The 71140-nt window shown below is 46.9% G+C and overlaps 2 protein-coding genes and 1 long non-coding RNA gene across 6 annotated transcripts in view; 2 read left to right on the top strand and 1 right to left on the bottom strand.

Annotated features, from left to right (window-relative positions):
• The first annotated feature begins 17572 nt into the window (after nt 1-17572).
• On the top strand, nt 17573-47712 carry DENND2D (DENN domain containing 2D). The gene is made up of 12 exons (XM_032801621.1): nt 17573-17712; nt 25950-26128; nt 26934-27046; nt 27904-27973; nt 31060-31137; nt 31467-31607; nt 37625-37773; nt 41278-41455; nt 42482-42523; nt 43053-43143; nt 45635-45874; nt 47106-47712. The coding sequence occupies exons 1-12, from the start codon at nt 17649-17651 to the stop codon at nt 47168-47170; spliced, it is 1410 nt and encodes a 469-aa protein (XP_032657512.1). The 5' UTR covers nt 17573-17648; the 3' UTR covers nt 47171-47712.
• A 6207-nt stretch (nt 47713-53919) lies between these two features.
• CEPT1 (choline/ethanolamine phosphotransferase 1) overlaps nt 53920-71140 on the bottom strand; it is a 41536-nt gene continuing 24315 nt past the window's right edge. For all 4 annotated transcript variants that reach the window (XM_075064966.1, XM_032801598.2, XM_032801599.2 and 1 more), the window contains exons 5-9: nt 65073-65157; nt 59538-59669; nt 56795-56953; nt 55812-55937; nt 53920-54708 (exon numbers count right to left, since the gene is read on the bottom strand). In XM_075064966.1, coding sequence (XP_074921067.1) covers nt 54589-54708; nt 55812-55937; nt 56795-56953; nt 59538-59669; nt 65073-65157 — 622 coding nt within the window. In that variant the 3' untranslated portion in view covers nt 53920-54588. The remainder of the gene's footprint in view (nt 54709-55811; nt 55938-56794; nt 56954-59537; nt 59670-65072; nt 65158-71140) is intronic.
• Nucleotides 58581-59147, top strand: LOC142046735 (uncharacterized). The gene is made up of 2 exons (XR_012655720.1): nt 58581-58850; nt 58905-59147. It is a non-coding gene; the product is annotated as an uncharacterized LOC142046735 (long non-coding RNA).

Genomic DNA, 71140 nt, shown 5'->3' with positions numbered 1-71140 from the left:
TCTAGAGGAGAGCTAGCGCCTGCGACCGAACGCACCCTGGTGTTCACACCCTACACATCAGTGTAATCATCCTTGTATAAAATATGCCTCGTGAGGTATCAATTGAAAACTAATAACTCCCTGGGCTATAATGTCATGGTAAAATGTGGGTAGCAACATTCTATGTAAAGTTACAAATTCCCACTGAATGATGTTGGTGGCACATGTTCAAACCCACATAGCCTCAGTTAGGCAGGACTGGTCAAGGAGGGTCTAAACGAAGTAATGTGTGTTTACCTCAGTTTACATTTAAGTTGTAAACAGGATCCCCAGACATCGAGAGAGGGAAGACAGGAGACAAGAAAAATCCTCATTCCAGAAAACAGATGAGAGAAGAACCAGCTTGTACCCTATTTCACCACCAGACACCAGCTCGCCTTCTTTGCTGTTTGAATGAACTTCAGCTAGGGGTAGCCCTCAAGCCAATGCATTTCAAAGGGTAATTGAACTATAAAAGCAAGGGGCAAAACCACTCCAAGTCATCACTCCCGATTAATCTCTCTCTTTTTCACCTGATGACAAAGAAACAGACACTGGGAGTTGATCCTGGCCTGAGAATTTGACCGGCAATGTGCTAAAAACATACAGTAAGGGACTTCACCTTGAATCACATCTGGTTTGTTACATCTAGAAAGCATGTAAAAGCAGCAGAGAATCCTGTGGCACCTTATAGACTAACAGACGTTTCGGAGCGTGAGCTTTCGTGGATGAATACCCACTTCGTCAGATGCATGTAGTGGAAATTTCCAGGGGCAGGTATATATATGCTAGCAAGCAAGCTAGAGATAACGAGGTTAGTTCAATCAGGGAGGATGAGGCCCTGTTTAGAAGCATATTATCCTCATTTGTCTTGTCACCATTTCGGACTTTAATGCCTCATTAGTTGTACTCGCTGAAAATCTCTCTCTTTGTAGTTCAATAAACTTGCTTTATTCTGTAATTCAAACTAATCCAGTGTCATGAACTGTTTGGGGAACTCCACTTAAGTCAGCAGACTGTTGTATGTTGATCCCCTTAGAGGGGCAACCGACCTAATATCCCTGGACTGCCCAGAAGAGGGCTGGGCAGAGCAGAACACATGATTTTGGCGGGAAATCAGGGCATGGGAGTGTGTTGGGGTCACCCTGCAGGTAGTAACTCAGGCTGGTGGGAGCCAAAGTGTGGTTGGTATTTGCTGACAGCTGCTGGACCAGAGCTGTGGATACAGACACTCAGGTTGGGACCTGCATGCTGTTTGGCTGTTCTTGAGGAGCCCTGGTTGCGACCTGCAGCAACAGCGCATTGGTAGGTGTCCCAGCTTACAGAGCAAGTGATAGCACAGCCCCTCACTGGTCTGGTTGCACCCTCAATGTCATAGTGCCCTGAGTTACTGACTAGAATACAAGGAGAAAATATTGGTGCCCAAAAGCTTTGTAATCCAGTGGAAAAAAGAAGACCAAGAACCAAGACTGGACGTTAAATCAGAGACGTTCTAATTTGAAATGAGGCACACAGGTAAACAGTGAGGGTGAGTAACCACTGGAGCAAACTGGAGATTCTCCATCTCTTGATATTTTCCAATGAAGGCCGGGTGCCTTTCTGGAAGATGCGTCAGTCAAACACAAGTTACTGGGCTCCATGCTGGGGTAGGTGGGTGAAATTCTCAGGCCTGGATTACGCAGGAGGGCAGACTAGAGGATCTAATGGTACCTTCTAACCTTAAACTCTCTGAGCCTCTGATTGGCACGCAGCTGGAAGAGTCCAGCCCCTGTCCGTGGTCTCTCTGCTCAGACTGCCAGCTCCGTCTGCTAACAGCCTTCGCTCATGACAACACAACGCTAAATCTGAACCTGTGACATGGCAGCAAAGAAGCTTATGGCCCATGTATTCAATCAATCAAGAATCATAGATTACGGTTGGAAGAGACCTCAGGAGGTCATCTAGTCCCACCCCCTGCTCAAGCGGACTAACACCAACTATATCATCTCAGACAGGGCTTTGTTCAAGCCAGGCCTAAACCTCTAAGGAAGGAGATCCACCACCTCCTAGGTAACCCATTCGAGTGCTTCACCACCCTCCTAGTGAATATAGTTTCCTAATATCCAACCTAGACCTCCCCCACTGCACTTGAGATGGTTGTTCCTTGTTCTGTCATCTGCCACCACTGAGAACAGCAAGCTCCATCCTCTTTGGAACCACTTCAGCGTAGTTGAAGGCTGCTATGCAAATCCCCCCTCACTCTTCTCTTCTGCAGACTAAACAAGTCCAGTCCCTAAGCTTCTCTCGTAAGTCATGTGCCCCAGCCCTCTGATCATTTTCATTGCCTCTGTGGACTCTTTCCATTTGTCCACATCCTTTTCTTTGTGGGGGGCCCAAACTGAACACAGTACCCAGATGTGCCTACTCCCCAGTACCGTAGTAGGGGAATAATCCTTCCCTCAATCTGCTGCCATGCTCCTACTACAGGGCCATATATACCCTTAGCCTTTTTGGGAACACAGGGCGCATTGTTGACTTATATCACGCTTCTCATTCCACTGTATCCCGCGATCCTTTTTGTGCAGACTGCTTAGGCGTTAGTCCAGCTGTGCGTGCATGATCTTCTCCATCGTGCAGAACTCTGCACTTGTTCTTGTTGAACCTCATCAGATTTCTTTTGGCCCAATCCTTCAATCTGTCTAGATCACTCTGGACCCTATCCCTACCCTGCAGCATATCTACCTCTCCCCTCATTTTAATGTAATCCACGAACTTGCTGAGGGTGCAAGCCATCCCATCATCCAGATCATTAATGAAGACATTGAACAGTGCCTGGGGCTAGCCTAGTGTGGGCAAGGCACATGTTCAAACGTCATGAGTAAGGCAGCCCAAAATCCTGAGCTTGGCTCAAAACTCATGTGGGCTTTTCTAACTGCTGAGATCTTTTCCTTTCCTTTCTGGGTTCTGAGCCTTTACGGTCACACACAGCGGGGCACATGGTCAAGCTGTTCTCCGCAACCAAGATGGCTAGAAACTTACTTACCAAAAAAAAAAAAAAAAAAACCAACTCAGATTATCATACAGTCTTCTGATTCCAGCCGATGAGGCTTTGCGCATAGTAGCAGGAGACCTGGCAGCCCTGCCATCCAGGCTCCATTCACTGACTCACCAGCTTCTAAATCTGTATTTGCTAGAGCAGGGGAATGCTTGGTGATGAATGATATAGTCAACACATGGAGCCAACTTTTCTGTTCGTGATTAAACTCTTTTTTTCTAATGTTACCCGCACAAAATGCTCTGTTACTCACACACTCTAGGGCACCTGCTCTTACTCTGTTCCTAGGGCAAAGGCTTAATCCTCCAGGTTTGCAGGACCTTTACCAGAGAAAGAGCCTTACACAGTAATATCCGTTTTCTCTATTTATTAACAATCACCAAAAATAGACGGCACACGCTACCCATACATGCTCCCCACTCCCAATAAAACAGATGAACGTTTCTTGATGGCCAGTCAGGATCGGGTCATCTGGGGGACTCCAGTTTCTGCACAGTGTCATTGGCAGAGTGTTGAGGTCTGGCAGCTCTGATCTTGGGGGCTGTGTCCTGGAGTTGGTTCCCGAAGAACTTCCTTTGGAGCCCAGTTTATATAGTGAAACTTGAGTCCTGCTTAGCTATACCTTAACCACTCATTATACTAAAATTTTACTAACCAATCCTAACAAAATGTAACAAAATTCTCTAATCAATCCTACCCCACCACCTTAATTCATTTACACCTAGCAAAATTAATTATGTAACAGGCAGAAACAATCAAAGAACCAGACAGAGACCATTCAGATAAACAATAGGGATGTGGAATAATGATAAAACAATAAAGAAATGAGGATTTCACAACCACAACAATTGAGAAATGATTTCTTGCCAAACAGGATGCTATCAAACTAAGTTTTCTTTAACTATTTTAAGATCTGTTTCTCTAGTTGGTGATAGTGGTGGGCCATTAGGACAGGGTCTCCTTCTTAACAGCCTGATATTACATTGTTTTAGTGTAAATTAGATGGAATATGAGGAGGTGACTTCCTGCTTCTCAGCTAATGGCTGCTGCTCAGCTGCTCTTTTAATCTGGCTGCAGACGAAAGTCTTGGGCTTTAGGCCTTGCAATATGGCTGGAGACAAAGGCCTTGTTCTTACACTAAATTGTTCAGTCTGACCATTGTTTTACCATTTATTTAGGTGTGTGGATTTAAAATAATTACAAGACGCCTACCTAGGGTTCTAACCAGTTGTTAACAGGCCAATCAATGCAATGAAATCCAAACACCATTAAAGTGAAGGCCATAGCTCAGTGATCCAGCATTTGATGACAGCTGAAGAGATTCCCTGGTCCAAATCCCGGTGCTTGCTCATTGCAGGAGAGCAGACTAGGTGATCACTGCTCTTATACTCTGTGAAACTCAGCTAACCAGACACCAGCGGAGCTGGCTTTTCATCCCTTCACCATGTGGTGAAACATACCCTCATTCCTCTCCAAGCACACCAAACCTTTTTCCATGAACAAATTTTAGCCTATGGGCCACTTGTACTTGTTGTGTTCTTACTTACATGGTGTCACAGAGCATTGCTCCCGCTTACTGACTGGATGAGCGAAACTATAATTAGCAAAGGCAGAGTGTGGCCAATTAAGGGGGTCTTAGTGGGAGCAGTCTGTGGCGTTAGAAGGATCTATGCTGCCAGGATGAAGGAATTTTTAGGACGTGATACACCTTTTCCTCCCTGGGAAGCTGCTGTTGTTGTATAGTTTAACAGATGGGCATTAACTGAAATGGCTCCTAAATCACTGCTCTTTCCACCCCTAGTGAATTCAGTTTAATCACAACATCAGCTGAGCCCTTTGGGCCAGGATCCGTCTCTTTGTTCTGTGTTTGTACAGTGCCTAGCATAGTGGGGGTCCTGCCCCTGGCTGGGGCTCTTAGGCACTAGGGTCATGCAAATAAGACCCAGTCACTGGTTTTTCACAAACAGTCCGTAAGCGAAACACCACGTCCAATTTGCTTAGTTCTTTGTGAACAGGTGTTCACCACCTGAACCAAACTGATTGAACGCCTGCTCGTAAGCCAGGCTGGTCACCCAGTAGCGTCCCTACCAAGCAATGACTCAGCCAAGTACCTGCAGCTGTCACACTGGACCCAAATGGCAGATTCCCTCAAACCCAGCCACGTTTATCCAGGAGGTGACTGTTGCTCTCATCAGCACCACTGCTGGCTCTTAAAGCCATGGGCGTTTCACCCTCAGAGGACACCCTCCGCACCCAAAGAGCTGAGTCTCCTCTCAGCTGGTGACTATGTGATATCAGCTCTCCACTATCCATGGCAGCCAGCACCCCATGGACCAGCACAGCATCTCATGCTGGAACAAGAGGCAGTGACGTGGCACTTGCCAGGAAAAGGCAGAGTAGAAGCAGGCTGCAGAAGAGAATCAGGACAGAGGGTTTTCCCGTGGGGACTGAGGGTGTCTAGCAAGGGAGTGATAGTGTATTTAAAAATAGCTGCGCAAAGCAAACCATTAGAGCTCAGCTCCGTCCTCACATCTTTCAGCCACATTGCACTTTGATTCATATGCAGCCAGGCCCTGCCTTGCAGAAATCCCTCGCTGGAACAGGGCAGGAAAAGCATCTTTATCTTTCTCACCTATTTAGTTCTGTACTTAAATCAGTGCTGTGAGCATCTGATGGTAAAGAAACATCGCTGGGAAACCTGTGTCTCTCATGCCACACCGTGCCTGCCCTGGGGAACAGAAAATCCGTCCTGCTGCACCATACTGTGCCAGCCCCATCGTAGGCTCGTTGCCCCCAGCTTGCATGCTCACCATTCCAGCATTCATGTTCCTGTGCTGCTGGCAGCGCCTGTGTGTCTCTTCTGTTACTCATGGAGAACCCTGATGAGGGACGGCTCTACCTGATACTGGGCAGGTGGGTTATGATACACATGCATTGACAGGGACTCCGGATCAGCTTCCCTTCTGCCTAGGTGCTGAGATGAAGCGCGGCAGCCCTGCTCAATATAGACACGACGAGGGGATCTGTCAATTGGTCCTGTCTTACCCTAGCATTGTAAATGGGGGCAGTCTCTCTTTCCCTCTCTGTTTCATACTAACAGGAAGTGGAAGTCTTTGCCCACCCTTCTCACTCCCATCTCCTTGGCCTTTCAGAATGGATTCATCTGGTCTACCGCATACACACGCAGTTTTTACTCTTTACCACTAGAGGGCTCACTCCTTAGCTAGCCCATACACCAGACAGAACACATAGGATCAGCCTTGGGATCCATCTAATCCCATATTTCAGGGTGGCCAACCTGTGGCTCTGGAGCCACATTCAGCTCTTCAGAAGTTAATATGCAGCTTCTTGTATAGGCACCAACTCCAGGGATGGAGCTACAGGCGCCAACTTTCCAATGTGCCGGGGGGAGGCTCACTGCTCAACCCCTGGCTCTGCCACAGGCCCTGCCCCACTTCACCCTTCCCACCCCTCCCTTGAGCCTGCTGTGCCCTCACTCTTCCTCCCTACCTCCCCCAGAGCCTCTTGTACTCTGAAACAGCTGATCAGGAGGTGCAGGGAGGGAGGCAGAGGCACTGCTCGGCAGGGCTGCCAGTGGGCAGGAGGCGCTGGGAGCGGGGGTCAGGTAGCTGATGGGGGGCTGCTGACGTATTACTGTGGCTCTTTGGCAATGTACATTGGTAAATTCTGGCTCCTTTTCAGGCTCAGGTTGGCCACCCCTACCATATTGTGTCTCCAGTAGTGGCCAGCACGAGCTGTTTCAGAAGAAGGTGCAAGAAACATCCCCTACTGGGCAATGATGGAATAACCTTCCTATGGGCTTGGGGGGAAAGGGGGGTTTTCCTTAACCCTTCCTAGCCCAATTACACCTGCCTAATCTGAGCTGTTCCCCATTAGGTCCTTTCGGGTGTGTACCTGCCACCCACTCAGTATGGCACTCTGCCCCCCACTAGCAATGGCTGGGCCATACTTAGAGGTTGAGGAGCCTGCTGTACCCTGGGTTAATTAAACTGCCTTTTTTCCAGCTCTGGAAGTAGAGACTTGTATGCTAAAGTCCAGAGGTTCAATTCCCACAGACAACAACCCCTCCCTCTCCCACAGGGGAGTTATGTTCGAAAATCTGCCCTGCTGAATGGATGTGGGTCACAGGGGCTTCAAATAACCTTTATTCCTCATCTAAACCTGCTCCTTGCTGAAGCCCCCTTGCCACAAGGGCCAGTCTCCCTTCATTGTGCGCAGATAGGGAGGCGAGGAAGCACAAGGCATGTGCCCTGTGCCTTCTCCAGCCCCTCGCATTTACTGTCATCTGCTATGACACTCAGAGACCTACAGAGGCACTTCTCTAATCCACTTGGAGCTGCCGCAGAGCAGATATTAAACTGACTGGAGTACATGTTCCTCCGGCAACCCAGCCATCCACACCGCTCTCACTGATCCTCCCTGGGGGGAGGCTGGCAGCTCTGTCTAGTGACTAGCACTCCAGACCTGGGCACATCATTACACAGAATTGCCTCTGTTAAAGGCAAATAGAGAACCAAGAACACAGGGAGGAGAGATGCAGAGGGCCTGATGGGGCTCTGCATTACCCAGCCATGAATCAGGAGTCACCCCATTGACATCACGCCAGCATCTAATCGGCCTGAGTGGGACAGAGCTGCGAAGATATATGTGCTGAGTGGAGCCACTGTTTAAAATGCATGGAGTTTCTACTATAGCAGGGGTGCAGGGAGAGCTGTATGCGATGTCTCTCATTGCCAAAGAATCTGACAGAAAAATGAGCGAGGAGGGAAGAGGCCTGAGCGAAATACAAAGGAGCTCACCCCCAGTTTTCAGTCAGAGGCATAAAAGCCTCAGAGCTTAACAGCACAACAAGAAAGGGAAAAGGGAGTCTTCTGCAAGGATCTTCCTCTCTTAGGCAATCAGGGGTTTTTAACGCAGCAAACTACTTAGTCTTGGAGTCTCTCTCAGGCCTCTCCCCGCCCCAGAGCAGTTATGTTGCTGCTCTCGGTGATGAAAATCTATCCGATGAAGTGGGCTGTAGCCCACAAAAGCTTATGTTCAAATAAATTTGTTAGTCTCTAAGATGCCACAAGTACTCCTGTTCTTATTGCCGCTACAGACTAACACGGCTGCTACTCTGACTGAAGTAAAAGACTGAAGATCGGGTCTTTGGACACCACCCCACAGACACCTCATACAACTTGAGTTTGCTGTTAGAAAAGGCCGGGAACATCAGACCTGCAGCGGTAGGATCCAGGGCAGCCTCCACCAGGGAGGGAGCTGTGTTTGGGTCATTGACCCTTGCTCTAAAGGTAAAGCTGCAGCTATGGACTAACCTTGCCCAAGTCTGTCTATCTTAGGTATTGATATGGCCCTTCTTACTCCAGTACCTGGGCCCCTCACAATCTTCACATGCCCCGTGAGGCAGGGCAGGGCTCGTATCAGATGGGGCACTGAGGCACAGCGCTATGAAGGCCAGGGCTAGAGCCACAAAGATACTTGGGTGCCTAACATTTAGGTCAGCATCAGCATTCTCAAAACCACCGCTCAGCAGCGGCCTGACCATGTAAGTACCTAAATCCCAACTGGTGCCTCAGTTTCCCTTGGTGGGTCTGCACCCGACCGTCTAGGTCCTGATGCCAGCCCACAGCTAACGAACTGCCCAGCCCCCTAGCTCACACCTCCGCATGGTGGATAAAAATCCAAGATTTTTTTTATCAAAACAATCATTTTTAAAAACTTCAATTCAGATTTGTATGTATTTAAAATCAGGGGGGTTAATTATAACAATGAAAGGGCACCACACAATAATCCTCTGATAAAGAAGACTACAAGTAATCACAGCCAGACAGCAATATGGCTTTGTGAAGGGGTGCCCCACAGAGCTGATGATAATACCAAGCTATGTGCCTGGGAGAGGAAGTCAGACAAATGTGCAGACTGGATTAATATCTATCCAAAGGGTCCAAGGACTTCTACAAATCTATCAGGGGGAAGGAACTAAAAAAAAACTGCTAGAGAGAAAACACGCCTCTTAATAAATGAGGAAAGAGCTGAAATGAAGGATGACTGGGACATGGCTAGGATACAAAACAGCCTGTTAAACGGTGTCTTTATGTAGCATTTCCCTTTCTTAGGACCATAAGAATTGTCAGGTCAGACCCCATGTTCATCTAGCCCAATCTCCTATCTCTTACTGTGGCCAATAGCAGATGCTTCAGAGGAAGGTGCAAGAAACTCTGCAGTTGTGCAATAGCTGCTTACCCTCAGGGAAAATTCCTCCTGACCCCATTGTAAGAGGTTGGCTTAATTAGATCCCATCCAAACCCCTTGGGTTTTCTTTTAGTGTTCATGACTGTAACTCTGAATATTCTTGTTAGCCATGAAAAGGTCTACCCCTTTTTTAAAAATCTTGCTACGCTGTCAGCCCCAATGATACCATGCGGCAATGAGTTTCTTCTCTACCTGTCTAAGTTCTTATACTAGAAAGATGTTCTTCTGAAGAGTTCTATGTATCTCGAAAGTTTGTCTCTTTCACAAAGAGAAGTTGGTCCAATAAAAGATATTACCTCACCCCTCTTGTCTCTCCAATATCCTGGGACCAACACAGCTACAGCAACACTGCAACAACAATGTAAGCTCTTATTCCTCAACTAAGCATCTGCCCCCAGAACATCGGGTGGCTGTCCACCCCAGGGACACCTTGTGGAGTTATTCGAGTGCCTGTGGAAGCAGTCTGGATGAGCAGCAAAGAATCCTGTGGCACCTTATAGACTAACAGACGTTTTGGAGCATGAGCTTTCCTTGGTGAATACCCACTTTGTGGGAGGCAGTCTGGATGAGCTCTCTCCTGACATCTAGTGGTGATCTGTGGAAAAAGACTTCAGAAGCTGATCTTATTTGCATGGATACACCCACCCTGCCTAGGTGCTCAGCATCATGGGATTGCTTGCCCAAATGATCCCTTGTGACTGGTGTTCCATGCACAGTCTTTTTGTTATTGGGCAAGGAGTAATAAGGGGTTGTCATTCTTGTGTGAACTGAGGGCAGCAGAACTGTACCTGGCATACCCCAATGGAGGGACTCACCCTCATCTCAACACCACTCACTAGGCAGGGGACATGGGTTCCAAAGCATACAGCTACTCCCTTATGCTTAAGGATCTTAGACATTAGATAACCTTTTCTTTTTTCATGATCTAATAGAAGGCTAATGTTGATTCAGTTGGGAGTCTTGTTACAGACTGCAGAACTGGAATCACTGATATCTCAGTCTAAGTATTAGACTCTGCTTTGGGATAGTGTCTCTGTTGCAAGAGACTGCCTGTGTGTATCAACAGTGAGGCTCCCCTGCTAACAGCTGAAATTAGTGAGAGCTGTGTTAAAAGCGTATGTGGGGGGAGCCCTGAAAACATCTTGGTGAGTAGGCAGCTGATGGAGAGGCGCAACTAGCGGGGTGGCTGGTGGGAGGCATGGTAAGTGGCCAGCAAAGCCCTGCAGAGGTGTGGCAATCAGCTGTTGGGGTAACAAGTGAGTACTAGTGCAGTGTGTAAGGTGCCTCCTTTACCCTTCCCTGCCTTCTGAACAGGGTGGGAGGTGAACTCTGCGGATGAACCTCTGAACCCTGGAGCTGCACTGGCCAAGAACAGTAACTGTGAGTGTGATACAGAGAAGGGAAGGGCACATTAAAGGGACTTTTGGGTTACTGGGCTTAAGACCCTGAGGGGAAAAGGACACTGCCCTACTTATTGGGGGGGGGGGTCCTTTGCTCATAGTTTGTGTTCATGCACCCTAGTTGCAGTGTTTTCCCAAATTAATGTTGAGTTAATTCCCTCCTTTTGCTAAAAGTTTTTGCTACACTCCAATTCTATGCTTGCGAGGGGGAAAGTATTGCCTCTCAGAGGCACCCAGGGGCTGGTGTGTAATTGTCACAGGTCACTGGGTGGGGGGCTTGAGCCGGTTTTGTGTTGTATTGTTAAAAAGGCACCCTTAGATACTGAATCTGGCCCTTGTTGCTGCTGGCTCCACCTGATAGAAGGATTACACCTATATGATTCATAACAATCTTTATGGCACAACAATGCTAGCCAAGCTCTTCGTGTCCATCCTGCAAGGGCAGTGACATACAAGGAGTTAGAGAGGCTTCCTCCAGCAGCTGTGTATTTGCATATGTTGGGTGCATTGTAAACACACAGCCCTTTGGGGAGGGATAGCTCAGTGGTTTGAGCATTAGCCTACTAAACCCAGGGTTAGGAGTTCAATCTTTGAGGGGGCCATTTAGGGATTGGGGTGGGAACTGTCAGGGATGGTACTTGGTCCTGCTAGTGAAGGCAGGGGGCTGGACTCAATGACCTTTCAAGGTCCCTTCCAGCTCTATGAGATAGGTATATCTCCATATATTTGCAGAAAGTAAAAATCCCAATTCTGTTTATTGGCCCTGGAGTTAAAAAAAAAAGTAAAAGCTCACCCTGTTTTTTGTTCCCTGTGAGCAGAAGTGATCTAACCAACATGAAACAACAGCCTGGCAGTAAAGATTGTCTATCAAGGCAACCAGCCAAAAGAATACAATTCACACCCTACAATGTGTCCATTTTGCTGTCACTGTGGGTGGCTCTGTAATTCCTCAGGAAGGCACTTGCAGTGAAAATGTTAAAAGTTCAGCCCTTTTAGCATTGCCGAGTTTGCTCAATTGTGTTATCTGCACAAAGGCGTAGTGTTTCTTCAGGGATGTGTTGTAGAGAAGACTCTTGGCTCTGTTTTCTTCGAACCAGAAGCAACCTCAGCAGTATCCAGGCTGTAGCAGAGTGGGACAAGATCCATGGAGTTTCCCTAAGAAAAGATAAAGATTTGAACAATCCCTAAAGAAAAGAAAGGATTTCAGAACTAGTGCCTGAGCAGGGACAATAACCATTCTGTCAGTGTGATCCTCTGCTCTCAGCTGTTCTCAGGAAACTGAAAGTACAGGGACCTTTTCCTCTAGGCGTAAGAAAAACTGGATTTTTTTCTTCTGCAAACATCAGATTCTGCCAGGGGAATCACCTCTGTGCACTACATCCTGCGTATGCAAATTCACTGTTGCTGCCCCATGAGTGTAATTTAGCCTCTACCATGCTGCCCTGAGTTGGTGGAGCAGAATGGCAGAGGCTAAATTATACTAATTACACTCAGTTGAATAACAGCTAGCAGTGACTAGTACAAAGGCCCCCTACCATTCCCCCGACATGACTGCCAAGCCTGCAGCACTTTGCATCCTCGCTGATTCCAAGGCATTGGCTCCTCGAACAACTGTCGAGCTGCTAACACTGCTTTGTGCTATAGGTTCCATCCTTGAGTCTCCAGCACCAAGCTCTGCAACAGAGCATCCACTAGTGCCTTGCTGGAGCCTTGATCTGATGGAGGAATATGCACCATCTATTGAGTCACCAACTGCTCCTCCCGCAGCACAGCCCTCTGAGGAGTGTGACCGGGTATTGCAGGGAGGGGGTATCGGTATTATTATACTATCATGTGTGTTTGTAAAGCATCCACCAGCGTTGCATATGGGTGAGTTTCAGGCTGGCCTGCAGCCACCAGACATGATTAATTACACAACAGCAGCTCTGTGTTTGAGAGTCCGCAGTCCCCCATGAACCTGAGCTCCAAAAACGTTCCTGCTGAATTTAGCAGAGTGGAGAGCGCCCCCACCAGGCTCTGCAGTGCAGCACCACTTCCTAGCACAGCGCTGGAGCGGGAGAATCAACGCCAACTCTGATCTGGATGATGGGATGTATTGCACCCTCTGCAAATTCACAGATGACACTAAACTGGGGGAGAGGGTCCAGAGGGACCTAGACAAATTGGAGGATTGGGCCAAATTGCCGAAGCCGCAGGACCAGAGGACCTCTGCAGGCAAGCCACCAAAAGCAGCATGCCTGCCGTACTTGGGGCAGCAAAATGCCTAGAGCCGCCCCTGCAACTACCTGAAGGGGGTGGAGAGTTCCAAAGAGGATGGAGCTTGGCTGTTTTCAGTGATGGCAGATGACAGAACAAGGAACAACCATCTCAAGTTGCAGTGGGGAAGGTCTGGGTTGGATATTTGGCAAACCTATTTCACTAGGAAGGTGGTGAAGCACTGGAATGGGTTATGTAGAGAGGTGGTGGAATCTTCTTCCTTAGAGGTTTTTAAGGTCGGGCTTGACAAAGCCCTGGCTGGGATGATTTAGTTGGGAATTGGTCCTGCTTTGAGCAGGGGGTTGGACTAGATGACCTCCTGAGGTCCCTTCCAACCCTAATCTTCTATGGTTCTATGATTCTAAGTCATGCCCCACTGAATCCTGCAGCACTTAGGTTTTCATTTGAGGCCTTCCCCCATCCCCTACTGACTCAGTTTAGCTTGGGAGATGTGAAAGGTTACAGGGAGCTGCCGAGGGGATCACTATAGCTAACTAGAATTAGCTTTTTACTACATCAGCTACTTCAATTTAGTGAAAAAAAAATCTGGTTAAGAGAAGTGAAAACAGCAATAAACAATACATACGTATAAACGTGGGGAAAAGGGGAAGTTTGCAGTAATGAATATGCAGGAGAAATTATGAGACGCAGACGATTGATAAAGAAGTTAAAGGCAACAATGAAAAAACTCTACAGCTGGTACAGCAAGGACAATAAGAAGCAATTCTTTACACATATCGGGAACAAAAGAAATTCTGACAATGGGAGAGGGCTGTTACCAAATGGGGATGGGGACATCGTCCGTAATGCTACAGAAAAGGCAGATGCGTTCAATAAATATTTCTGTTCTGTGTTTAGAAAGAAGCTGGATGATGTAGTCACAGTTTACAGGGATAGTGGAATCCTCCCTATACCAACAGTAACCAGCCTTGAATGAAATGCAGCATTTTTAATCGGCAGGATCAGATCACTTGCACCCAAGCGTATTAAATGAATTAGCCTTGGCACTCACTCACAGCCCCTAATGTTGATTTTTAATCAATCTCGGCTTACTGGAGAAGTTCCAGAGGACTGGAAAAAAGCTAATGTTGTGCCAATGTTTCAAAAGGGCAAACAGGAGGATCTGGAACTAAGGCCAGCTAGCCTGGCATTGATCCTTGGCAGAATCTTGGAATGGCGATATAGGTGGAATGAGTGAAAAGAAATGGAAGGAGAAAGGGTAATTAATGGCAGGCAGTAATGGGTTGTATGGAAAATACATCCTATGAAACAAACTGGATCATTTTTTGATGAGATCGCGAGTTTGGTTGGTAAAGGTAAGTGTTAAGATAATGGACTTCAGTAAGGTGTTTGATTTAGTACTGCACAGTGTTAAACTTCACTGCAAGTGTACCTGTATTCCCCCTCCATGGTTTAGCAAGGGCATCCATTCTAGCCTCCAGGCCCCTTCTTGGGTAAAGACCAGTGTCTCTCTCTCCCCACCTCCAGATTTTCAAGGCTGCATAGTTCCCTGCCGACAATAAGAATTCCCCAGCAAGTCAGGGCTGTTTGGTTTTCTCTGCAAAGGCTATGAACAGTGTAATTGCCCACAGGTGTAAGTTACCCTCCACCTCTTTGTAAGCAAGTACATTTATTCTTAAGGTGAAAGCTTTACTGAGAAAACACATTAAAAACAATAAAAGAATCAATGCTTCCAGAGATCACCCCAACTCAACAAGAGCTCTGGCCGGTGTGGACTGATTCAGTGGGGTTATCTGTGGTTGCAAATTCATAATAGACATTTGCTCAGAACAAGCACACAAACGGGGCCAATCCTTCCCAAGAAGGATTACCCTCCTCCCGGACAGAAGGTCTTGTCCATTTTCTGGATCAGAAAACAGGCCCTGAGTCAGTTTAAACTCAGGGTATTTATCCAAAAGTCTTTCTTTGTGTGCTGGCCTTTGGAGAATCCAGTTTGAACCAGTATGTGCAGCCTCTGGAGGTGTTACGGCCTGAGACAATTTGGCTAATCACTGTCACTATTCTTAGTTCATGGAGGGCTGGGGTCATCCTTCCCCATGGAATTAGAGACAACCACTATCTCACAATAATATGCAAACTTCATACAGTGAGATCTCCGAAAGACAGTGCAGGAAATCGGCATGCCTGTCGCACACAGCATTTGGATTAACAGTTTAGCACTATACAAAACTCAAAGTAGCACATATAAAATTAATTTGAAAAAACTGTTTAACTGATAGATCAAAGTCATTTTAAAATGGGAACTCCTCATCTAGAGGAGTTCTGCAGAACTCTGTTCTCAGCCTGATGCAATTCACTATAGTTACCAATGATCTAGGAGGAAATATACATTAATTGATGGTAAACCTGGCAGACAACACAAAGATTGGTGAAGTGATAAATAGGTCAGTGATACTGAGCACCTTGGAGCCTTGAAAAACTGGGCTTATTTGATCAACATGCATTTTTAATACAGCCAAATAAGGTTATACATCTAGGATCAAAGACTGTACGTCACACTTACAGCAGGAACTGTATCATGGAAAGAATGACTCTGAAAAGGACTTAGAAGTCCCGGTGGAAACCAGCTGAACATTACCTCGCAGTGCAATGCGGGGACTAAGAGAGCTAATATAATCCTTGGATGCATAAACAAGAAGATGTTGAAACCACTGGGTAACTGAGGCTCTCTGGCCTGTGTTATGCATGTCATACTGACTAAGGCCATTCTGGCGTTCCAATCTTAGAAATGTTATGGTCCTACCACAGGCTGTCTGTGCTGTGCTAAAGGACCTGAAGCTGGCTTTGTGCCTGGAGGTTTTCCTGGGTGCCAGGCAGTGCATTTTGCCTCTGGGCCCTGGCTGAGGCAGGAATCCTTCTGCTGGTCTGGATTTTGGCAGCCACACTGGCTGCTGAGTGACAGATGAGGAGCACAGCTGCTTCTATGGAGAGGCCCCTGCAGCAGAAGCTGGAGCAGAAACCTGATGGGGCAGGGCAGCGGGGGCTGACAGCAGCTGCCCCCAGATATGAAGCAGAGCTGTCCCCCCTCCCGCCACAAGAAGCAAGGCTGTCCTGTCCCAATCTCACCTTCTTCTTCCCTGGAGTGCAGATTAAGCCCACTTCTCCCCCTACGGGGGCAGGTTCACAACTCCCCACAGGTGCAGCTCCCCCATCAGGGGCAGGGTTCTCCCCCATCAGGGGCAGGGTTCTCCCCCTCCAGGTGTGCAGACAGTGCCCCCCCAAACGGGGCCCTCCCCTCGCTGTGCAGGTCTGTGACACTTTCAAGGCTACCTGAGGAGTACAGAGTAAATCGCTACTGCCTGCTTGTAGCACAAGGGAGCCTTGTCTATGCCCACCTAGGGAACCTCACCCCAAATGACCAGCTATTGATGACACAAGCGTCCCACTCTGGGCTCTGCGAGCCCCATTCTTTCCCTTTGCAGGCTAAGCAATTGGCACACCCCAGCACTTGGGATCCCTACCTGAGCAGAGACAACCTGGGGCTAAATCTATGGAGTTTGTTAGCCCCCAGAGCTCACACTGGCCCTGAAGCACAGGTCCCTCCCCGTCTTGACAGCACTTTGGTACCCTCGAGTGCCAAGCCCCTCAACTTCTGGAACACACCTAGCTTCTCTGCCTCTGCCACTCAGCTCAATCGCTTCCCCTCCTTCAGCGCTCTCTGAGGCACCTTTCACAAGACACTGGCATAGTGTCACCTGCATAATGGACACCACCTTGTGCCTTTCTTTCTCCCTTTGTACAGTTCCAAACTCTGTGTCTGTTTTCATAGCTGGGGCATTTTGTTTATTTCAGTTCGCCCTGATGGGTTCCCCCACTGAGGGTATTATTTTCATGGGCTAGTTTGGGCATTGCAAAGGCTCAAGCTCATGCCTTGTCTGGACTGTCAAGACGTGGCCGGGCTGGTCCAAAATATGTCAAGATGTCTCATGCTTGTCGGAGTTAGCGCCGAGACCCACCCACCCCCAGGTGACCAGTTTCACCTCACAGCTTTGGACCCCAACATTGTACAGGTGACAGAACCCCCAAAATATTTTCCATGCACACCTCCTGTGAGAGCCAGGACAACCAGCGAGTTCTTTGCTTTCAGCAGAGACTGCACCCCACCTCTGTGGGTGAAATATTGTAAAGATGGTGATCAGAGGGGAAACATGCCCATCGGGGCATAGGCAGGGGCCTGGGTAGAGACTCGGAACTGTGTCCTCGGTTTCCAACATGGGGCATCTGGGTCACAAGCTTCACTCCCTGGGGGTCATGGCTCTGTCCTCCATCTAGGTCTGCAGCCAGCTCCCCAATTACTTGGTTCAGAGCCCCCCCCCCATATATGCAGCTCCTCACCCCCTATCAGGGCTCTCCCAGGTGTTCAGCCCCCACCCTCCCGTAAGCCTCCCTAGGTGTGCATCTCCCCTTCTGTCAGCCCCCCCAGGTGTGCAGTGCTCTCCCCTCCCGTCAGCCTCCCCCCAGGTGTGCAGGTCCCCTCCCATCAGCCCCCCCCCCGCAGGTGTGCAGGGCTCCCCCCTCCCGAAAGCGAAAGCGGCAGCGGGAGCGAAGGCGGAAGCGCGGTGCCCGCTCCCGGCTGCAGAGGGACCCGCCGGTGGGACGCCGCGCTCAGGGTCACAGCGGCTCCGAGGGGAGCTAGCGGAGCCGGCATGGCCGGGACGGGGATTGTCAGCTTCCTCCGAAACAGCCTGCGGCGCAGATCGGCTCGAAGAGGTGAGCGGGGCTGGGGACCCCCCGAGCCCAGCCCCACCGCGGGCGCTGAGACTCCGCGTTCTCCCTCTGGCTTCACTCCGGAGCCACTGCTGCCCCTGCCTCCCGCCGGGTCTCCCTGCCCCATTGCTGCGCCCCCTCCTCCTCGCGTCTCCCTGTCCCATTCCCCCCAGTCCCAGCCGGGTCTCCCTGCCCCATTGCTGCGCTCCCCCCGCCAGCCGGGTCTCCCTGCCCCATTGCTGCGCTCCCCCCGCCGGCCGGGTCTCCCTGCCCCATTGTTGCGCCACCCCCTCCCCGCGTCTCCCTGTCCCATTCCCCCGTCTCGGCCGGGTCTCCCTGCCCCCCGCTGCGCTCCGCTCGCCGGCCAGGTCTCCCTGCCCCATTGCTGCCCCCCCCCCGGGTCTCCCTGCCCCCTACTGTGCCTCTCTTTCCCCCGCCGGCCGGATCTCCCTGCCCCATTGCTGTCCTTCCCCCCCGCCCGCCGGGTCTCCCTGCCCCCCAGGCGCTTGGCTTGGGACTTGTAGCTGTTCGGGAAGGAGGATCCGGGACTTTCCTGCGGGGGCAGCAGCCTGAGATTCCCGAGGCCGGCGCGGAAAAGCAGCCCAGGTGCAGCGCTGGCCCCGAGCCACGCGGAGCTCGGAAGGCAGGATCGGGCCCACTCCTGCTGTGACTGTGCCGCTCCGAAGGGGCTTTACGGGGGCTCCCTCTGCCCAACCCGCTTTGAATCCTGCCTGTCCGCACACTTGCTGCCTCCCTGCCCCTAGCCTGGCACGACTTGGGTGAAGAGCTCACAGGAACTCCCACTCCCCTCCCCAAGTCTCCGTGGCCTGACCTACTGCGGGTCATTCACACCCCTGCAGAGCCCCACCTCCCTGATTCACACCTCTTGGCACTGGTGCAAGTGGCTGCCCATTCTAGTTTTACACCCTGGAAATGCTGCTGGGACAAGCTATTAAACAGGGTATAGCATTCAAATGTGTGGTTCTTACATGCCCCAGTTACTAGAGAATCCCAGCCAGGCCCAGTCTGTCTTGTATTTGTTCGGTGAGATAGGGCAGTGCCACTCTCCTCGATTTACAGGTGGGAAACTGAGGCACGGAGTGATACAGCCACACCGGACGAATTGAACTGAACCACCCAAGTCCCAGCCCTAACTCCTGGCCCTATCTTGGCCTGGATCTATCAGTCCTCAAGATGGTGGACCCTAAAATCAGCTCAGAGTTGCCCTGCTGGGAAAACATTCTGACCATCATTGGAAAACTGGGAGATGGCTTGCAAGATAATGTACCTTGAAATAGTCACTGGTCCCTGGACCGAGCAACAAGAGAGACCATTTTACAGGCTGCTTTTAGTGTCCCAGATACCTTGGGTTCCCTGCTGCCTGAATTCAAATACCGTGACTGATAGAAGTGGAGGCAAAGCTGAGGGTCGCCTCATTAGAGGCTCAGCACCGGCTGGGCCTTCTTTTTCTCATCTGGTGTTTGCCGTGTGGTGCCCAGGGAGTAGTGGACCCCAGGGGCCGCCTTGCCTGGAATCTGCATGCCTGTCGTTCTAGTGCTCTGTGGGCACTGGAGCAGCAAGCCCTTCTGCTCTTCTGAGGTAGGCTGTATGTGTTTTTTTTGATCCTTGTCAAGTGTTGGTAGAGCTGTAGAAAACCCATTTCCTCTCCGCTAGGGCAGCTGAGTGTATGCACGTTGCAAACAGAGCATGAAACAAAATTCTGCTGCACCGCAAAAAGTGGCCAGAGAAATGGAACATTTTATGCAAATAGTAAAATATTAAGGTAATTCTGCGCTTAAGGGGTTGATGTTATCACAGCAGGAACCGCCTTGCTGAGCCAGAATGAGCCTAGTAATTATTCCCAGTTCTGATCTCATGTAGACAAGGCAGAAAGTGTCCCTTCTGTACCCCCCCATGCCATGCTGCCAGGAGCCTGCTGGGAGTGTGTGCAGGGCTTATCTATGCAGAGAAATTACACTGAGCTTAACTCGCTCAGTTCAGAAACCAGTTTAGTGAAATCAGGGCAATTTCAGTGTCGACTGGGCTTCAGGGGCATCTTCCTCCCACACCCTCTACCTTGAGGGTCATGCAACACTGTACCAGGAGAAAGAGGTGGAAATCAGCTGCAACTGCTTTGGGTTCCAGCTGCAGCTGTTTGCTCCCAGTACTTGCTCACCCAGCCAAACAGACAGACTTCCCTTAGTGGGACGGAGTCTGGAACCCAGGCCCCTCTCCCTGAGATGGTCACACAACTCACCTACCTGTCTCCCCCCCACTCACCCTCCTCGTACCCAGCCTTCACCAGCCAGGCCTGTTCCCTCCCCCGCTTTCATATCATCATTGATGGAGAGATCCATCAGAACCACTCCCACCTCAGTAAGGAAAAACCTGCCCCCCACTTCACAAACTGATGGGGACCAGTTCCGGATGATTTACCATCAGCATGAACTCCCCTCGCCAGCCACCTCAGACCCAAAACCAGCAGGGCAGCCTCTGGGAGTTGCTGGGGCATGAGCAGAATGTTGGGTGAACGAGGAGATGTAGCAGCAGCACTAAATGCTTGTTGCAGAAGCCAAGACCTTCCCTTCCTGAGTCAGAGCCCTGTTCCATGGCTTCTGAGTAGGGTGACCATATTTCCCAAAACGGAAAATGGGACACAGCGTGGGGCTAGCTCGAACACACCCTGCCTCCATGCGGGGCTGGCCTGAGCTGCTCCTCGCCCTCCACCCCCTGTCCATGTGCGGCTGGCCCATGCTGCTCACCCCCCAGGCCCAGGCGGGACAAGCCCAAGCCGCCTACTAACTCGGGACTGGCCCACACCACTGCCCCCACCCCTGCCCATGTGGAGCTGGCCTGGCCGGAGCCACTCACCCAAGCCTTCCCTCCCTCCCCTCACGCTGGCATTACCTCCCGCACATTCCTCTGTGCCCCACTCAGGGTCACACCCCACTCTGGGGGCAAAACTGGGCATTTGTCCCATTTGCTCTTGCCAAAGTCAGATTGGCCGGGACAGGGTTTAAAAAAGGGACTGTCCTAGCCAAAATGGGATGTATGGTCACCCTGCTTCTGAGTGGATTGGTTCGTGTTTCTGAAAGTGCTTTGAAGATCAAGGTCCCCGCAATAGATTTGTAGCCAGTCTCTCTAGCTCAGGTAATGGTGCTCATTGCCAGTCTCCAGTTCTTTCCCACCACCCTGCCGGATTATCACCATGGCAATAGCCATGTGTCCCTTGCTGGAGTTCACGGCACGCTTCTTATTCAGCGCTCATGGGGCCCATTGGTTGACCTGTGTAACCAGCTTGGCCCAGTTTCCTTCCTCCCATCTCTCTGTATGGTAGGATGTTCTAGAGTGGAAGTCCTCTGGGGACTCTCATTTCCTACTGAGGCACTATGGGATAGATGCCGAGATTTTCCCAGCATGCACTGACTCAAACCCAGTTGGCGTGGAAGGTATAAATAAGCTCAGGTGGCTTTTATGACTGCCAAGCTGCTGAGTGGACACAGTGCTACCTGTAACCGATTAAGATGATTCTCCCCCTAAAATCTCAGCTGCATTTGCAAGCGGAGGGGCTCTAAAAGTGCTGTTGGTGCTATTTCCAGTTAGGGGTGTCGGGATTTCAGAAGGAAACCAATTATTAGTGCTTGGTCGCTTGGTAGCTGGTGGAGAGATTCAGACAGGTGGCGTCTTGATCCTGCTAATATTGGAAGCGCTGTAGCTGGAGTGTCTTTTAAGGTTAGACCAGGCAAAGCGTTAGTGAGGACATTTAGCCATGAGCATTCCTGCATTGGCTCCTCAGATATGAGCTGGGTGGGGCCTAATCAGGCTCTCTTTTCCCAGGTGGCAGCTATATTACTGGAAATCAGAGGATAATATCTGAATTCAGTCAGTACGGTAGAAACCAGAACCTACTTTTAGCTGCAGCCTGCTGCTTGGCAGAGGGTGACCTTACCATAGGGAGGGTGCACTCCAATAGGAAGTGCAACCTTTTGACCATGGCAGCTCCCTCCCACAGCTGCTGTACACCAGCATGGAAATTTTCCTCCACTTCCAGTGCTCTCAGTTATGCCTGACCAGGCTGCTGTCCCAGCTTCCATAAGTACTCTGAGAAGAACCTCGGTACCATCCAAGAGGAGACTGGCTTCACCCTGCACCCGGCAAATCTAATCTCTTCCAGTAAAGGACACGCATCATCTAGGTGCCTAGTAGGCGTGTCCCTGCTGTTCCTTTCCGAGGACGGAGCAGCAGCACCTAATTGCAGTTCTTCTCAGTGGTAAAGTCGCTCAGCAGCTGTGCCTTCCACACCAACGTAGGGGGTGTGCAGGCCTGTCCTACAGCACTGGGGTACGAGTGTATTACTCCTGGTGCTGCTGGTATCCGTCTGGCCCACTGCCTAAGGCAAACAGGTTTGGTATTTGCACTAGAGGGCCAATGCAGGGACATTCTGCTTCCCCTGTGCGTCTGCTCATCCGTCAAACCGGTTTGATTTTTTCCTCTCGTGTGTCAGCTTCCCTTGTGTAAGGATTTGTCTCCTGAGTGAGCTTCCCTTTGCATTGAATGGGTGTGGGAAGACCATGGTGCAAAAGCTCAGAGCAGGTGAAGTCAATTTGGAAACAGATCTCCCCTCTCTTTTTGGAGGGGATCCTCCTACCCGAGGTCGCGCTGGCAGGAGGATTGGGGGGTGGGTGGGAGGGGGATAGTTGCGGGGCTGCTGCCTGAGTTGCACCTGTTCTGAGGTTAAGGAGAGGCTGCCTGTTCTCAGCATCTTTCACTGGCTGGAACTAAAGAAGTAAAGAGATGAGGCTGTTGCCCGAAGAGGTCCTCTCCCTTCCCCCACGCAATCTGCTCCGTGTCGGTGCCATGTACGCTGGAGAATGCAGGCGCAGCGGTCGGAAAACAGAGTGGAGGGGACGTTCGCAATGGGCACGTGCAGCATAGGACAAAAGGAGATGGGTAATAAAGGCAGCCAAACACCTGGGCTCTGGGAGGATCCCAGGGACCAACTCAAGATCACAAGGTTGGACCTGAGTCAAGATCACAAGGAACAAGAGTGGGCAGGGTGGGAAGGGAAGAAGGAAGTTGGGCAGGGAAGGGAGGGAGAATCTTGTTTCTAAGCTGACTTGCTGCTGATGCTGGACTTCCCTGCGCGGAGGCCCTGGCTGTGCCTGGGACAATGGGGGGACTGGGCTAATGTGGGATTTGGAACAGGCCCCTGTGTGTCACTGACAATATCAGGTCAAAGCGCCCAATAAGGAACGCACACGGCCCTCTTCGGAGTGCGTGCCCAGTGTGTGAGCAGTAGGAGAAGACTGATGCCGGGCTACAAGGATGGCGCTGCACTTTTGGACCCCCTCTCACTGGAGAAGAGGAAAGTGGTTGTAACTGGCCTATTAGACACCCCCACCCTTCTGAAAGCCCATCCCCAAAAGCTTGGGCAGAGGGAGAGGGGGGCAGCCAAGACCTTGTGCTCTGGGCAGAGGAGAAAGGGCTTCAGGGTGACCTACCATGCACGCAGTCCTCGCAGCCCCCCCGTACTCCTATAGCTGGTCAGAGAGGAAGAGAGCCTCCATTAGATCAAAAGATTCCATCTCTCCTTCGTCTCGGCCAGAGCTGGGGGAACAATGCGTCTTTGGAATGATGGCCTCACATTTGGAGTCCAAGGTTGCCCTAAAGCTCCTTTGTACAAGTACGGATGTGATGCTTAAAATAAGATGGATGCTACCAGCGAGAACGCAGGGCAGAGAGGCTCTTCTCTAAACCTGCCTCATATTCATCCCTTGCTGTCAGAGTGCTGTGAAAGGGGCAGACGTCAGGCCCGGGTGTCACTATGCTGGCTGCATCCAAGGTTCCCATTTGCCCAACTCTACTGATGTCAGTTTGGATCAGAACTGGCAGTCCTACACTAGCAGGGTATGAGACAACACAGGACCCTGGCGTACTGGCAGAGCTGTTGTTCATAGACTCCATGATGGGTATAGACACTGGCCATGGAGGTTGTAACTCAGCTGAGATGTGGCCCCTGGAGGGAGTACACCTCCCAACTGTGCACTATTATTCATCTCTAGCAGTCGTCCCCCTCATTCCCCCAAGAACATTCTCAGGTCATTGAAGATAAAGCTGAGGATTCCAAGAAGACGAAGAATGGAAGAGTAGATCTAGAAATGTCACACTCGTTAATGCCTGTTGTGATAATTGGGCCTACCAATTTACCCTAGTTGCAATCTCAGTTGTAAAAAGTATATGAAAGTTCATAAAATGTTACTTTCCCTTAAGGTTTGTTGTTATAGGTTATTGCAGGGATCCACAAGCTTTGGCCCATGGCCTGCCAGGGAAAGCTGCTGGCGGGCCGGGATGGTTTGTTTACCTGCAGCGTCTGCAAGTTCGGCGGATCGCAGCTCCCATTGGCCGCGGTTCGCCGCTCCAGGCCAATGGAGGCTGTGGGAAGTTTTATCCTTGAGATCATGGGTCAGCTGTGCACCAGGCTTACATTAACTGCCAGTAGCCAGAGTGTAGGGGAGCCCCCTCTCCCTATGCCAATCTCAGGGCAGGGGACTGATGTAGGAGCTGTTGCACCTGCTGTATGCTCCCAGATGTTTCCCCCTCCCAGGTCTGGCTATACCAGCTTTAGGGGCACTCTGTGCCACAGGAGCAAACCAGCCTCGTACGTGGGCTGGAATGACAATTCCTCCCAGAGTGCGCAGTGCAGAACAGATAGACTGCAGTAAATATGGCCCCATCATTTCATGATTTCTTGGTGCCCGAAAGTGCATTTGCCCCATGTGCTTTGCTGATCCTCTGCATACCTCCACCCCTGCGTGATGCAACTTGTGGCTATTATTTCTGTTCTGTTGAGCCTTGGACTTGGGATGAGCAACCCTGCCACACTCTGATAACCCTCTATTGTAGCTGCTTGTCACCTGCTCTGGGGGCAATAAAACTCGAAAGTTAATGGCACAATCCAAATGATAACAGCCACTTACATCCTGGGATGAAGAGGTTAAAGGAGTTGGTGTTCATTGCATTGAAAGGACACCTGCTTTGTGTGTGTGCACACATTGTCTTGCGGGTCTGAAGGGGCCTGGCTGGGCTTGGTATAAAATGCTAGGCAGGTCTGGGCTGGGTTAGTACCGGGATTGGAGACCATTGGCTATTCCAGGCTTTCTGTTTTGCAATAGTGAAGGCTGTTCTTCGTGACACTGAATGGAGAAAACAGCGTTAATACAAAACTCTTACACTCTAGATAAGTGACCTCGGATTCCTTGCGGGGGGACACCCTGCACATTTGTGGCTTTAAAATACTGCCTTTGTTGATGGGCGGGGTCTCTGATGGACTTCGTACCTACTGGCTCTGCTGTGTTGGTGCCAGGAGGTGCTTGGCCTCCCTGCCCTGGCTCAGTCAGCCTGATCTGTACTCCTTCAGGGCAAAGTGTAGAAGTTAAACAAGCAGCGACTGAGTGACCTGGAGAGCCCAAGTTTCTAGGTTACAATGTAAGAGTGACTCATGTAACCTTAAGAAATAACCCACATGGCTCCATACTGCAACTGTTTTTAACTTCCTTCTCTCCAGAAGCTGCAGGGCAATTTTCACACCTGCTAGGATTTCCTTTTTCCCTTGGCAAATTTGTAAAAGCCCTTCCTGTTCTCCCCTGATGGTATTAGCTCTTTTCGCAACAGCAGCAGCCCTTGTCTGTTCCTTTCATGTCTGAACAGGGGACTTCTCTTTTCTCCTGTCACCTGCGCAGCAGGCAATTAAATTTGGAAGTTAATGGCACCATCCAAATGATAACGGAGGTGGCCAAGTGCATCATGGGATGAATACATTATAGGAGTTGGTGTACATTGCATTAGGATGAAAGCTGCTTCCTGTGTGAACCTAGTGTCTTATGAGTGCAAAGGGGCCTCTGGACGTTCTTATTTGGAATTAGCTTAATCCAGTTTGGAAGTGGATTAAGCTAGTTTTGAATAAAATTCTTCTATTCCAGAGAAAGATCATGCATACAGGGAGTTAACCAGGAATAGCTATTATGCTTTACATTTGCACACTGCCTTATTCCGAATTAACACCCCAGTATAGATAAGCCCACAGTCTGTGTTTCCTTGTTTGGTTGCCTCTCTTCTCCATTTCCGGTGCAGGTCCTGGTGCATTACCTCCTGCTCTCTGAGCCAAACTGCATTCTGGTTCACTACAAAAGGCAACCCCACTGGCTGCCACATCACCATGCACCATAACTTTTGGGTTTCAGATGTAAATCAGGACGCTCCCTTTGATGAAAGCAAACCTGAATCTGCAAGGAGGCCGGGAGAGCGAAGCCCCTTCTGCTACTCACCAGGACAGTTCTTCTTCGAATACCTCGTTGTGGTCTCCCTAAAGAAGAAATCAGGGAGTGATTATGAACCCAAGATAATCTACCAGTTCCCAAAGGTGAGGAGCCCTGTCTTGGTTATAGAATGTGCACGTATTTATTAGAAGTCACCTCTAAATCATCAGGGCTCTGGGCAGCCTGAGCATAGATTACAGCAGCCTGAGGCCATTTTAACTTAGTCTGGGGGGACAAACTGAACCCCTGTGGGGCCAGAATATGGGAAGTGCAAAGGAGGCTGAGCACAGGCTCTCTCAATCAGAGCCGCAAACTCTTTTCTTCTGTCCCATCCACCCCACATCATCTAGCAGAATCCTCCCTGGGGGCGAGATGTAGCATGTGAAATTTCAGGGACTTGATCCCTTTTTGGGGAAAGGAGGAGAAGGGTTGAAAATCGTGCTTCTGATGGGAGGTTGGCTCTTGCCTTCCCTTGGGAGGGTCAGCCCGGCTCCAGAATGCACCTCTGTTCATGGTCATGGTGCCTCCTTTTCAGCTTGGAAAGCTTCATTTTGGGCTGCATCAATACAGCTGAGTCTTGAGTCTGGTCTTCTTGCTACCAACAGCTATGCTGCCCTTGTTGCTCAAAGCCTATGCTCCCCCCAGGGAGCGGTGGGCATGCTAGACTGGAGAATCCTCCTGTCTACCCTGGAGGCAGTCTAGGAAGATCAGGAACCAGTCAGCTGTTGGACAACGGACTGGGTAGTGACCTGCTCTTCCAGTCCTGGGGCCCTGCACTGCTCTGCCAATGCACCGCGGCCCTGACCCACACAGAGCCCAGCTAGAGTCCAGACTTGTTTCTCTTGTGCAGTGGCCGGGGCTGGATCCTCTTTTATTGTGATTTTACTTCTTGTATCATTTTCATTTCAGCGCGAGAACTTACTGCGGGGTCAGAAGGAGGAGGAAGAGAGGCTGCTGCAAGCCATCCCCCTCTTCTGCTTCCCCGACGGCAATCACTGGGCCCCGCTCACGGAATACACCAGGTGACTCCCTGATTAATATGGGCTAAGAGACCAGCCCAGAGCCAGTGCTGCAGGCAGGGACCAGTGGGCAGGGAGCGGGGAAGGGAAGGCGAGTCCTCGTGCTCCTTCCTACTGCCTGGATATCACAGGAATCCAGTGAGCTGCTTGAGTAGGGAGAATTTCCCTGCCTGGCTTCTGCAAAATCAAACCACTCCTGGCCGAGGTTTCACATTATTGGCTCTTAGCCATTGCAGTTTATCTGGGCAGGGGTTAGTGCTTCATCATCCCACGCTGCTTGTTACTCACGGCTGAGCGTCTCTCCTCTAGAAGTTTAGTGGTCTGTTTATTTGTTCCTCTTGATAGTTATTATTTATTGTGATAAGAATTATGGCTAGCTCTTATCAGGAGATCTCCAAGCGCTTTGCAAAGCAGGTCGGTGTCATTATCTCCATTTTACAGATGGGGAAACTGAGGCCCAGAGCAGGGTCATGACTTGCCCAAGGTCACCCAGCAGGCTGGTGGCCGAGCTGGGAATAGAACCCAGCTCTCCTGAGTCCCCATCCGATGCTCTGTCCACTAACCACACCCCCAGTAGCACTTCAAAGCTCCAGTCACGGGCCAGGCCCCCATTGTGCCTGCCCCAGGGGGCTGACAGTCTAAGTCAATGGACTTGACTGGTAATTAAGTGGAGGATCCAGCTGTTGGGAGGGTCAGTCACTGGCAGGGTTGGGGGCTAGGCTGCCATCTTGGGCAGTGCTGGTGACTCTCTCCCCGCCCTCTTTTGCCCCATCGCTCAGTGGCTCCCAGCTAAGCTCATGAAGCTCTCGCACCTCGACTCTTAGCAGAGCAGTGGAAACACGTCTCTCCTTGTCTTTCAGTGAAACCTTTTCGTTTGTCCTGACCAACGTTGATGGCAGCAGAAAGATTGGCTACTGCCGGCGGCTGCTGGTGAGTATCCCTCGCTTTAAATAATCTGATCTCATGCTGGCCTTTAGCACCCTGAGCAGCCAGCTTGGCTGCAGCGCATCACCACCGCCCTGGGCAGTGTCAGGAGATCAAGCCAAGCTGGGCTAGCCCCAGGGAATCGCTTACAGGAGACTCACTCTGCAGTCAGCTCTCAGGGGAAATGCTTGTGCCCAGCCCTGCTGCAGCTGCAGGCACAGCCTGACACCAGACAGAGAGGTGATCGGGGATGGGTGTGTGTGTGTGATGAAGGGTAACCAGCGACAGCTGCAAGATGAGTGTCAGGGAAATGTGCAGAGGCAAGAGGAAGAAGAGGGCTGGTGGGACCTTGGTACCCACATCTAGTATGATGAAATTGCTGCACTTTTTCGTGGCCACTTTTGAGGGCCTGACTGGCTCAGAGGCAGGACGATGAGATATGGATGGTTATCTTTCGGGTGCTGGTTTGACTCCAGCCCAGTTCGGCTGTGGTAGAAGACTGTTACCAGGGCCTCTGATCTGTGTATTGTGGTGTTGGTCACCTATAGTCAAGGCCCTGTGTTGTCCCAGGCAAGAGTCACCTAAATTCTGTATGAGATCACTAGATTCTTCAGCCTCTGGTTGAAATTTGGTGGCACTTTCAGATCAGCTTGATTTATCTGGAAGGTTTAGAACATAAGAACGACCACACTGGGTCAAACCAAAGGTCCATCTAGCCCAGTGTCCTGACTTCCAACGGTGGCCAATGCCAGGTGCCCCAGGGGGAATTAACAGAACAGGTCATCATCAAGTGATCCATCCCCTGTTGGCCATTCCCAGCTTCTGGCAAACAATGGCTAGGGACACCATCCCTGTCCATCCTGGCTAATAGCCATGGATGGATCTATCCTCCATGAACTTATCTAGCTCTTTTTTGAACCCGGCTATGGTCTTGGCCTTTACAACATCCTCTGGCGAGGAGTTCCACAGGTTGTGTGAACAAATACCTCTTTTTGTTTGTTTGTTTTTAAACCTGCTCCCTATTAATTTCATTTGATGACCCCTAGGTCTTGAGTAATGAGAAGGAGAAAATAATACCTCCTTATTTACTTTCTCCACACCAGTTATGATTTTATAGATCTCCGTCATATCCCCTTTCGTCTCATCTTTTCCAAGCTGAAAAGTCCCAGTTTTATTATCTCTCCCCATACGGAAGCTGTTTTCTGAACCTTTTCCAATTCCAATATATCTTTTTTGAGATGCATGCAGTATTTTTTTGAGATGCATGCACACCTGCATGCAGTATTCATTGTGAGTAATCCACACCCTGAGCGATGTAAGTTACACCGACCTAAGCACCAGTGTAGACAGCGCTATGCCAGCTGGAAAGCCTCTCACAGAGGTGGAGTAATTCAGTCGATGAGAGAACTCTCTCCTGTCGGATTAGAGCATCTTTACCAGATGCGCTACAGCAGCGCAGCTCCGCCAATGCAGCGTTTTAAGTGCAGACCTGCCCATAGCATTCTAGGCCAGAAGGGACCCTCAGGTCAATCTAGTCTGATCTCCTGTATTTTACAAGCCACCATACACCATCGAGCCCCACAACCAGAATTAGCCCAGTTTTCTACAGCCCTCAGGAGACTCAACTGTTGGTGCGACAGGCAGAGAGTGGGAGGCTAGTAGTGCCTTCGGTTGTCTGCAGGCTCAGGAAAGCTGCAGAGTTTCGGTGACGCTTAGTTCGTGTTTTCAAGCTTTTCTTCAAGCCCTTAAAGGCTAGGAGCACACCAGCTTATTTTAATTTGGTGCTTAAATGCTGAAGCACAATCCTGCAGGCCAGGAATTGAGGACCCCACAAGGTCCTGCCTCTACCCAGCACCAAGGCCCTGTTTGCTGTTTGTTCTATTCAAGGCCCGACGTGATGTGATAGCGGAGATGGGTGCATGCTGGGAATTGTGCTGCGCTGAAATCGTTGCCTATTTGGTTCTCTTGAAATAACCCTAAAGATGCCCCCAGCAGGGAATACATAGTGTGTCAGCCGGGGAGACAAGCCCGCTCAGCTGCCTGACAGACCTCACTGTCTTGGCATGCAAAAGCCTCTATCTGCATTGAGTTCAGACAAGTCCATGCTAGCACTTCCCCCAAACAAGCCGAGGTCTTTGCCAAGTGATGCATCCTTCATCTCTGCACAGCAATTCCTGAACCAGACTCCGCCCTGGCCCCGAATTCCACCCTAGGAAGGGAGTCTGAATCCCTCCTGAGCTGCACTGCTGACTGCCTGCCCTCGGGGCTGGGGAGGCAGATGTTGGGGTGGGTGTGTAAGTGACGCCCTCCAGAGGTGGTGTGGATGGAGGGTGGCAGCTCAGCACAGGGCTTTTGTGTGGTATTCAAACCACAGACTCTGCCTCAGTGTCTCCTGCTTGCAGCTTTATCCTCCCTCCCCAACCCCATGAGCCTGTGAACCCATCTCTCCCAAACCTGCCGTGCTTAGCTAGCCGCCAGTTTAATTCTTCCCTTCCCTTCCTGACACGTACTCTGTTCCATGGTCTCTACTGTTACCCTGTGCCCCCCACCCAGACCTGCCAAACCTCCACCCCATACCCAGGGATTCCAGCAGCGTGCTGGGCAGCATCCTCAATTATTCCTCTAGTTGGTCTGCAGAGTCTTTTTTCTGGAGGTCTGTTGGCCAGCGGGGGTCCTAGGCGCCTTCCCTTTGCCTCAGAGACTGTGTACATGCGTCTGCTTCTGGGGTGGGGCATCTCCTGCAGCTGAGTTTGGAGAAGAACAGGGCTGGTACCAGTCTCCCCTCCCTCCCTTGCTTTTTCAGCTTGTTCTGCAAGTTTCCTGATTTGTATTTTGTTAAGTAGCTGGTGAGGATCAGCTGAGCTGAGTGGTATCATTAACCAGGTCTCTGGGATGCAGCAAGGCCAAGCCATGGAGGGTTCCTAGCTTTGCTGAGGTCTGACTTTGCATTCCTCGGGGAGGCCATGGCCCCACCCTTAGTGGCAGTCCCCATAATGATGGGGATGGCATGGGGGCTATCTCTGTGCGCCTGATAGAGGGGATAAGAGATTGTGGCATACAGCTAACCCTTTGGGTGCTGATCCTTCTTTCAGCCTGTTGGCCGGGGCCCTCGTCTCCCAGAGGTCTTCTGCATCATCAGCTGCCTGGGCTGCTTTGGATTGTTCTCCAAGGTAGGAACGCCAATTCTCAAGGGCAAAACACTAACCCAGCTTGCATGCCTAGCCCAGGTCTCGTGCAGCTGCGGATCCCTGTCTTGTTCTGCCTGATCTGCAACTCGGTGCAGGGAAGGACATGTGCCTGGGGGAGCAGGCAGTGATGCCATGGCACTGAAGGCCACCTGTCCAGGGGTGAGGAGAGTGAGGACTGTGGTGCTGAGGCTGGTGCTGGCTGGTATTCCTCAGTGAGGAAGCAACTAAGTCACTGCTGTGGTGCTAGAGGGAGGGGGGTAATCAGGGAATTCATTGCTTTGCTATGGCTGACAGGTCTCTCTTTCCTGTAGATCCTCGATGAAGTGGAGAAGAGGCGGCAGATCTCCATGGCCGTCATTTACCCCTTCATGCAGGGCCTCCGCGAATCCCCCTTCCCGGCTCCAGGGAAAACAGTCACCATTAAAAGTTTCATCCCTGATTCTGGAACAGAGGTTTGTGTCAGCTCAGTAATCTGTGCTCAATTGCTGCTGACCTCTAGCAAGCGTGTCTCTCCAGCCCTAGGAGCTGGTCTATGAGGAGCGATGCTGGAGCAGCCAGCTCTGCGTGCATGTGTCCGGCCATCTGGAGCTTTGTAGTCTTTGCTCAGTGCAGTCTCTGCTAACGCACTTCATGTCTCTGGCTGCCTGGTGCAGTAATACACAAGGGTCACAGGTCAGGGTGGACAAGGAGCTCTGGTTGAGTTGAAGAGCAAGGTTGTGTTGTGTGAGAACAACAGATTAGGAAACCACCCCTTGGAACAAGCTGGCCACTTCGTGCCAGTGGAGATTGAGCCAGCAGTTCAATCCATTCTCTACCCTCTGTGGGAGAGTTAGTATGGTCGTATGTTCCATATCCTAGCCATCCAGCCTGACCCCTATGGCCGGTTCTCCCAGGTGGCTGGAAGGTGCAGTGAGATGGGTGCTGCCCAGTGCATAACGGGTGTAGTGCTCCGTGAAATGCTCAGCGCCAGTCCTACTGCAAGGATCTATCAGCAGTAGCCGCCGTTAATGCCAGCGTATGTGGCATTCACACTTCCCAAAGCTGCTATTGCAACCTGTCTCTGCAACCTCCAGATTGCAGTGCATTGGCTCTCTAGAGCCACAGGCTCCAAGCCCTGCTTTCAAAGTGGCTGCTGATTTTGAAAGCCCAGCTTGAACCCCCTTGGGCCTGATTTCCAGAGGTGCCGGGCATCCTTTCATGTCAGCCAGTGCTAGATGTCTAGTGCCACCTAGAACAGCTCGCTCTGCTCCCAAGCGTGCTTTGCGAGTCTCAGCCCTATCAGGCAACCAGGGGAGAGAAGTGAATTCTAGCAGTAAAGCAGGGTGCAGAGCTGGAGGAGAAGAGGACACCTCTATAGTAGAGGAAATGGGTGTGTGCCTTGGATTTTCCAGAGACACCCAGAAGTGTGAGAGCTGGGGGGAGAAAGCGGATGTGGCAGGGGGCCCACGGTTGGGGCGTGGTGGATCATAGACGCCGACTTCCCCTCTTTCCCGTGAGTGCTTGACCCCGCCCCCTCGGCCCCACCCCACTCCACCCCTTCCATGAGGCCCCGCCCCTGCACCGCCTCTTCCTGTCCCCTTCCCCAAATCCCCGCCTTGGCCCCATCTCCTCCCTGAGTGTGCCAAGTTCCTGCTCCTCCCCCTGCCACCCCTAGCTGTTTGGCGGCGGCTGGGTGGGAAACACTGGGAGGTAGGGGCAGGAGTAAGGATGTGGAATGCTCAGGGGGGCAGAAGGAGGTGGGGCAGAGGGTGAGGGGAGCTTAGCTGCTGATGGGTGCAGAGCACCCACTAATTTTTCCCTGTGTGCACTCCAGCCCTGGAGCACCCATGGAGTCGGCACCTATGTGGTGGATTGGACTGAATGGTGGGAAAGGGGAGCAAAATCATGCTGGGTGCAGACAAGGGTGGCATGGCAGAGTCAGCTGTTCGAAGAAATGATTTGTAAGCAACTGTCATCAGTGACAGGGCAAACTCTGCCAGGTTAGGAGCTGGGGAGTTTGGCATCAGGTCAAAGGACATCAGGCTGATTTTGGAGACACCGGTGTGAATCTGGATTGAAGTTGGTTTCAGTGGAATTACACCAGTGTATCCCAGGTCCCTGGACATGACACTGCCCCTAGAAGCCTGTGCTGTTTCTGCCACCTCTGGAGTCGCATCCAATCAGTGCAGGATCCCTTGTGTTACTGAGGGCTTGGCTACACTGGAGAGTTACAGCGCTGGTGGTGGCTTTACAGTGCTGTAACTTACTCCCCGTCCACACTGCCAAGGCACATACAGCGCTGTATCTCCCTGCCTACAGCGCTGCTTGTACTCCACATGGACGAGAGGAATAAAGACAACAGCGCTGGTGCTGCAGCGCAGGAGTGTCAGTGTAAACAGTGATTAATCTTACTAGGCTGTAACTGACCTCCGGAATTTTCCCATAATGCTTTTAACTAAAGAACTCTCTTTGTTTTGTTGTGAACTTGGGGCTCCCGGAGCTGCTTATCTAAAAAACAAACACAGCAATTGTTTGCTCGAGCAGAGGCAGGCAGGGAATGTCTACAGCTTGTGTTTGCTTGAGGAGAGAAACAGCACGGCAGGAGCGGGGGGAAGGGAAGGGAGTCCGTGGGATCAGCTGCTTATCTGGTCTGAAGGCTATTTGCATTTAAGAGTGAATGAGAGAGGGGTGGGGGAAGGGGTCGGAATTTGCAAGGCAGGGAGCTGACACAGTGTCGGCTTCAAAAATCCACTCACTCTCTCTCCCCCACTCTCTCTGTCACACTCCACTCCACCCCACCCCCCTCTTTTGAAAAGCACGTTGCAGCCACTTGAATGCTGGGATAGCTGCCCATAATGCACCACTCCCATCACTGCTGCAAATGTGCGCGCGCTGTCAGTGGACACAGCTGTACGAAGACAGCTGTAACTCCCAGCACTGTACAGCTGCAAGTGTAGCCAAGCCCTGAATGTTGTGTTACACTTAGGGTATGGCTACACTTGCAGCTGTACAGTGCTGGGAGTTACAGCTGTCTTCGTACAGCTGTGTAAGGAAAGTGCTGCAGTGTGGCCACATTTGCAACGCTGTTGGGAGTGGCTGAACAGGCATTCTGGGATACCTCAGAATACTTCTGGAGGCCAATTACAGTGCTTTTGGTGGCCACACTGGCGGAGCAGCGCTGCATCACCAGTGCTGCAATCATTATACCCCAGGCAGAGCAGGAGTACAGCCAGCGCTGCAGCCAGGGAGATGCAGCACTGTGTGTGCCTCACAAGTGTGGACAGTGAGTAAGCTGCAGTGCTGTAAACCCACCACCAGCGCTACAACTCTCCAGTGTAGCCAAGCCCTTAAGTCTTGGCTACACTGGCGCTTTACAGCGCTGCAACTTTCTCGCTCAGGGGTGGGAAAAAAACATACCCCTGAGCGCAGCAAGTTACAGCGCTGCAAAGCGCCAGTGTAAACAGTGCCGCAGCGCTGGGCTCCCAGCGCTGTAAACTAATCCCCATGGGGAGGTGGAGTACCTGCAGTGCTGGGAGAGCTCTCTCCCAGCGCTGGTGCTGTGACCACACTCGCACTTCAAAAGCGCTGCCGTGGCAACGCTTTGGAGTTTTGAGTGTAGCCAAGCCCTTAGTTGATTTGACTGTGTGTCCGGATTTTTGGTGTGCTCAGAATTCTATACTGACCGCTCCTAATTTGAGTTGTTTGGTCACCGAGTCCGCGAAAGCTTGGACTTTCCGCACAAGGAAGTAGAAGCCTGGCCACTTTCACTCCCCCGTTTGATCAGAGGCGGCAAGGACTTTAAATGTGGTGTGGGTTGAAGTGCTCCTTCTCTAGCAGCCGCCCTTGCTCACAGCAGACGGTCCCGGGAGGAGAGGAAGGTAGAAGCCATCGTGCACGTTTGAAAAGAGAAAGAGCTGCCCTTGCTAAGAAGTGACACTCTCTGTGCTCAGTAACAGGGTTTCTACAAAACTAGTGGTGAAATAGTTAACAGCATGGCCTTTGTAATCACTTTCATTCACACCTCCCTTTGCTGAATGGGAGCCATTCACACCTCTCCTTGAGCTATTGTTTCATGCTGAGTGCAGAGACTGCTTTGCATCTGCTCTTCTCAGCTGGCAGGGCTAGAGACAAGACACTGGGTTTATATTAGACAATTGTATCCATTTGAGGAAACAGATTTTAGATATCTATCTAGTTAAAAGGTAATAAACCCTAATACAGATCCATGGGGATCAGTTTCAGCTTTGTTGGTATCTGTCCTTCCGTGCAGTCAGCTTTGCTTTAGGAGTTTGCAATTGTATAATTCAATCCTGTCAGTTCAAGCCCTGCAATAGAGACAGCCTTTAGGCCTCATCTGCAATGGGGTGAGGGCTACACTCGGGCAGTGATGCTGATGTAACACAGGTGCAAACTGAGACTTGCTCTGGTGTGGTTTATCCTGGTTTGAAGTGGGGCTGAGCTGGTGCATTGCTCGTGTGCAGCTTCGTGTAGACAATGCATTCATATTTCTTACATGAGAGGTTTGACTCTGCAATGCGCTGATGCCGCATTTGCTTTGGAATGGGGAATTGCAGCCACCTCATCCCATTGCACATTGGGTGCTGCATGTAACTGAGAGCAGCAGCAGGTTGTTCTGTCAGCTTCCTGGATTATGAAATCTCTTGTGATTCTGCAGCAAGAAGGGTAAGATTGTGTAAAAACTTGGCCTATTGCTTCATACTTTGGTTGCTGGCAGAACTGCAGAGATGGGAGCGTTTTCTTCAAAAGAGTCAGCATGGCTGCTTATCCAGCACTGTCAGTGGTGAAGGGAGCTGCTGCTAGGGAAGGCTAGGCTGGGATCTGGCAGTGCGTGGGGGAGAGAGGGCAATGGAGACCTGTGGGTAGCCCAATGTGCAGCAAAGCACCGGATGGACTTAGGTCTAAAGTAAGGCCCTTCACTGAGTGATGAGAGGTTGTTCCGAATGCCTGGGGCTTCTCCTGGATCAGTAATCCAGGGCTGAGCTTTTGAGGCTGGCGAGAGGTTTGATTTCACCTGGTGGCAAAGGCGCATGATACAATGACACCAATTAGTTGTAAGAGCTCACCTGGGCTCTTAGCTGGAATGAAGTCTAACCAGCCTAACAGGAAAAGATGTAGAGAAAGGTAGGATTGTCTGGAAACGCATTCCAAATGGCCACCTTCGCCTTAACTACAGTGATTGCAGCCACTCCATTACCTCTGCTTTTGTGCAGTCTCGATGCTGCTTAATGTGGCCGTGTAAGAGATGGTGCTGCATAGGTACCTGCATGGGGCAAAGCAGGAATCAATGCTAGCAGACAGAGGCAGATCAATGTCCAACTGCTGGAAGTCAGAAAAATTACAGCTGGAACTGAGATGCAAATTTTCAACAATGATGGTTATTGTGACATCATCCCATGGAGTCTTGACATCCAGATTGGGTGTGTCACTCCAGCTCAATCACAAGTTACTGGCCTCAGTGCAGGTATCACTGGGGGAAATTCTCTGGGTGGTGTCATGTAGGAGCTCAGGCTAGATGGTCAGAGTAATTCTTTCTAGTCTTAGAATTTATACACTCCAATGCCTAATGAACACTTGGGAGAAAGGATATCTTTGTTAAAGATTCAACACCATCCACTCCATTCTGTGAGGCTCACAGAGCAAACCCTCAAAGGTCTGGTCTACATACTAGTCTGTACCGGGTTAACTAAGGGTGTGCTTTGTAAGCTGGTCTAGTTAAACCAGCACAAGTATGTGCGTAGACAAGGACTAAGATACCCTCCATGAAAACCAGAGCAGGCCAGACATGACGCCCCAAATACCTGGGGTCCTCTTATCAATGTGTCTCTGTACTTTTTCCCACCCTGCACTCAGAGAGCCCTTCATGAGAAGCTCCACGAGGCTGCTGGGGGCTGATGAGAACTCCTAGAAATTGTTGGTAATTGGGATTACCTATGAATTCATGGTGTTGATAAAGCAGCTTTGAAGCGAAGGACTGGTCCCTCAGGATTCTAGCCTGTGGTGTAGCTCTATGGTGCACGCCAGGAAAGCTTTGTCTTGCCTGTTGCGATCTTATCCCGCTGTCAAGCTGGAGTTATCTCCAGCGGTAAACAGCAGCTGTGCCCATCTGCACTAGGGGTTTGCATCGAGGCACAACCCCAGGGAGGACACAGTCAAGTAGGGCCGCTTATTGCCTTGGCCACACTCCTTATTTGGTGCACCAGTTTCCCCCACTCTTGGTCTGTTTGATCAGTGAACTCTGGGCGGGACAGTGCTGGGCACTACCAAAAAGTAATCCTAACTAATTGTAATATTGCGAAGATCTCTCATGACTCCCGCCCGCACTCATGCCACACCTTTCCTGCCTCCTTTCTCCACCATATGGAAGCAGGCAGGGCCCAGCCCAGCATGTGTGAAACCTTCTGCATGGTGCTTTTAATAGAATTAAGTAGTGATTTGTTAGCTCACTCATGTCCCCTCTCCTTCTCAACAGCTCATCGAACTCACGCGGCCCCTGGACTCCTGGCTGGAACACGTGGAGTTTCAGGCCCTTCTGCAGCATCTTAGTCCGGAGAACATCCTTTGGCTCTTTGCCTCTGTGGTTCTGGAGCGACGGATTATCTTCGTGGCAGAGGAGCTCAGGTGAGTGCCCTGCATTTAACTAGAGAGCTACAAGTAATTCTTCCACTCTGCTCTGCGCTGATTAGGCCTCAACGGGAGTATTGTGTCCAGCTCTGGGTGCCACATTTCAGGAAGGATGTGGACAAATTGGAGAGAGTCCAGAGAAGAGCAAAAATGATTAAAGGTCTAGGAAACATGACCTATGAGGGAAGATTGAAAAAATTGGGTTTGTTTAGTCTGGCAAAGAGAAGACTGAGAGGGGACATAACAGTTTTCAAGTACATAAAAGGTTGTTGCAAGGAGGAAGCAGAAGAATTGTTCTTCTTAACTGGTGAGGCTAGGGCAAGAAGCAATGGGCTTAAACTGCAGCAAGATTGGTTTAGATTGGACATTAGGAAAAACTTCTTGTCAGGGTGGTTAAGCACTGGAATAAAATACCTAGGGACATTGGGAATCTCCATCACTGGAGATTTGTAAGACGAGGTTGGACAAACACCTATCAGGGATGGTCTAGATAACACTTAGTTCGAACCCTCCCGCTAGTGTAGCCCAGGCCTAAGATACACTATTTGTGTAGCTGAAGTCGAAGTATCTTAGTTTGACTTACCTGGCCGTCCTCACAGCAGCGAGACGACCGCCACAGCTCCCCCGTCGACTCCGCTTACTCCTCCTGCCAAGGTGGAGTACAGGCGTCGATTCAGGGATCAATTTATCGCGTCTAGACGAGATGCGATAAATCGATCCACGATACATCGAACGCTACCCGCCAATCCGGCGGGTAGTATAGACCTACCCCTAGTCCTGCCATGAGTGCAGGGGACTGGACTAAATGACCTCTCCAGGTCCTTTCCAGTCCTATGATTCTATGATTCTCTCAGCTCATGAGTACAGGTCACATGCAGCTCGCCCAGCCCTGAAATGCAGCCTGCAGGTGCCCTTAGTTCCACTCCCCGTTCATAAGGGGACAGATGCAAATGTCGACTGATGTGTCCTGAAGTCCACTACTTTGTGGATCTTGGTCCCAGGCTGGGTGTAGTTGGGGCTGGCTGAGGGCATCCTCCCCATCCCCACAGTGCAGTGAGTGGTGATTAATTTTTTGGGCCCCGTCTAGTTCAGGAGATAAAATCAGAATAAATTAACTCCAGGTGCAGGGGAGGAGAGAGAAGCTGAGAACCTTCCACTCTGAGAGCAGACCCTGAGGAGTCTGAGCAAGCAAAGGGTCACTGACCTCAGGCAGTTCATGAGGCATGGAAGTCCTGATCTAGTGGACAGAGCACAGGTCTGGGACTCAGGAGCCTGGGTTCTATCCCTGGCTCTGCCACTGGCCTGCTGCATGGCCTTGGGCGAGTTACATTTCCTTCTATGCCTCAGTTTCCCCATCTGTAAAATGGGGATGATGCCCCGACCTCCTTTGCAGAGTGCTCTGTGGATAAACAGTGCTAGATAAGAACGAGGTGGTATTATTATGCATGATGGAATAACAAGACAGATGGAGTCTGTTCCCAGTTGAGCCCAAAGGGTTAATTCTCACTAAGCTGACAAGCCCAGGGGAGGCAGGTAGCCAGGAAAGTGCCCCTCTCACACTAACATCAGCAAAACGTAAAGGTTATGCTCAGTCCTCGTTAGACAACCAGTTGACACAAATCTCTTCTCTCCCTCTCGGATTTTGTCATTCCGACTCATCAGCAGGAAGTATGTCCCTGATTTGATCTCAGCCACCAGAGACTTTCACTCTTCAGACCCTAGGAAGGAAAATACACATACTGACCACCCTGCAGAAGGATCCTCTCTATAAAATTAGCAAACAATAACTGTCTAGTGAGGATTAAGCCTTAAAAGCATTGAAATAAGGAGTGAAGGGGAAGACTTGTGCACTCCTTTCAACCCTCCTATTGCCCCCAATGCTGTCGATATTGCACTCCAGCACTCCCCGAGGCTTCCACTTCCAACATATACTGAAAAGCAATTCATACCCCAGCCTCCTCAGACTCACGCTGTGTGGGTAAAGCACCAGACCAGGACTCGGGAGACTTGGGTTCTGTTCCCAGCTCTGCCGCCAGCCTGCTGGGTGACCCGGGGCAAGTCATGCTCCTTCCCGAGCCTCAGTTTCCCCATATTCAAAATGGGGATAATGAGCCTGTCCTCCTTTGAGAGTTACTGATGAAAAGAGCTAGGTATAATTATTATTAACTCGGAACCTTAACAGCTTTTGTGTTAACTGATCAGCACATGTGACTGTCCCCCAGTCCCTGCATTGGGGAGGTTATTTTGCCTTAACTCTGCCAAGGTCACTGTTAGGGTTTTGTGTTAGAGTGAAAGAGAATGAGGTTTATGACCCTCCGAAGAGGCAAAATCAAACTGTAGCTTGTGCTGAGGGGTAGGGGAAGGCTAATTGTGTGGGCTGATGGCCGTCTAGCTTGTTGGGTCCCCTGCTGAAGGCAGGGGATTTCCTCTTCTTTCTAAGGAAGTTTAGTCTGAAACTCAATTTATTATTTTCTAGTTGGGGAAACTTTTTGTACCAAAAAGGCAGATCTGGAGGCACCACTGATAGTGGTGCCCGGCCACTCAGAACATTGGTGGGGCAGCACTGGCAGCAGTGCAGAAGGGCCAACTCCAAGGGTTCAAAACCTGTGAGGCTTTGGCCCCCAAAATTGTGAGATTGGGTTAAAAATAATGAGTTTTTTAAAAATATATATGGGTGGGGGGTGGTTCTTCTGGTTTTTGAGCCCTGAGGGGCATTTATTCAAACTTTCCTCCGCAACCACAGAGCTAGAAACTTACTTTTCTTTAGATTTTTTCGTTAAAGAAAGCTGAGATTCTGGTGTAATCACCTGACTCCTGGAGCTGGGGATTTAAGAACATCAAATATTGATTTGTGATGAAATCCCGAGAGTTGGCAACACTACCATGTGCTAAGGGGAGGGAGACTTCCCAAAAACAGCCAACAGAGACGAGTAGAATTGAGCTCCGAGAGTTCAATCTATTTAGCTTAACCAAGAGAAGGTGAAGGGGTGATTTGGTCAGTCTTGAGCAGTATCTATAAGGGAAACAAAACTCTGATACTGAGCTCTTCAATCTAAGAGACAAGATCCAATGCCTGGAAATTGAGGCAAGACAAATTCAGATTTTGAATAAGGTTCAAATTTTTTTAACAGCGACGATTATGAATCATGGGAACCATTTACCAAAGACCGTGGTGGGTTCTCCATCACTGGCAAATTTTAAGTCAAGATAGGATGTTTTTCTAAAAAATCTGCTCTTGTTGGAACAGGAATATATTCAGGGGTGGTCTCTGGCCGATGCTATGCAGGAGCTCAGACCAGATGATCACAATGGTCCCTTCTGGCTTTATAATCTATGAAAAACAGGACCCACCTGTTTAGGAGCCTGTCTCTCCTTGGAAGTCACTTAGACTTTGGCTCCTGTGCCACTCATATGCTCTTGAAAATCTCACCCAAGGCCTAACATGCTGGCCAGCTACTTGCCAAATCCAGTTAGTAATCAGAACTCTTATTTATTTGGCAGCGTCCTGTCCCAGTGCATCCATGCCGTGGCAGCTCTTCTCTACCCCTTCTCCTGGGCGCACACCTACATCCCCGTGGTTCCCGAATGCCTGATCGATACCGTCTGTTGCCCCACACCCTTCATGGTTGGAGTCCAGAAGCGCTGCCTAGAGCAGGTTCTCGATCAGCCGATGGAGGAGGTACTGTCTGAGGGGTCTCTGTGCCAGGGCAGCAGATGGGCTTGAAAATGAATGTTTGCCTGTTCGTGCCCCTTGATTGTTCTCTCCATGTGGCAGCAGGCAGGGATGGATTTACATCTTAGGCACGCCTAGGCACAGCATCTTCAGCGCCCCCGCCGCCTATGGCTGACCTTTGTGCTGCACACAATTTGAGAGAGGCAAGGCACCCCTAGAACGCAGGCGCCCCTAGGCACATGCCTACTGTGCCCAATTGGAAATCCGGCCCTGGTAGCAGGCCCTGATTTTGTCTCCATCCCCGCCGCAGGAGGAGAAAGTCCCAGAAGGAAACAAGAGCGGACTCCAGCCTGCTCCTAGGGTGACAACCAAGCTGTTTCCTAGGCCAGATGGGATGCTGATATCACCTCCCCGCTAGTTGGGCAAAGACCTCAGCCCGGATCCCCTGGGGCAAAGGGGGCATGCCTTGCCCTCGGCTCACCCTGTTGTCAACGTTGCCCTGAGTGTTTCACTGCTCATGGGAGTGAGAACGCATCTTAGAAAACTAGTGTAGACACTGCCAGATTTTCCAGGCTGGTTCGCTCCTTCGCCTTCTGCTGGAAGCACTAACAGTGGGGCAGTTGTGGGGCTGTGGCTCTCTCCCCATGGGGATGTGGGCTGAGACTCCTGAACTCATCTCATGTGGGCTTCCCAAGAGACACTGGATGGGAACCACTTTCAGTCTGGGCTGGATTGGACCCAGTGACTGATTCTAGAGGTGAAAGGCTCCAAATCTCCTTTCTGTGTCCCAGGTCCATTCATCCCCCCCAGGCCAGGCACTGCTGCCCCTCTTTCACCAGGCAGAAAGTTTGGAGGAGGCCTTTCCATTGCAGTATCCTAGAGCAGTTCATCATCAGGTGCAGCTGAGAGCTTTTCAAATGGACTTGGAGCACACAAGACTGATCTCAAAATATGTTCTCTTAAATCGCTGCCGCTCAGAAGCAGCCTTGCAATGCAGCCTGGCTAACATTGGGTCCTGTCTGTTGGTTTTAGGTGCTGCTGGTTGACTTGTGCGAAGGGAAGTTCTCAAGATTGGTAGGTGTCCCTGGTGCGATGCAGACTGTTCCCCATGCCATTGCCAGACGTGGGCGCTTGAAATGTTCTTGTTCATCACTTGACCAGTATTGCTGAGCCGCTGCAGGCTCCTTAATCCTGGATTTTCAGTAGCTATCACTCACTCCTTCCCACCTGTCACTTATTTGCACTCTGCAGGCTTAGGGGGGCAGGGCCTCTTGGCCGAGCTTACAGAGCACACTGTCTCTCTCCAACATCCTTTGGGATAAAAATTGATAGGTGATGGCTTCTGGCGGTAGCTAATGAGCCCCACTGAGACTATGGTAATGCAGACTGCACGGCTGCATTAAAGAATGGGTCACAGGGGATCTGGTGGGGGAAGATCTGTTCATTCCAAGATGCTTTGGGCTTGAAGGTATGCTCACAAAGTGATTTGGCAAGCTAGAATCCTCTCTCACTCTTCAAAACCTTCTTCCCAGTAAAAGCCAACATCTCAGGCTTCCCTGGTTTGCAAGAGCTGGCGTGCTAACATCAGTCCATCCTCTTTCAGGTTGGCGATGAAGGAGACATCTTACCAGCCAAGCTGCAGACCGAGATGTTGACTTCTTTAAAGACACACAACAGCAACAACAACATACAGAGTAGGCAGAGAGTTCTTTCTTTGGGGTGCGCATGGTGGAGTATCTGTGAATGCCCCACAAAGACTGCCAGTGTTCCAGGCTAACCAGCCATCCTGGGGCTAGTGGGCTAAGAACTCAGGACCCAATTTCCTACACTGCCCTCTCAGCTCCAGCCAACCCATCTCTAGGGCTGTGTATGCTTTGGACTCGCACGCATGCAGAGAGACTAGCTAAGTGGTCTAAGCAGCTGGACTGGAATAGACATGGTCCCTGAGTTCCATGTGCTCAGCTTCTGCAGGGACACCTCAGCCCTTCCCGCTTCAGAGGTAGAAAGAGACTGAGGTTTGTGCAGCTTATGGAGTATGGGGCAAGTTCTCAGCTGGTGTAAAATTATCACTCTGTTGGCTTCCTCTCCACATGGACTTCGGTGGAGCTATGACATCTCCCACAGCTCAGGGTCTGCCCCGGTGTGTCTGCAATACAGCGCTCAAAAGACCAGCTTGGAACTGTCAATGATCCCAAGGCACTTAGCTATGATTGGGGTTTACTTTGTGGTTCTTACCCAGCCTTTCACTTCCCCCACCCATTCTGCCCCACCTGTTGTTCACTGCGATATGCTCTGATTAGCTGCAGCTCCCCACACCAGAGGTGGCTGCATTTCACCTGCATTTCAGCGGTGCTCTGTGTCTGCAGGTTGGGAAGTGCTCTGATTTATTCCCCATCTTCAACTAGCAGGCATAGTACATTGTTTCTGGTCTGCATGGATACTAAAGTGCAGTCGTGGTCAGAACCTTCTTTGGTTATAGAACCTTCTTTGTGTGTGCATCAGCATCACCTGCTGACTTCATTGACAAAAATAGATCCTTTTCATTGTTAGCCCTGCAGAGCCGGCACAGCTCTGGGAGACGGAGCTGGATTCTAGCAGACATTACTAAATTCCAGTCTTCATTACTGGTGGTGATGGGCGAAATGGACAGAGCCCAGCGTGACTCTCAGATGCCAGGCTGAGTTTGCAGGGCTGGGTGTTGTATAGAGATTTTAAAAACCTCACCGCCTTTCTAGCTGGCACATGTGCACATGGGATCTGGAGTCTTTGGAACACAATAAGTGTGGGATTTTTACCAAGTCATTTTCAGAATAGTACCATCACCTGCCAGTTCTCATAGAGCATCTTCCTCCCTAAATTCCACAAGCTGTGGAAGACCAGTCAGGGAAGAGAAATAATCCATCAGTAGGGAGGGGTGCAAAAAATCCAGAAGGCTCTTGATAGCTTTATCTTGACAAAACAGAAAGCCAGTGACCCTGAATATCTCTGAGTGAAATCTGGATCTGGGAGATCTGGACAGCTAGACTCCCTTCTGCCACTACAGAGTATACGTGCTAATGCAGCAGGTGGAGTCCTCTGTCCAGAATGGCCTGTGAGGGGCAGTACCATGTGCTAGTGGCTGTTACAACTCTTTAATGATTTAACACCAAGAAATTGGATTTTAGAGTGTGAAGGAGATGGCAATTGCTTCTGACATGAACACAGCATGTGAATTAGGTCAGCGTGCAATGAGGGCATGCATCTAGCATCTCAGCAGGCTGGGGTACTTCACATTTTAAGGTGGTAGACACAATTCCTTAAATGTATATACAGTGCTCGGAGTTCCTTGGAAGCAAATTGTTATAAGAATCATAGAATATCAGGGTTGGAAGGGACCTCAGGAGGTCATCTAGTCCAACCCCCTGCTCAAAGCAGGACCAATCCCCAACTAAATCATCCCAGCCAGGGCTTTGTCAAGCCTGACCTTAAAAACCTCTAAGGAAGGAGATTCCACAACCTCCCTAGGTAACCCATTCCAGTGCTTCACCACCCTGCTAGTGAAAAAGTTTTTCCTAATATCCAACCTAAACTTCCCCCACTGCAACTTGAGACCATTGCTCCTTGTTCTGTCTAGTTTAATAGTCAGCAGTAATTATCCATTGGACTGGGGCAATTTAATACCACACTGGGATTGAACAATGGTTCAGTTTATACTCCTGCCGGCTCCTTAGCGAATGGGACCTCCTGGCTTTTCTCCCATGCCATGACTGGGTTTGGGAGTCACACAAGTTAGCACAATTCAGGTGTTATAGCTACTTTTGAATGGAAAAGCGGGGGGAGGGGGGGCTTTAGAATGCCCCAGACTGTGGCATAGAGAGGAGATGAGAGGTGGGATGGCCCAGTGGCCAGAGCACTAGCCCAGGACTCAGGAGACCTGGCCTCAAGTTCCTTCCTGCCCTCCCCTCCCCAGAGACTGGGTGTTCCGTGGGTGTGTCATTTCGGCCCAGATTCTTTAAGGAAATTTGGAGCATAAATACTAAAGAGGATCTGACCCTCCCTTCCCCCATGATAGCCCTGCCCTGCCTCACAGAAGGGTTGAGAGTGTAAATACATTCAGATTGTGAGGTGCTCACATCCTGAGTTAATGGAGGTCATGTGACTACCAGCCCCCATGCCAAAACTGTACGTCTTCTATTCCCATTTCAGCATCCGAACAAGTGAACGCCCACGTCTCCAACACCTTTGTGCAATTCTTCGTCAAAACCGTTGGCCATTATACATCGCACCTCAAGTGGAATAAGAGCGGACAAAGCTCCTTTCAGGAGAAGGCGTTCTGCAAAGCCATCGCCTCCAGGTCCTGCCGCAAGTTTGTGAAAAGATTTGTGAGGACTCAGATGTTTTCCCTCTTTATCCAGGAAGCGGAAAGGAGCAGGATAACCCAAGAAGGTAAATTACCCCATCTCCTCCCCCTTCCCTGCTCCCTGTTACTGCCCTGGCATTCAGGAAGCAGCAGGATCCTTGGAAGCCACTCTTTGGTTTCTTTGGGCTAGAGGGAGCAGGGCTTATTTGCATATTTGCTTGTGCAAATAAGATGCAAATGTGTTTGTGTGACTGCTCCTGAAAACACAACCCAGGAAGGGAGAGACGCTGTTAGAGAAGATGGTACAGGCAGTGACAGTCAGTCTCTCCAATAACTTCTGCCTGCAATGCACCAGCAGAGGCACTTGTATCGGTTGCAGTAGTCTCTTTTGTCACTGCAGCCCCTGGCTGGCGAAGGTAATTGCAGACTCCAGAACTCGGCCTGCATTTGTATTGAAAACAGTCAAAGGGCAAGGAGGAAAGCACTTGTGCAAAGCGCTTCTTGCTTATTCTCTTCTCTACAGTGTATGTCCTGACACACACACCCTGCGTAAGGGCTGTAAGTAATGCAGCATGGCCTAGTAGATGGAGCACTAGACTGAACCTCAGGAGAGCTTCATTCTAATTCCTAGCCCTGCCACTGGATTTCTGGCTGATCTTGGGGAAATCATGTCATCACTCCGTGCCTCAGTTTACCTATCTGTAAAATGGGCTGTATACGACCTGGGTAGTAGCATTGCCACTTTCAAGAAGAATTTCAACATCTCAGTGACTGAGCTAGCTGCACCTCTGAGCCCCCCGCACACTCTGAGTGCGCTCCCCCATCCCCTTCGGTTTGGATCTGGTACCATTTTATCCCCGCTATTTGTAATGCTTGCACTGCTGGTTCAGCTTCAGCCCATTGTTGCTGAAGGTGCAGGTAGATTTGGAGCCAGTGCAGCTGCTCTAGTGCCCTCCGATGCAAATTGACAGGAACCGTTAGATTCTATTCCTGATATTAGAGAGATTCCACCAACCCCTCTTCCATCCCTGCCTCTCTACCTCCTTCAGCACCTAAATCCCATGGCGATTGGTGTACTATAGAAATGTATATGGAGAATATGACCATAGCTCCATTTCCCCGGTCCATCTTCAGGTTCTCTGCTTTGATCGCTGGTTCTTATGTAGTTTGTTGGGCTAATCTCTGCTTCTGCATCCCTTCCGTAGCATGTTGTTATAAAACAGAAACCGGCCAATGACCTCTACCACTCTGAAACCTGTCAATTGTTGATGAAACTCCAATGTGGTGTATGACTGATCCAGCTTTTGTTTTCCACAGGGTATTTCCAGCAGAAAGTAACTGAATATCAAGAACAGAAAAAGAAACAAAGGAGAAATTCCTGAAGTACTGTTCTGAAAGAGGGGAGCCCGGCTGGGCTTGGGCGGATATCTTCCTGCAGCAATATTCTGTCCAGACTGGGTCAGCATCTCACTCAAAGGCAGAGCGCCCTGTGCTCTGCTGGCTCTGAGCATCTCTGGAACCTTGCCCCTCTTCCTGTGAATGATGAGATGCCTGGTCAACACAGGATGCCAGTTTCTTCCCAGTCTCTTTTTTCTCAGGGCATGATTGCACTGGAAGCCTCTCTTCTACATCGCTAGCAAACATGGATGTGATTTTTTTTTTTTTCTTTTTCTTTTTATCCAGGCCAACTGACACCATGGACCAAGCTGCAGTTCTTAGCCAAAGGGCAGCATATGGCTCTGTAATGAGTTCCTATTGGAAGACAATCACGGACCTTACATAGAAATAGAGTGAGATCGAGGCGAGCTTGTCTGCTTGCTGTATAATGGCTAAGAATGTAGAATAATTGTTAAGATAAAATGAACCCATAAGAAATATTTTTAATTCTTATTAAAAAAAAAAAAAATCTAAATTTTCTAGCTGAGAGATGTTCTAGCTAATGTGTATTCCCGAAGGGCTCCCATTAATAAGGTGGTTTCATGTTCTTTTTATAGCGAACGGCTTGTTTCAGACTTTCATGAGCTAAAAACAACTCTGCAGATTTTGATGAGACACTTCACTCCTGCATGTGTTGGGATGGTTGCCCAGATGAGAGAGCTTGCTGAACTCTTTTCCAAAATACAAATAGTTTTTTCACTTTACTCAATGATTCCTCAAATGACTGCTGCCTTTAGACCCTAGAGATTGCCCAGATGCCTGAGTTATATGTTACCAAAGATTATATTAGCCTTTGTTACTTGTAGTGCCTAGGAGTCTCTCATGGAACATGACCCTGTGGTGCTAGGTATGTACGCTATTAGGTGAACAGTAGTACATAGGATCCCCAGTCCTGGACCAGGACCCGATTGTGCTCCTCTCTCTCTCTCTGTCCCAAAGACTCTCTCTGTTGTGTAGAGCTGATGCAACGGGTAGTTTTCAGAAAATAACTATTTAGGATTAATGGTTTCTTTTTGTCACCATTATTTTTCATAAGTTTACCTGTTAGCAAAGACTGGCTTGTGAAATCTTCAGAGAACCTCCAGGAAGAATTGCCTTTTTTCAAAATGGCCACCACCTCCCATTTTTCCCAGTGAGAATGAAGCAATGAGGTAGTCAAATATTTTTTTTTGTCAAGGTCCAAATTTCTTGGTCAAGGTACAGACGCCAGAGAAAATAATAAAAAAAACCCCAATAATGAGAATTAAATAGATTTTAAACCATGCAAAAGCACCTGGGGGTCCAGATTTGGCCCATGGTCTGTCTATTGGCTACCCCTGGCCGTAGAGAAGATGGTGACCTGCTGTCAGGCAGTTACCTTAGACCTTAGTCCATCCTGTGCTTTGCCACACATTGGGCTACCCATATTTGCCATCCTTGCCTGTCATCTGCCCTTCTCTCCAAATCTTCCCATTTCATGCTGAGGTGTTGTCAGGCAGTAGAGAGAGAAAAAGGAAGGCGGCAGCCATTTTATGGATAGCTCATTGTGCAGTTCTCTGAAGATATAGTTCTCTGCAACTCCTGAAGAAAGTTATGAAGAATAACTGCAAGGAATGACCATTAAACCTAAGAAGATTTCTTCAAATGCAGAAGATTTCCATGATTTTTTAACTATATGGGAAGTTTGAAGAGTCTGTGTAATCCAGTAAGAAAGAACATTAAGGACAAAAAAAAAATCTGAAACAAAGTGCTAAATTTCTTAGACTTATAAAATGCATTATTTTTTTTTAATGGTATGTGCTGCAGTTGGGTTGGGGGACAGGAAAGACCCCGTGTTCTGATGTAACATACATTGAAGCCTTGCTTTAATAGCAAAATTTGATCTCCTAATGGTTCTCTTTTTACTTACCTGTGATAATGCCCAGTCTCTCCCATTTCCATGAGGCTGTTCTTCCTCTTTCTGATAGGTGATCTCTTGGATGCAATTTCCGTCTGTCCGCTCTTTCTAGCATCAGAGAGAACTGTCTCCAGTTGCTGCCATGGAGATGATTGTAATATTTTGGTTTCATTTCAATTGTTGACTTTTAGTGTGCAAGTCCTGGATGGGGCTAGTGGCTTGTGAGATGCAGGTCAGACTGGATGATCTGGTGATCCTGTCTGGTCTTAAACTCTATGACAGTGCCCTTCTTCCCTCCTTAGCCCCGTGCTGGCTCTTGGGATGCATAGCTGCTAAGCCTTTTTCTGAATGGCGCAGAAGTCTCACCATGACCTTGGCGGTATCAAGGGGCCATCTGCTGCACAGAGGCCAGATAAACAGCAAACTTGGCATTAGTGAGAGCTTTGGCACACACAGGGTGGATGCCCTAAATTGATGGTTCTCTTTCCTACCACCTCAGTGTAAATGAAAATCTCTGGGTCCCCCCAGTGGTTACCACCCTCAAAATGTTTCATTTGCATAAGCTATCTGAATGATGTTCATTTTTGTACTGGCACTAGTTGTAAGCATTAGTTTTACGGTGTGTGTATGCCCTTATATACCCACTTTATATCCTGACAGGGTTGGCCAGTTTAGGATCTAGGTTGAATCTTTACTCTGTCTACACTGTGGTATTCTTGAATGCTTTATGAGGGTACGTCTACACTGCACGATTATTTCGAATTAGCTTAAACCGATATTACAAAACAGATCTAATAAAATCGGTTTAGCGCATCCACAGTGGGATCCCAAAATCGATTGTATGTCGTCATGGTGCCATAAGACCAGTCGATTATTACAGGAGCGGTGCAACTCGTGGTAAGCTGTTCCGTTCAGCTATCCATAGTCCCACTTCCATGTTGCAGAGCACAGTGCCTGATGAGGCAGCAAAACACTCCTCGGTGGTGTGGTAGCAAGACTCACCCTCCCTTTGTGAAGGCACAGACAACCCTTTCGGCGGCTTTTTGCCGCAGCAGATGGATTCGAGCAAAGCATAGCACAGCAATCTTCCCTTTTTTTTCAACAGTGTGGTGGGGAAAATAAACTGAGGACTGTTCCCTGAACCACGCCGACACTGTGTTTGAAACTAACAGGACAATGCGGAGGCTCAGCTGAAAGAATGCAAATAAATTTCAGAGATCTGCTGTGGACGTGGATGCTGGAGTGCCTCAGTACCCTCCCTCCCTTCAATGAGCGTCACATTTGAGTCTCTGGTTTCGTATACCGCTTGATCACACAGCGCTGGTATCTGGAGTTTTTTATTCAAACTGCTTGGGCATTTCGTGTCGGTACACGGCACTGGATATCAACAGATTTGTCTCCCATACAGCGACTCAGACCTAGTATCTCCGTAACGGTCCTATGACTGGAGCTTTTTTTCCGATTCAATACTGCATCGCAGCTGTGCTGATCAGAAGTCACCTGGGGCCAAGGCAGGAATGTAATTCAAAAGTTGCGGGGCTTTTCTGTTTATCCTGCCCGCCGCATCCGAGTTCAGAATTGCGTCAGACGGTCTAGTGCTGCACTTCTGGGATGCGCCGCGCGAAGCCAATACGTCGATGCCCGTCACTGACACCCTAATCCGAGTTATCACTATCCGAAAATTGCGTACCTGCTCTCAGTTTGGGAAGGAGTTCTCCGACAATCGATTTAAGGCCGTTTACTCGATGAGTTAATCGACCGAGTCTCGTATGACGAGGTACGCGTTAAATCGGGCTCATTCGGCCATTCAACACGATTTAAAAGTCGCAGTGTACCTGGCCTGAGTTACAGAGAAGTAGCCAAAGCTGGTTGGTTGGTGGTTTTTCTCTGCTGCACTTCTCAATGATCTCTTAGGCCTCGGTCGTAATACTACGCTCGTTAAACCGATTTTTATCAGCTCTGAAATCATTTCAACACTGCAATGTCACATCTACATTGCTTTATTGATTAAAGGCTTTAAGTTGATTGCTGTGTCACTCCTACAAATGAGAGGAATAACAATAAATGATAACTATAATTCGGATAGGGTTAGTGTGGATGCATAAATCGAACTTTTAGCCTATATTCGACAGTAGTACCCACTTGTGTGCACCGCTCCAGAAATCGACGCTAGCCTCAGACCATGGACGCACACCACCAAATTAATGTGCCTAGTGTGGACGCGCACAATCGACTTTATAATATCTGTTTTATAAAATCAGTTTAAGCTAATCCGAATTTATCCTGTAGTATAGACATAGCCTTAGAGGGTTTTTTTTCCCTTCCTGTCTCTGGTGGTGAAGAGGTGGAGCTAATAATTCCTTCTGAATGTGGTAAGACTTGTCACGCTGTTCTCTTGTGGGAGTGAATTCTAGTCATGGGCTATCTGGCTCTGTCCTCAGCACCTGTAAATCTAACCTATAATGTTGATATTGCACCTGAGAAGCAGAGTTATTATGGCAAATCCTAGTCAGAGGAGAGATTAAGGCTTGAGTTGAATTTGATTCAGTACGGAGTGGGGAACCAGACCCAGAGGAGCTTAAATTCATAACTCCGTTAAACACAAAAAATCATGATCTTTATACAGACACGGGGTTTATGATTTATTACAACAATCAGTAACTCAATCTCTTCCCCCTGCCCCTTTTGTTTTTTGTTTTGTTTTTTGGTTCTTCCTCTAGCTGAAGAGGTGTTAACAGGCCACATCACCTTGAATGGTCTCTTACAATGTGTTAATTACTTATGCTAAACAGTCTGTTTCACCTTGTAGTTAGCTGTGACAAGCACCTTTCCCAGACCCGAAGAAGAGCTCTGTGTAGTTCCAGAGCTTGTCTCTCTCACCCAAAGAAGTTGGTCCAATAAAAGGCATTTAGGTGCCTAGCTCCCAGTGATTTCAATGGGAATTAGGCTCCTCCATGCCTTTGCTTACCTGGGCCTTATCCTCCCCTGTGCCTCAGTTCCCCAACCTGTAAAATGGAGATAACTGCACTGCCCTAACTCTCAGGGGCATTGTGAGAAAAAATCATTAAAGATTTTGAGGTGGTCAGATATGACAGAAATAGGGTCTATATACATACTGTATATAGACAAATTGTCTGTATCACACTCCTTGCCATAAGTCTGAGCCTCTTATAAATTAAAAACCAAAACACCAATGTTTTCATTTCATTGGCCCCCAGCTGGAGGGGTAATTTTCTGCCTGGCAGTGTGGTTTTCAGGGGAAAGCTAGCTCAAAGCAGCTTATGTCACATTTTGTTTTCAAGATACTTGAGGTTTGTACTCATGCTGATGCGTTCCAGGAAGTTCTACATGCAAGAGAGAGTTCTGTAAAAGTGCTGCATCCAGTGCCTGCTTGTACTCTACATCAGAAAGGACGAAGTTTAAGGTTGAACTTGCAACTTGCTGTCTCTTTGGCCTTATGAAGTATGATACACTTTACCTAGAAATCTCATTCAGTATCTCAATTAATTCCACAGGCTTAGGTCTATATGTCTATAATCTGCAATCACATAAATAGAGACAGTATCATAATGCATAAGGGCAAAGTTCATTTATTACAGGCAATTTATACAGTACCTATATACACAGTAACTGGATGTGCTTTATGAGCAGTAACATTTCTCAAGCATAAGGAGCAAGCTTCCCACAGCACCTACTAAAACCTTACAAGCAGAAATGGGAAAATCTTCCTCTTACAGTGAACACTAGAGGTACTGGAGCTACCAGTTAGTGAAAAGCCTGGGGAAAGGTGCATCTTATAGCATTTCCTGAGCAGGCTTTAGTTTAGATGTATTTCCAGAAGTAAAGGCCTCATGTTGGCTCCCTCAAGCCTCATCCTTGGGACATTTAGATTAATTGTTCCAGACCAACACAAATGGTGCAGTGGATCAGACTGAGAGCAGTGGTCTCCGAGATAGCTAGATGAGGAATTTTAAGGCTCTGGGACTTCAGCTGGTAAGCAGCACTTTAACTTTCCTATCTTGATCACTGTTTTCTGTGCCATTGTTAATAACCTGCAGCTCATTGTATGCACTGGTGTGGCCCTGAGCTGAGCCCGCTCATGGACTAGTCAGTGCAACTGTACCTCTGAGTGGCTTTTACCTTTCATTTTAGTATTTAAATAGCAAGATACACTCCTGCTCATCTGTTGCAAGTATTCAGTTTAGATTGATTTCAGTAGGTTACATTTTGCTTTGGTCCTGGAATTCTGCATCAGCACATATACCCTTAGATCAGCATGTGACTTCTGATGGAGCAATCATATGGGAAGAGATTCCAGGAGAAATATTTGACACATTGAGATTGTGCAACTCCTAATACCTAAAAGGGGGCTGTATGGCTTGTCATTCAGAGAAGAGAAGTAGACTCCAGACTTTTAGTAGTTCTACTCTGGACCTAACATGAACTATTGCGAAGTTATTTAAATTCCTTGTGCTTCAGTTTACCACACATAAAATGGGCATAATATGCCTATGGCTTTAAGGAGTTGGGCTGTAAGGCTTTGTTAATTACCAAAGAAAGTGCTTTGAGATGCTTGGATGACAAGCATTGTAGACACATGAAGCATTATAAAAGTCTTGCTAAACAGCACACAAGATTTTGCTTCACCAGACCAAATACTTAACCCAGTGTGACAAAGCAGCTGACACACATGGAAAGATGATTGTAGTGCTTAGAATTTCCTTATTTATCAAAGAGCAGAAAGAAATTTTTGGTTAAATTCTATACGTAAAAAAGTAAGAGTAAAATTTGCTTTTAAAGTGTTTCCACCGAAGAAAATTGTGAAGCAAGTTTTTTTTATTTAAAAAAAAATTAATTTACAAAGACACCACACTATATTGCTCGCTCATAGTCACCCCCTTCTCCGATACAGCCCTGCTAAAATACACTGTTGAACAGTATATGTAAGCAAATGAACCACCTCAATCTGGACTGAAAGTCCCTTCAGCTATTTCAGTCACACAAGCTAGTGGGATATCTCTGTTTTATAAGCTCAGCTCTTTAGTAAAAGAAATTTCAAGTGGACACTTACATATTTCACTAAGATGATGAAATATTAAAATTATAAAGCACATTTTTTGCAGTTTGTAAATATACTACATTAGAAATTTCAGTTGTTAGGGATCCATTCACCACAGAGAGTTTATTCTGTATTCAAGGTAATTACAAAGACAAAGCATTACTTCCTGCATGCTTTCCTGGGCACAGAACCAGTAGAGTTGACTACATGATGTTTGACTGGAGAGTACTTGGAATTCACTCTCTCATAGGCAAAGACTAGTTAAGGAGTGTTACCAGTAACAAAGAATAAAAGTTATACAATGTTGATTATTATAAATTAGATTTGTTCTTATCTGCTCCTTTTGCCTTAGTCTCCTAAATATGTTCATATTCTTCCCTATAGAAAACACTTGTTAGGTATTTCTCATCACAGCAACCCCCCAGGGACTAATGGTGATTAGAATGTGTGGAAGAGACCTTGATTCTGAATACATGGATGTGTAGATGGGAAGCAATCTGATTGCACATACTGATGCAGTAACGGAGCAAATCAAAGAGGGAAAAGATCTGCAAAGGGAAAAATGGCATGTATTAGATCTATCCATACTGGACATGAACATAACATGTTTCATCTATCCTTCATTGTTACCACAGTCTCTCTAAAAGCATCAAGGACTGCTCTCTGGAGTCCTCCTCTTCCTCCACTAAAGGTTTATTCCTATAGTCTCTGAAAGCACCAGGCTTTCTTCATTTTTCAGCTAGAATTCAAATCTACATTTCAATAAAAGACAGAAATTATAGCAACTGTAGAATTCTGATCTTACTTTGGGACAAAATTTACACAACGCTGTATTTGAATGTATTTTAAAGTGTTTCATTGAAATGGGAATGATCAAGTTTCAGCAGTGTAATTTATGCAGGTTGAACCTTTATTACATACCAAGCTCCCAACTAAAACACATGCCTCAGTGAGCATGAAGTGGATGTACTGTAATCCCCTAATAGCTGGGCTTTTCCACCACTTGCAGCTAGTACAGAAAAGTTCCCAACTGCTCACAGGATTAAGCAGTGTAATCATGTTACATCTGCACAGCATGCTTTAGAATGGCTGTCTAGAAAGTGGCGGCCTGATCTGAACTTGGTTTGGTTTTCAATGCTCTAATCAGGGAGAGACATGGCTCTGTAACCAAGACTTCCTCCTCCAACAGACTCATCCTGGTAGCTATCATTGCTCTGATACTACATGAATTTCAGGAGTTCCACCTGTAGGTTTGTATGTTATAGAGCTTTTGCTGTGATGCACTCCAAAGTGTGGAAATTACGTTCCTGCAAAAATACATCTCAGCACATTTCTCCCCAATGGGTTCTAAACCTAGGACTTAGAGTACTGCTCATTCAACATGGCTTTAAAACTGTGTTTAAACCGAGTGGGGTCCATAAGCCCAACCAAACCATGTTTCAGCCAAGTTAGCCTGAACCTTGTTTAAAACTGATTCAGCCAAGAAGGTTCCCAAGTCCATGCTTCTTTGAGTGATCTGTGCACAACTGGTGCAAACTGTGTGTGATCTGTACACAACTGGCACAAACTCTGTATGCGTGTGGGGAGCGTGAGTGAACAAGCAGATGCACAAAAGATCATTGATAAACAGAAAATACAATGACCTACTTACCATGGCAATCCAAAGTACAATATATTCATCAATAAAGCTGTTAAAGTACTGGTCCAAGAACAAAAGTGCTGGACCTATGAATGCTGTATCATGCAGATGCATTTCACTTTTGGTCATATGCGCAACCTATTGAAAAAAAAGAGACAGTATCTAGTCTAAACAAATCCCAAAATATATTTTGAACCAATGTTTTCAGCTGATTATTAACACTTCTGTATAGAGCAGGGATCTCAAACTCAAATGACTATGAGGACTAGTACATTGGCCTGAAGGCTGCATCACTGACACCCCCACCACTGCCCCCGGCCCTGCCCCTACTAACACCCCCACCACTGCCTCTGGCCCCACTCCACCCCTTCCATGAGGCTCCACCCCTGCCCCGTCCCCTCCCTGCCCCTATTCCAACCCATTCCTCAAATCCCCACCACTGCCCTGCCTCCTCCCCTGAATATGTGGCTCCCTGCTCCTCCTGGAAAGCACTAAGCACCACCAAACAGCTATTTGGTGGCAGGAAGTGCCTGGAGGTAGGCAGAGGAGCAGGGATGCAGTGCACACAGGGGGTGGGGGAGGCGGCAAGTGAGGGGAGATTGGCGGCCGCAGGAAATAACTCGGCAGTGGGGAGCTTGCAGGCCACAGCAAATAACTCTGTGGGGCATATGTTTGAAAGCCCTGGTATAGAGTATTTTAATGAAATGTCACCAAAAATTATTGCAATGTAAATTACATGCTGCTGGTTCATTCCTTAGTGGGCTATGACAAATTCTCAAGAAAAGTGTGTGTTGCAGGTACCAATTAGAACCACTACAGATTCATGGGATACGCAGAAGTAGCATTAAATCACTTTAATACAGTGAAGGAAGAGCGTGGCTAGTCAATTCAGGGAACTGATGTTGTGGGGAAGGTAGACCTCTGAGAAACTACAAAGACCATCTTATACAATAAAAAAGATGAAGGAAAAGAATCAAACACTCTGAGGCACTTACCACCAATTTGTTAGTTATCTTAGCAGATACAAAACCAAAAGTAAGTATATATAGGCAAGGATGCTTTTCAAAGAGCTGCACAGCAGATTTCTTGTAGATCATTGCAGCTAATATGATCACTGATCCAATATGAAGAAAGGGTGAAAGGACACTTGTTCCCTATAGTGAGGGAGAAGAAAGTGTTAGCTTAATGAAAAGTGCACACAATTGAACAACAGATGTCTTGTGAGCATATTATTTAAATTAAAATGTGCCTGTTTGAACTCACTTGTGCCAGTAGTGAAATGTGACTGAGTGGTGAAATGTGGTTGGAGACTTTGGTTTGAAGGTCTCATAAGTAGTGTGAAGGAAACATGCAGTTTCAGCTACAAAACAAAAATGTATGGGGGGGGGGGAGGAAGGGGAGGGAAGGCTTCAAATTGCAAAAATGGTGCTGTGGTTATCTTCTAACTCTTGTACAGCAGGCAGGAGATGATCCTGTTCTTAAATGACAGGGGCCCAAACATGTGTATCTGTATAATGGTGATAATACATTTTTTTAAGATGTCAATGCTCAAAAGCAAAATATAACTAGCAGACTAGTCCAACTAACTCAGCTGGCACAAACAAAAAACACAGAGTCTCCTAAAAAGTTCATGAAACCTCTCTCCCCCCACCCCCCCCAAAATAAAAAAATAAAAAATCCGTTAAGAAAGAAGTCTGACAAGAATATTAACTTTGACTATCCTATCTCTTCTGAAAGGTCAATAGCTTTCATATTCTTGTCAGATGCAAAAACACCAAAAAAAAAAAGCATGCATATCAGAGAGGGAGTTTGGTTTGGAAAATTCATGGATTCTAGAAGGTAAGACCTTGCAGAACATAAGAATGGCCATAGTGGGTCAGACCGATGGTTTGTCTAGCCCAGTATCCTGGCTTCCAACAGTGGCCAATGCCAGGTGCTTCAGAGGGAATTAACAGAGCAGGCAATTGAGTGATCCATCCTCTGTCATCCACTCCCAGCTTCTGGCAAACAGAGGCCAGCCACACACTGAACATCCTGGCTAATAGCCATTGATGGACCTATCCTCCATGAACATGTATAGCTCTTTTTTGAACCCTGTTATAATTTTGGCCTTCACAACATCCCCTGCCAACAAGTTCCACAGGTTGACTGTGCGTTGTGTGAAGAAGTACTTCCTTGTGTTTGTTTTAAACTTGCTGCCTATTAATTTCTTTGGATGACCCCTACTTCTTGCATTATGTGAAAGAGTGAATAACACTTCCTTATTCACTTTCTCCACATCAGTCAATATTTTATAGACCTCTATCCATATCCCCTCTTAGTCATCTCTTTTCCAAGATGAAAAGTCCCAGTTTTTTTAATCTCTCCTCATATGAAAGCTGTTCCATACCCCTAGTAATTTTTGTTGTCCTTCTCTGCCCTTTTTCCAATTCTAATATATCTTTTTTGAGATGGAGTGACCAGCTCTACACACAGTATTCAAGATGTGGACGTATCATGGCACTTTGTAAGATTTTTTGATTGCCACTGCATGGTGAGCCGATATTTTCAGAGAACTATCCACAATGACCCCAAGTTCTCTTTCTTGAGTGGTAATAGCTAACTTAGTCCCCATTATTTTGTATGTACATAGGACTAATGTCAAAGCATGGAAGGAGATTTTATCATTCACCTACGTAACCCCTTTGGGGTTCAGAGAGCATGGCCCCTTTAAATCTTTTTCTCAGGGGGAGGAGGAGAGTAAGAAAAAAGGAGGGAAATTCCAGGGGGGTGAGTCTGGAGCTCCAGGAGGGGGAGAGGCAGTCAGCAGGCCCTGGAGAAGTGAAGGGGGGAGAACCTGCCTGAGGAGGAGGCCCAATCAGGGACAGCCCAGGACAGGAGTCAGGAGGAGCACTGTGCTGGGGGAAATTGCCTGAGAAGGACGGGCCGGAGCTGGACCCAGTATCAGGGCTGCCCAGAGCTGCATGGGGCTGTGAGTACTGGGGCTTGTGACTCTGCATTGGGAACAAGGAAGGAGGCTGCTGGCTAGTTAAGTGGGGAGGTGGTCACTCTGTGGGGCTTTGCAGAGAGCAGCAGAAGAGGGCACCGGAGGGGTTTGCTGGGGAGAGTTCACTGGCGCCGAAGACGACCAGGAGCACCCAAGACTCACCACCAGACTGGAACTTTGCTCAGGACTCCTGAACTCCGTGTGCAGACACATTGCTCAGTGTCTGCTCCTCCAGACTGTGCTACCACTGGGCCTATGGGGCCTTGGTTTGGATGCAGCCCTGTTTTACTGCTCCCCTTATATTTCCTCTTGTTGTATTTCTCCTCTCATCCCCCTGTAAATAAATACTTCCCTTTGTTATATCCATTGTACTTTTCCTGTGGGTGTGTGTGTTCACTCTGGGGGGTCTGGAACAGGTGCCCCTGCGGTGAAATGGATTTCTCCTGCTGCATTCCTGCGCACGCCTTCTCTTGGCCAGAGCTGCCTGCAGAGCAGACTCCATCTTGGCCACGAGGGCGCTAAAGTTACACCTATTTCAAATCCATCCTTTTAAAACCTTTTCTCAATTCCAAAAGCTACTATTTTCATTTACCCCTTTTTTCAAGCTAGTAAACTAGGTGAAAGAGGATTTTACACTCAAAGCAGACATTAAATTAACATACTTGAAAGTATATTAGTTTTCTATAAACCATCATGCAAACTACAGAGCACTCAGAAAAGAAAGTAACATAATGGCAGAACAAAGCACTCACAGCTATAGTCGATCCATTTTTGCCAACGCCACCTGTGAAGATCACACCAAAATAGTTTGTGCAGGAGAATATGGTTCCTGCAACAGTACAAAGAGCTGGGAATATTTTCATTTGAATATTCAGCACTGGAATCTTGACAACAGAGAAATAAAAAGATTAAAATATGTACAATTAATCTAAAATCATGTTTACCTATTTCAAGTAAACTCAAACACTCCACTTTTCTAACTCCACATTTGGGTTGTCCTCTTCCCCCCCAAATTAGTTAATATTGGTTTAAATTTCTAGGAAATAAATTTGGGAGGAAGCTATATTTTCCTCATCCACCATATTAGCAAAATTCCCTGATCCATTTGCTTTTATATTTAATTACCAGAGAAGAACAGTCAGAGAGCAGAATCTCTGTCTCCTAATATTATCCTTCACAATGCTGGACATTTATCAACCAACCTCTAAAACCCGAGTGAGGGGTTCCTCAGCACAGAGAGAACAGAGGGCTAGCACGGGCCAAAGGATAGGCCCCACACTTAGTATCCCAGTCCTGAGTGCAGGGAGAAGCCAGGTATCAGTGGGAATTAACCTGTGAAGACCTATAAACTGGACCACACCCAGAGAACAGACCAGGTATAAAGAGAGGCGGCATGACAGGGAACAGCAGAGAGGCAACCAGCCGCTAAGATTACTTTTCAAAGTGAAAGGAGAGTGGGTGGCTGGGTTATTAGCAAGGGAGTGAGAAACGAGGGCAAGATTGGCTGGGAAGGAAGTCTAATAATCCACGCTCATCTTTTCGACATAGTGCCTTGGGTGGAGAAGTAATTACAAAAAGAGACGAAACCACCCAGCAACAAGAGTCTCCCAATCTTATCCAACCGACTGCTAAAGAACCACTTGGACCCTCCAGTAACAAGCATCTACATTCATAACTCTTCCGAAATGAGCAAACATGCTCCGCAGCGAAGGTCCCCATACGTCTATTTCATGTGGGAGCCTAAATGGGTTCAAGTTGTTTTTATTTTAGTATTTTGAACTGCCCACCAAGTCTGGCTTTGAGGCTTTTCTAATAGATAATTCTTAGCACTTACATCATGCTTTATAACTTCAGAGCACTGTGCAAACATCAATCAGTCCATACACACTCCCATGTTTGGTACTTTATTAACCCCATTTTAGAGAGAGACAGGAAGTGACTCACCCAAGTTCACACTGAATGAGTGGCTGGAACTGGGATTAGAATGCAGTAGGTTCATGCAGATTTTTTGTTAAATTACAAGGTGCAGTTAGAGATTAATTTGGCTCCGTAGTTCTATCCATGAGTTGCCCATATGGAGCCTACAACCAATACCAAGCAGAGGAGGAGGAATAACAGCACCTCACCTGATTGTTGCTCTGCACTCTGGAGTTCCACCTGAGCAGGAAGTTCTAATTATGCTCTTTTGAGCAACCTCAGGGACCCCTCCTGCCCATCCTGCTTATTCTGCACTTTTGCTCAAAGACTAGATTCAGACAGTGAAACCGCAACAGAGTGGAGAAAGCTAGCTGAACTGAAAAATTCAGTAACAAACACACAAGTTACTCACAGAGGTGCTCCAAACCTTTTATCATTCTTATTAAACAGCCTGCCTGTGCTGCCATCTGTTTTGATAATGATGCTTTCTTCAGTGGTCAGTGAAAGTATTTGAGAATGTGCTTCTTTGTACACGTGAGGAGAGAAGAATAAGAGTAACATTCTTCCCCTGCTGGAATCTGGACAGAGGCGGTTTCAGGATGCCACAGAGAAAGGAGCTGCAATAGTCACACTGGCAAAAAAACAGTATTTATAATTCACCACTAGGACAGCTCCAGGAACACTGGACAATACGGACAGTGGAAGCTGTAACGTGAGCAGGGCTCAGGTTAGGGTGAGACTACATAATGACAAAAATGTTTGATTCCACCTGAGCCATATCTATATTACGGCTCCCACTATTGCTATCACTGATGGAGCTACACCAAGTGGTTAATTACAAGGTCCTACTTTTGACCCGTGTAAATGGAGCCTATGTGATAGAGATGAAGGCATGGACAAAGATTTCTGCAGTGGTGGAGTGAAAGAAGTAATATATTAAATTAATGTTGCAAAGCCGTGACAAACCCATTTGCAGATAAAATAAATGTGGAAAGTGTTCTGAGTCAAAGATTATGAACAGCCAAGACAAATGGATGGTGTGAGTCAAAGAAGGAAACAGGCAATAAAGTTGTGCTGGAGGATGATCCTCATACTTTATTAACACTTCTGTCTTTAGAGTGTTTAGCTAAAGGATGCTGAGATAAAGCCCCAGCTTTACTTGCTCTTTGGTATTTTATATATAATCGTAGCCAATACTACAGTTTTGCCCTTTACACAGCTTGATCTTGCCAGGTGTTGCACACCTTTAACTCCCACTGAAGTCAGTGGTCAACACTTAGTAGGACTGAATTTATAGTGCTGAAAAGAGTCTCAGGTCAGATCTTCAGGTAAATGATGCTTCTCTATTAAATCCTTTGAAGTTGATTAAGACTGGTTATGCTGCTGCAACAGCAGGATACCCAACTTCAAAAATAGAATGCAGTCTGCTTAAAAGTAATGGGATTCCAAGTTCTTCCACAGAGACATAAGCATGTCAATAAAAATAAATATCACAGTGGGTAAGTGCTCTAACCTGTCCTTGGGCAACCAGTGTTCAAATCCAGATTCATTCACAAAGGAAAATGAGTTTGGGATGCTCATTCATGACTCATTTTAATTTGTTTACCTCCTATAACTAGGCTTGGAAGAACCAGATTTTGATCAGTAAATGTCGATTTCACTGCACACACCAACCAATGAAAAAATATTACCATAGACAATAATCAAAGTTTACAAATAGGCAAAGTAAGAAAAATGCTACTTGAGAACTTATTAGAGTTTAAGGATATATACTCTGAATATTTTGACACGTGATGTTGACAATGTGTGTTTTAACGGGTGTAAAGCTCTAACTTTTTGAATCTCAATGTCTCCTGTCATGAGATAATTATTGTCTGACACCCCCATTATTTGACCTTCCCATAATTTCCATAACGGTGACTATTTAAACTGATAAAAATTGAAAAAAAAATACTTAAAAATAATCAATACAATCCATCAAAATTTATAAAAAAAATAAAAATTGAATTTGTCCAAGCCTACATATAACTGACCCACAGCTCAACATGTCCACAATCAACAAAACCTCCGGTCAAGAGGAAGAATGAGGAAATCTGAGAGAGCCTCAAGTATGACAGTTATCAGAAATACATATACTTTGTATCTATTATTCCTGTTCCAGAAATAACAAGTTATTGAGCTCAGAACCAGACCTACCTTACATTACATGAAATGTATACCCAGCACACTTAGCAAAAGAATATTTTTTACTAAGTAATAAAAGTAATTGTTGCATTTTATTTCACTTCCAGTATAACAGGAACAAAATACAAAGAATAATCTATTAGGAGCTCCACCCAACCTCACTAATCCACTGAAACCTACCAAATGGGAATCTCACCTGCAGTAATACTCACCACCTCTCAGAAAACACTGGATTCCAGGAGTCTAACAGAACGCAGTGGTGCTTTAGCCAGATTTAAAGAGAAACTTCATAGACAGAGAGAAGGAAGCAAACATACTGCATATTTTGCTGGGTACAAAAGGCTAATAAAAGCAATAATGGATGACAGCATAGACAGTTAACTAGTTCAGAATTTTCCTGCTTTCTAATTATTAGAGGGAAAAGTGGAATGTTTGAGTATACAGCTGAGGTATTTTCATTAAATAAAAGAGGTCTTTCAAACAGAAATAAACCCCAAATCCCTCTGTGAGAGGTGAACAATGTTTTTTTCTCTCTCAAAAATTAAATACATCAAATAAAACACAGGTTGACTGAAATATCAGGGCAGGTTGAATGAAATATCAGGGAAAGTCGTAATTCCCATGGCAATCCTGGGAAAAGTTTGTGTCTTCTGAAGAAATGCATCCATAAATCTAATAGAAATACTGGACTTCAAAATGCTTTCATCTTTTTGCAGTTAGTGAAACAAAACTTTACACCTCCTGAAATCTACTATATTAATAGCTATTTGCTGCAGCAAAAATTGCTTGAAAGGATGAAATTTGTTAAATAATAAAGGGAAGATTTTCCAAACTCTAAGCAATGATACAAGCAAATTTCCGTCACACTGAATTGTACCAGAAATAGCTATTGCAACAAAATAGTTTTTAACAACAATTGGACACAGAAAGCAAGTAGTTATTTTATAGTGTTTTTGTTTTAATGGCAGCCAGACATCATGCTCAAATAGCTGCTACAGACAAGACAAGACGATACACTTTTGAGAAGTAGTTCTGTCTACATGAATTCACAAGAGTTCAATCACATTCTTTAGGTGGTATTTCTTATATGATGTTTGTCCACAAGCTCTGAAATCAAATACATGTTGTGGCAGAAGCCTGGCAGATCTTTAACTGAGTCAGGCAGTGTAGATTTCAGGATCTATTTGGCTGTAACAGATTAATTGTGCTACAACGCAACATATTTCACACTAAAAGAGTCACTGCGAATTGTTTTTTGAACATTTTGATGCCTTTTTCTAAAATTAAAGAGAATTTTTTTCAGACCACCTTAGGAAGTGATTTCATTAGCTCTTCGAAGTTAAGCAAGATCAGGCCCGGTCAGCACATGAATGGAAAACCTTCAGGGAAATCATGCTTCAGAAGGTATTGCTGGCAATTCATTACGTAGCACATTTCTCTCTGAGTCAATTCTGCACCAGCACTCCAGGATGGTTTTAGATGGTGCTGATATAAAACTGAGTTGCTGAGCACCCTTAGGCCTCAATCCAGCAAGCTGATTCAAATAGGCAGTACTTTATATCCACACTGAGCCTCAATAAAATCAACTAGGATCTGTATGGGTGCATAGATCCAACCATGCAGATCAGCTTACAGGATTGAGGCCACAGTTATTAAAAATCCTAAGGGAGAGAATGTTAACACCTGAGTTCTGACCAATTGCAATTATGGTCAATTACATGCTCCATTCCAAAAATTCCCCGTTATTTCAATTTGATAAAGTATTCTTCTCTTTCTGACCTAAAATTGTTATATATTGTTGATATCTATGTCAAATTGATCCAAAAATCACTTTACAGACTTACATTTACCAACAGAAAATTACTTAGTTCACCCAGAGGTGCAGGTGGACATTCTACATGAATGATGGTACAGTATGCAAAAGAATGACTGACTTTTTCATGTGGTGCTGGTAAAACCAGAATGTACCATCACTGCCATTTGCTAGATATGAAATCATTCATGTTCTTCAAGAACACAAATATTTTAATCTTACAGGAAAATGAGATCTCTCCCTCCCAAAGGAAACTAATACTGTTCTAAATATGTTGCTCTTCCAGATGTATACCAGATTAGAAAAGACAAGACAAGAAGCAGAATAATCAGAAACATACATTAAACTTAATATACAATTTGAGCAAAATTACCATTGATTGCCAAAAAGGTGGTCCTCCAATCACGGCCAGTAAATGCATGATTATTATGAAGATTTGCACTTCAGTCACATCAATTCTGATTAGGTACAAAAAAGCCAAAAAAGCAGAATTATTTGAAGCAATTTCAAGTTAATTATTTGCAAACTCAGCAGGTCTCCTCTATCATGCACAACAGAAAGGACTCACAATACTGGGGAAAAATTGAGAAGGCATCAATAATTTATTACACAAATATATTTTTGAGGTTTAAGTAAAATCCATGCTGTAATGTGACTATTTGATTAATTTCACTGCTTAATAAAAACCCATCTTGTCAAAAGGGATGGCTGGAACTCATTTACTTATTTAAATTGACCATAACTAGTTGCAGAAATAAACACAAAGGTTTAACCTTGCCCACCAAATAAAATACATAAATAAAAATGTGTATGTTAATTGCGGAGGGGGGGAGAGAGAGGAATCCCCCTTTATATTCCTTCCTCTGCCATCTCGTAAAATTATATTGTTTTGAAAAATATCAAACTTGCAGCTAAAATATATAAGCAACATAAAATCCCATGGAGCTTGTGCAAATGCAAACGGTACAAATTAACGTATTGCTAAAGGCTACCGTTCAATATGCAGCAAGAATAGGAAACCCTTTCTAGTTCTCAGTATGGCAACTGTCCTCAGAGGAGATGCAGGAAGGAAAGCATTATAGAAAAGGCTGCCCTGAAGGAAGTTAAGAATTTGCTTTAGGGATCCTGCATAAGTCTCACTGCTAGCAAGAGAGAAAAAACAGGGGCACAGAAATCAATGCCAGAAAATGAACTTACAGAAAAAGAACTAGGTCAAAAAAATTTCTGAAAGAAAATTGGGTCTGCTATGGTATATAACGTGAATAAGTTCATGAGGTTTCTAAGGGAATACTGTGATTTTTGTGGCATACAACATGAATTAGTACATGCCGTCTCATAAGGGAAGACTGCCATCAGACTATAGAGATCTGCCCAAATATTTACAATGTATCTTAGTTTGAATTGTAAAATGCCTAAAAAAGGACTCCAAGATCACCCAATGCACGTACATTATCAATGACATTTGTGTGTGTATCAGAGAAGAACGGACTCCATATTTTTAAACTAGCTACTGAAAATATTAAATCTGTATCTGTGGACTTGAATATATTAAATATTAGACTCCTGTGTACCATTCCCCCTCCTCTCTGTTGGATCTCTGACCTAGTTCTGCAGTAGATCCTCTTATTTGAAATATCTCCCCCCCAATCCAACCAAAATTTCTTTATTTTAGAAATCAAATGATATGAACAAGAGGTTCTTTAGATAGGATGTGGCTATACAGTTACTTTTGATACATACATGTTTAATGACAAATGGAATGAATCAAGATGAAAAGAATCTGAACAGCTGACCTGATGTGCGGTGTTTTCAATAAGGGGGAATTAGATTCAGAAGCAGACTCAGGAGATTAAGCAGGTGGCAAAGATGATCCACTCAGTCTTGGATGGAGTTGGGTGCACATCATACAGCTTTTTTTGCTTGATATATGAAGTAGCCTTTTGGAAGGGGAAGGGCCAGAAGTATAGAATTACAAAATAAAAATGAAGGGGAACTAAGTGCAGCGTCACCTACACAATACAAGGTTGTTAAGTAAACAGCGTATTTAATACAGTGAACAATCTCCTCTAATCCTCACCACAAATGCCAAAAAGGCATTCAATAGGCTCTCGTGTTGTCCTATTTAGAAATACACCAGAACAGCTAGAACATATAGGACTAGGCTCATACTTTGACCTTCCCTGATAATATGGGAAAACGATAGGGTGACTTTACTTACCAGTAGTTGTGTATTTAGTGTAGTCATCTCTCATCTTTTAATATAAAACCCCTAATTCTGAGCTGTTGATTCCAGCTACCAGGAAGCAGAATGCAAAAACACATGCATCCGACGAAGTGGGTATTCACCCATGAAAGCTCATGCTCCAAAACGTCTGTTAGTCTATAAAGGTGCCACAGGATTCTTTGCTGTTTTTACAGATCCCGGCTAACACGGCTACCCCTCTGATACTCAAAAACACTAATGTCTCTACGGTATAGGTCCACTTCTTTCCCATCAGTCAAAGAGACTTCCCAAACAACTTCCTAAGATGTGAAGCGAAGCTGGCAGAGAGGAAGAGGAGAAGACTCCAACAAGTATAATTCCTTTTACTCTGTAATATGCCTTTCCATTATATCTATTATGCCAGTGTGAGATTAGTAACCATGTGGGTCATCTTACAGACTGACTTCAACGTGATTAATCCTGTTGGGCAATCAGAGCCAGTTTGCAAAAAGATATTAGCAAGAAAGGTTGACGGTCACCTGAAGATCTGAAACCTCAGTCCTCATCCAAACAGATGAAGCGTCTAACATGTTTTAGAAAAATCTTGCACAGCTGCAAACTTTGGGCTGTGCAAGAACAGTGAGCTACTATGTGCCTGAACATATTTCTATATTAACTGCCCAAGCCAAGAAAATGTTTAGGAGCTGCTTCCTCTCAATCAGTATGCTCATTTGACTAGATAAATGGGAAGGATTTGGAAATCATCATCTCCTGGGGGTGTTTCTAGTGGGGTTTTGCAGGGATCTGATGTTGGTCTAATGCTATTCAATATCTTTATCAATGATCTGAAAGTATAAAATCATAGCTGATAAAGTTGCAGATGAAACAAAATTAATGGAATGGTAAATAATTCCAAGGACAGTTCAGATCTAAACAGTGATCTAGATTGCCTGGTAAGCTGGGATCATTTGAACTATTTTAATACCACCAAATGCAAGGTCATACATCTAGAAACAAAGAATGTAGATCACACTCATGAGATGGAGGAATTTTGGAATGCAATGACTCTGAAAGGGACTTCGAGGTTATAGTTGAAACCAACTGAATATAATCTCCCAATTCAATGTACTTGCTAAGAGAGCTAACTCAATCCTTGGATGCATAAGAAGGTGAAAATAGAGTAGGAGTAGGGAGGTGACATTATTATTTCTATATACAGCATTCGTGAGACCACTACTGAAATATTATGTTCAGTTTTGGTGTCCACCACTCAAAACGGATGTTGAAAATCTGGAAAATGTTCGAAGAAGAGCTACAAGAATGATTCAAGGTCTGGAAAACCTGCCTTACAGCAAGAGACTTAAGAAGTGCAATCTCTGTAATTTATCAAAAAGAAGATTAAGAAGTGACTTGACCAATATCATAAGTTCCTACATGAAGAGGAGATTTCTGAAGGTAGGAGGCTCATTAATCTAGTAGACAAAGTTATAATAAGACCAAGTTGCTGGAAGATGGAACCAGACAAATTCAGCCTGGAAATAAAGTTGCAAAAAAGTCTTAATAGCTGGGGTAATTAATGACTGGAACAACTTACTATGGATATGGTGGATTCTCTGTCACCTGAAGTATTTTATTTAAAGATCGGATGTCTTTCTAAAAGATATGCTATAGCTCAATGAGAAACAATGGGGTTGATGCAGGAATTATTGTAGGAAATTCTCAGGCCTGTTACGCAGAAGGTGAGACTAGATGATCATAACGGTCCCTTTGACCTTAAAAACGTATGAATATAGGGATCTACCTAACAAACGTTCTTGAAGCTAGGACAATGTAGGAAAATAACACTTGGGAAATGGGAAGAGAAGGTGGGTGATGGGAAGAAGAAACACTATTCCTTCATTCATCCAGCTAGAGGACAAACTAAGAATGCTTGAATATGGGATCTCCTTCCAAAAGTCCCTGAGCACTAATGCGATGAATGGGAGTCCACCTATTTCACACACCACGGGAGTAGAAGTATGAATGGGAAGAAGTGAAGGCTCTTGAATTCTTATACAACCTTAAGTGAGTTATTACCAGTGTTTATTATAATTCTGAAGTAGCTGAGTTGCTAAACTGCTTTTTAAAGTTTGTCTTTAACAAGAAAAAGAATGAAAAAATGATTGGTTAATTAGGAAAAAACATAATGAAGACCTTGTAAATTTAGTTGTTGATAAAAAGTAGATAAAGGATTACTTGGAAAATTTTAATATATGTCAGCTGCCTAGATATTATTGATTCTATGGGGTTAAAGAGTAACCAAAAAGTTTGTAAAGCACTTTCAAGATAAAAAGTTCTCATTATTATTAAGGAGCAATAAACTTCTGTGAATCACTGAATTATTTTTGAAAATCTGGGAGACTGTAGACTGGAGCAAGAAAAACATGGGCAGGGGCAGAAGCCTGACTGAGCAGTTTAAACCTAGAATGATTAAAGCACTAAAAAGCTGTACTGCTAAGAACAATACTGCACTGGCCTCTGGGGAAGATGGACTATATTCATGATTCTTGAGCTGTTTTTGCAAACCCTTTACTGGGAGTTACCAATATTTCTATGCAATATAAGTTTTAATTTTAAAAAGTTATATTTTTGGCCCTTCTGTCTGCAAAAGAAACTTTCCAAACGTAAGCTGTTTTTTAGTAATTAGATTAATGAACTATAAAGCATTGGGTAATATGCAATTCATGGCATTTTTAGTAAGGAATATTTAGAAGTATAATTTATATTTTTAATTCAAAGAAATAGACGCTTATATGCACCAAATATAAGTGTCATAAAAAGCACAATAAATATTAAAAACGTATCACATTTATTGCACTACAACCTATGGAGATTTTTTGGTTTAAATACACAAACACCACAAAGATGAGAGGAGGAGAGAGGAAAAAAAAGTGGGATTTGGAAGTTAGGGTCACAGGAGAAAAGAGGAGAACCTTTGGACCCAGAAAGCCTTTTCTGCCTCTATCTTATATAAAAATCAGACTATCAGTCAGACAGACAGACGATCTGCTCTGGTCCAATGCGCCTGACCCCTATGGATGGAAACCATAGAGCAGGAGAGGCAGGCCTAGCAGAAAAAAGGAGGTCCATCACATTTCAGGGTCTGATTCTAGTTTTTCTTGTGCTATTTTCTTATTTCATTAACTGTAACAATAAAAACAACATAGAAAAAAAGAAATCCAGCAGCACAAATACTAAAGCCAAAGTAAGAGGGCTCAGCAGAAAGCTTCTTGACTGGGATATTTTCAGCACCCCAGTCATTTTGGACCACTCTCCACAAGACTGACAGTTCTTTTGCCTGGTGCTTCCTGATTTAGTGGAGTCATATCAGCTCAGCAGAAATATTTTTTCACCGGATAAGGAAGAGGAAAAATGCACAAACAGTGGATCCCTGATAAATATGACACGAAAACAAAAATAAATAATTTTCTTTTGTTTGATTACCCCAAGACAAGACCCAAAACCACAATGAACAGGAGTACTTGTGGCACCTTAGAGACTAACAGATGTATTTGAGCATAAGCTTTCACGGGCTACAGGCCACTTCATCAGATGAATAGAACGGAAAGTTTATGCTCAAATAAATTTGCTAGTCTCTAAGGTGCCACAAGTACTCTTGTTCTTTTTGCAGATACAGACTAACATGGCTGCTACTCTGAAACCACAGTGGTTTTCTATAACTAGGTCAGATCCTCACCTTATGTAAATCAGCTTAGTTCCATTAAAGGCAACTTATTCAACTAGTATGGTGTACTTCTTTTCACACAGGCACTCATTTTAATTATCCAGAATAAACTGGAGAATTACACTTTTTTAGACTCTCCAGAAACACAGGCCAACTATCTCCTTGACGTTCTTTATTAATATTTATACTGCAGTAATGCCCAGAGGCCCCAAAGAAGGTCAGGCCCACATCATGTGAGGAGCTATATAAACACAGACCCAACCTTGAACAGCTTACAATCTAACTAAGACAAACCATAACAGAATCACAGAATTAGTTAGAGATGGAAGAGATCCTTTAAATCATCCACTCTGCCACCCTGCCAAAGAAGAAGATACACTTTGGGTCTAGGAAGCCTTCTTTTAATATTTTAATTTAGAAAGGAAAAAAAAGGCTAGGCAAAGTATTAAATTTGAAGCTTGAGAAAGTCATTTAAACCATAAGACTGAAAGAAAAAATATACTGATTTGTAGCA

This window comes from Chelonoidis abingdonii, chromosome 4 (genome assembly GCF_003597395.2).
Source record: "Chelonoidis abingdonii isolate Lonesome George chromosome 4, CheloAbing_2.0, whole genome shotgun sequence".
Taxonomy (NCBI): Eukaryota; Metazoa; Chordata; order Testudines; family Testudinidae; genus Chelonoidis; species Chelonoidis abingdonii.
The sequence above is the reverse complement of the archived record's forward strand: the minus strand, read 5'-3'. Positions and strand labels throughout refer to the sequence as shown.

What these genes read in the sequence shown, in the direction of transcription:
- DENND2D (XM_032801621.1), top strand. Translation starts at nt 17,649, where the DNA reads ATGGCCGGGACGGGGATTGTCAGCTTCCTCCGAAACAGCCTGCGGCGC. An exon ending in AAGGGAAGTTCTCAAGATTG is followed by an intron (nt 42,524 to 43,052) that starts GTAGGTGTCCCT and finishes ATCCTCTTTCAG; the next exon opens with GTTGGCGATGAAGGAGACAT. An exon ending in CAGCAACAACAACATACAGA is followed by an intron (nt 43,144 to 45,634) that starts GTAGGCAGAGAG and finishes TTCCCATTTCAG; the next exon opens with CATCCGAACAAGTGAACGCC.